This window comes from Medicago sativa, chromosome 5, assembly GCF_051527215.1.
Source record: "Medicago sativa cultivar Bolivia chromosome 5, Bolivia_mono, whole genome shotgun sequence".
Taxonomy (NCBI): Eukaryota; Viridiplantae; Streptophyta; class Magnoliopsida; order Fabales; family Fabaceae; genus Medicago; species Medicago sativa.
This window is the reverse complement of record NC_140753.1, coordinates 11824001-11895000: the sequence shown is the minus strand read 5'-3', so window position 1 is coordinate 11895000 and position 71000 is coordinate 11824001. Positions and strand designations below refer to the sequence as shown.

Sequence of the window (71000 nt, the reverse complement as noted above, 5' to 3'; positions counted from 1 at the left end):
ACTATTCAACTGTTTTTATGCACTATTCAGTTTTATTTTCGTATAAGAATTGCTTTTATGCATTATGCACTAATTACTCTACCAATTACTACCTATTAAAAGCAATTATGACGTGGTTATCTCACAAATCGAATTACTGATTTTATGGTTGCAGTAGCTTTAATTGCTTTAATTGCCCTATTAATAGCTTTACCAATTACGCCCTATTAAAAGCAATGATTCAATTTTATGCTAATCAATTACTATTGCTCTAATTGCTTTTATGGCTGCAATGAATAGTAATTATTAACAATAGAAGACTATGATCATTCACATTTGAAACTAACGAAGAGAATTGTCAAGTACCTATTTAAATACCACTTAGCTGTGAGAATACAACCATTCTCTACTTTAAGCAAATATAACTGTTTCTTGCACTTGCTAATATGGAAAACATTTTCACCCCTATTTCAGCTGTGACAGGTGGAAAGAATGATTTGAAGTTGATTGTCTGTGTGGCCCATATATAGCTGATCCGTGCGTGATAAGGAAAATCCAGACGATATCATCTTCATGAACATGATATTGGTTGATGAGAAGGTATATTATATAAATCGATTGTATAAATAAATGATCATTTTTTCAAGTTGCCACTACGATAACATATACTATGGTTTTTGTTAATGACATGTTATTTTTTGTTTAGCGAGGATGGATCCATGCCACTGTTCGTAAGTTTCAGTTATGCTTTTGAGAAATATTGATCTAAAGTTAGGATTATGCAATGGAACAAGGTTAACCATAACCAGAATGAGAGAATTTGTACTTGAAGCAAATGTTATATCTGGAAGTAACATCGGTGAAAAAGTTTTCATACGCAGGTTATCGCTTCAACCGTCTGATCTTAAAATTCCATTCAAATTTCAGAGAAGACAATTTCCAATATCTGTTTCATTTGCCATGACAATCAACAAGAGTCAAGGGCAATCACTTAAAAATGTTGGTATTTATTTGCCGAGTCCTGTATTCTAGCATGGTCAGTTGTATGTTGCAATTTCCAGAGTCACTTCAAAACAATGTTTGAAAATACTAATTGTTGATGGAGATGGAGAAAGCACTGATACGACCTCAAATGTTTTTTATCACGAAGTCTTTCGTAATGTATGTTCAAACCTTTTTGTTATGTATGCTACCATTTCATTTTGTTATGTATGATATAAAACTTCTATCGGCTATGTATGATTACATTATTTTCATTGATTCGATTAACTTCTACGTGGTAGGACCCGTGCGATAGCACGGGTCAATGGTCTAGTTAAGAGTAAATTTGTATTACCTTATTGAACTATTGAATGCCTTAAAAAGATGATTAAGAGTTTAGGGTTTTTGGAGGGGAGAGAGTGTATTTTAATGGAGATCGAGCAAAATCCCTCATAATCCCCTCACTCGTTTGTGAACCAAACATATTTATTATTTAAAAAAAAAAATCCCTTCCCTCCCACTAATCTTTTGAACCAAACATATATTTTTAATTAAAATATCTTTCATCCCCTCCCTTCCTCGTTCGTCCATTGAAATCTCTCATCCCCACCATTAGCGTTGAACCAAACAGAATAATTGAATCAAATAATTCCATCATACTCCTTTCTCTCGCTAATATTGTCGGAACTTCCGTCCAATGTGAATATTATCAAATCCAAGCTCTAAAATTATTGAGTGAAAAGAAATTAGAGGCTTCACTCTTGATCTTAATTACTAAAGCTTAACCCTTCAAGCTATTGTTGCCCTAATATTTTTCCCCCATTTTTCCCTCCACTTTTTAAGCCATTGGATCTTGCACATTTAGGCGCCATTCAATTTTAGCCATTGATCATCTTACTTAATGCCAGTCGAATTTTGTTATCAAGTTTGCTATAATTTTGGCCAGCCAAATCCTTATTTTTTAACCTAACAAATTTCATTCATATCCTCCTTTTTTTTTTAATCAAATATTTTCTACACTTTTAGATTTGCAATTATTTAACATAACAAATTTCATCTAAAAAAATGCATCGCACCAATTTTATTTCTATCCTCTTGCCTTTTTTTTTATGAAGCAAATATTTTCTACCCTAATTTACTAAAGCTTAACCCCTCAAGCTATTGTTGCACTAATATTTTCCCCACATTTTTCCCTCCACTTTTCTGAGCCATTGGATCTTGCACATTTAGGCGCCATTCAATTTTAGCCATTGATCATCTTACTTAATGCCAGCCGAATTTTGTTATCAAGTTTGCTATAATTTTGGCTAGCCGAATCCTTATTTTTTAACCTAACAAATTTCATTCATATCCTCCTTTTTTTTTTAATCAAATATTTTCTACACTTTTAGGTTTGCAATTATTTAACATAACAAATTCCATCTAAAAAAATGCATCGCACCAATTTTATTCCTATCCTCTTGCCTTTTTTTTTATGAAGCAAATATTTTCTACCCTAACTTACTAAAGCTTAACCCCTCAAGTTATTGTTGCCCTAATATTTTCCCCACATTTTTCCCTTCACTTTTCTGAGTCATTGGATCTTGCACATTTAGGCGTCATTCAATTTTAGCCATTGATCATCTTACTTAATGCCAGCCGAATTTTGTTATCAAGTTTGCTATAATTTTGGCCAGCCGAATCCTTATTTTTTAACCTAACAAATTTCATTCCTATCCTCCTTTTTTTTTTAATCAAATATTTTCTACACTTTTAGGTTTGCATTTTTTTAACATAACAAATTCCATCTAAAAAAATTCATCGCACCAATTTTATTCCTATCCTCTTGCTTTTTTTTTTTTATGAAGCAAATCTTAATTACTAAAGCTTAACCCTTCAAGCTATTGTTGCCCTAATATTTTCCCCCCATTTTTCCCTCCACTTTTCTAAGCCATTGGATCTTGCACATTTAGGCACCATTCAATTTTAGCCATTGATCATCTTACTTAATGCCAGTCGAATTTTGTTATCAAGTTTGCTATAATTTTGGCCAGCCGAATCCTTGTTTTTTAACCTAACAAATTTCATCCATATCCTCCTTTTTTTTTTAATCAAATATTTTCTACACTTTTAAGTTTGCAATTATTTAACATAACAAATTCCATCTAAAAAAAATGCATCGCACCAATTTTACTCCTATCCTCTTGCTTTTTTTTTATGAAGCAAATATTTTCTACCCTAACTTACTAAAGCTTAACCCCTCAAGCTATTGTTGCCCTAATATTTTCCCCACATTTTTCCCTTCACTTTTCTGAGTCATTGGATCTTGCACATTTAGGCGCCATTCAATTTTAGCCATTGATCATCTTACTTAATGCCAGCCGAATTTTGTTATCAAGTTTGCTATAATTTTGGCCAGCCGAATCCTTATTTTTTAACCTAACAAATTTCATTCCTATCCTCCTTTTTTTTTTAATCAAATATTTTCTACACTTTTAGGTTTGCAATTATTTAACATAACAAATTCCATCTAAAAAAATTCATCGCACCAATTTTATTCCTATTCTCTTGCCTTTTTTTTTTATGAAGCAAATATTTTCTACCCTAACTTACTAAAGCTTAACCCCTCAAGCTGTTGTTGCCCTAATATTTTCCCCCCATTTTTCCCTCCACTTTTCTGAGCCATTGGATCTTGCACATTTAGGCGCCATTCAATTTTAGCCATTGATCATCTTACTTAATGCCAGCCGAATTTTTTTATCAAGTTTGCTATAATTTTGGCCAGCCGAATCCTTATTTTTTAACCTAACAAATTTCATTCCTATCCTCCTTTTTTTTTTTAATCAAATATTTTCTACACTTTTAGGTTTGCAATTATTTAACATAACAAATTCCATCTAAAAAAAATGCATCGCATCAATTTCATGCCCACCAATTTCATGCCTTTTTTATCCTTTTTTATCCTTATTTTTTAATTTTATTAGGTCTGCAGCAACTTAACCTAATAATTTCCTTCTAAAATTCTGCATTAGATTAGCAGCAATTTAACCTAACAAATTCCATCTAAAATGCAGCGCACCAATTTAAACTAACAAATTCCTTCTAAAATGCAGCAATCCCTAATATTTCTCCTCGCTGATAAGCTTTTTATTCATATCATGCTGTGTCATCGTTTGTATATATCTATTGTTTCTGTAGACTTTTTTTTTTGACAAGTTGTTGTACACTTATTAATAATATTTTTTTTGTTACAATTATTAATGATATATTTGTACTATATTTATAAACAATAGAGGATTTTAGGCTGACTTTTGTTATTCAAACTATACCTTAAACAATTTTTTTTGTTACATTTGAAATTCATAAATATTTATGCTTATAATTTTAATCTATATAAATTTTTTTATATAAAATATCGTTCATAATCTATATGTGTTAGCGTAATAAAAAAACGAAAAGACGGCTATGTGAATGCTCGTCTTTCCACACGTTGACATAATGTAAATCAATATTTTTCTAAATTAAAAATAAATCAAATTATTACGTGGTATATCCCGTGAAAATAAAACTATCACATACCTCCCTAAAAACAAAAGAAACAAAAAACTATCACATTCCTTAAAAAAAACAAAAAAAAAAACTATCACATGCTTGAAAAATTCTATAAAAATCCTAACGAATCTTTTTCATTTTTATAAAGGAACGAATATCTTAATATATATATATATATATATATATATATATATATATATATATATATATAAATGTTAGATATTCTCCAATCAACCTTAATTAACCCTAATCCCGCCCTTTTTGGTGGGTCTAAATATATTTTTTTTTAAAATTGTTTTGCAAGGAATTGAACCAACTACCCATAACAACACCTTAGAGCTTTTACCACTAGACCACTAACATTTTTATTGAAATATAGTTGCTTCTAAAATGGATATGTAATCTTAAAGGCCTTTTTTTTAAGCCACTAACACTCATTTTTATTGTGTTTATTTTCATGTTTGATTAATTTCACATAATTTAATTTATGACTTTTATTCCATGTTCATTTTTGTTGATGCAAACTAATGTTATAATTTTCTTTTTTGAGATTTTGCATGTCGATCACTCTCAAACATCACTTAGTTTCATTGTTTCTATTACTTTGAATGTAACTATAAAATTAATAATATAGTCACTTTGATGCTTATATAAGAAACTCTACAAAACTCGTACATCGTACGGGTTAGAGTCTAGTTTGTGAATAAAGAGCAAGAATTATTCAAAACATTGATGCATGTGGTTAAAAATGTCCCAATACCATTGATTTTTCAATTGTGTGGATTACGGTGTTGTACGTCCATACATTTTTCAAAAAATGGGGTACGGGTTAGAGTCTAGTTTGTGAATAAAGAGCAAGAATTATTCAAAACATTGATGCATGTGGTTAAAAATGTCCCAATACCATTGATTTTTCAATTGTGTGGATTACGGTGTTGTACGTCCATACATTTTTCAAAAAATGGGGCTGAGGTGCTCTGTTGACTAACCGTTATGTGGTTGAGTTGAAAATGTTGAAAAAAACTGTTTTTTTTAATGAACTAAAACAATTGGAAGTTATTTATTATCAATGATTTAATGGTTTAGTTACGATAGATCTTTATATTATTTGAAGTTTTTTAAATAGATAATTAAACTAAACAAATTGTAATCGTTTATTAATTGAAATAAAAAACTTATTTATTTACTTTATAATGATAATGATTTAGTTCAATAATTTGTAATAAATAGACAACCAAACTCAAGTTTTTATTTAGTTTAGACTTTAGAATGGTTTGGTAATCAAATAATTTAATGATTTAGTTACCAGTACTATTAGCCAAACTTGAATTGATTATACTCTTTTATGGATTTTATGTGTTGATGTTGTGAGATTATATATATTTATAGTGTGAATTGTTGAAATTATATGAATTAGATGTATTTATTTAGTATTTGTTGATTTGGTAATTGAAAGCTCTTCTTCTCTATGTTATTTGATGATCTTTAGTGTGGATGAAATGAATTTAGCATGTGGAACAATGGATGGAATATGTCCTTGTAAATAGAATGAAGTTAACTGACTTGTCAAGGTGGCAAATATATACAATATCTCGACCCATTAACTTTTCACTTATCATTTAGTTCAGATCTTCAAATTTTTCTCACATTCATTTAGTTCAAATCTTTAAAAAAATTCTCATATTCAGAAACTTAGATGCTTAGATAAATTATTAGAAGTATAAGTAGACACTTTTCAATGAGAAATTTAGAATCAAAGGCAAATCAAGTAAGGAATTATCCTTTACCGAGACTCAATTAGATGTAAATATCATCCCCGCGGTTGTTTCATATTTTTACAAGAAAGGAACATGCAAGTGTAGTGTCTAGGAGTAGCTGTGGAGCATTATAGGATAACGAATTTTATGTCGTATTTTGAATTTAACATGAGATTGAATGCATGTAACTCCATCAATGTATTTTCTTTTCTATTACTTTTGTTGGAACTTGTGTTGGGGGTCTGCTGCAATAACTTGACCAAGAAGATGATGAAGATGACTATGATGAAGTGTGCACATAAATTTCAAAGATTTGTTGTATATCTTGATTGTTGGGAAGATGCTGATGTACTTGAAACCTGAAAAGATTAATGGTTATGCATGCAAACTCAAAGCGTATGGGGTTGTCATACTAACCTTTAGGTTCGATTTGCCCCCACCAATAACTGTATATTGGATGCAATAAGGAATGACCGACGAATCCCCTTCAGGATACTATGAGTTCCTTGACGTGTATTGCACAACCACACCAAGCGTATCTCCTAACAGTATTTTACAGATTTATGGTTCCAGCAATTCACTCATGCATTAAAGAATTGATGGATGATTTAGAGTAAGAGAATGAGGGAGAACTATGTTGTTAATGCAACAAAATTATGTCCAAAGTTGTGTGTTGTTGTTCTTTTCTTGTATCAAACTAATGTCCAAATGTCAAGCATTTATAATGCATTATATGACCTTTCATATGAGAGAAAACACCCCTTTGATTTGAAACAATGTTATGGTTCATTAAACATCCCTTTGTCAAAGGTTATAATCATATACACTTGAATCAATGCAAAGGTTCATTAAGCACCCTTTTGCCGAATGTTATAATCATATACATTTGAATGAATGCAAATGTTCATTAAGCATCCCTTTGCCAAAGGTTCCAATGTATATGAATGACTCCCATGAAGAGTTACAACTTTTGGTTCTAAAGTGATTCCATTATTTTGGAAATCACCAACAATCCACCACCATTTTCAAAATACTAAATCACATAAATCCGGAAATTCCATGCCTTCAGATAATGGTATCTCGCGATTTGAACCATTACTTAGTAAGTTAAGTTTTCGCTCATTCCCAAATAGTATGGTAGGCAAGCTTTGAACCAACTATTCATTAGAACAAGTATGCATAACTTACACATAGAATCTCGGTACCATTGATAAAGAGACTTGTAAGATGACACATTAAGAAGGCCTTGTGTCATATATCCCTTTTCATGAGAATTTAAGAGTCAAACCCTTGAACTCTGTGAAGCGGCCAAACTTCATTCTCACATAGGTAGACTATATCGGGAATGCCCCATAAGTATACATTCCAGCAAATATATGTTATATGTCCATTAAGAGGAAAACCTCATCCTACCCTTTTTCTTCTTATGGTCCAAGTACTTTTGCCCCTTGGGATGTATCTATTGTCAAGTACTTCAATCACTCTAATAGTGTACTTTCACCATTGAACCCAAGACTTGATGCTACTCAAGTGTGGGTTGAGTTTCCACCATTGGTGATCAATTAGATTTGGGTTTGTACCACATCCCTAATAATGTCTTCAATGTATTCAACATCATTTCCAAAGACATCATTCCTTGTCAATCATTTCGTCAAATAATTGCAAGATTTTCTTTTAACTTTTATAAACTTTGAATATTCAATTCTTCACATAGATTTTGTATTCTCATAGCTATGTCTATGGATCAACTTATATACTCTTGATAGTATTCACCAACTATCATCAAACCATGACACTTTTGTCAATTGAGTATATTGTAATAATACACAAACTTTTTTGTCATTACACCTTTGCTATAAAAATATTTAACATGCATTTCAATTCCAACTTCAACTTTTCTTTTATATCTAGCCAAGATATATCATACATTGAATGCATTAAACATACATAGCAAAATAAAACTTGATCATAAAAGAATGTCATAACCAAACTTCATAAAATGGGATTAAACATGCAAGTTATATACTCCACATAAAATTAAATATAACACAAACATTTTGATTTTAGTTATCATATAACTAATACATATATCATAAATTCATTGTGTTAAATTCAAGTTTATGTTTAAATATGTTCAATACTAAATTTCAATAAATAATGACATAGAAGAATAAACAATGAACCAAAATCATTAATATTTTCTATGACTTTCTTCCATGAACATATATCAACTTACAATAATTCAAAACATACCCAAATTATTTTAATATCATGATAAACAAGAAATTAACCATTACTTTTCATATTATCATGTACATATAATATCAACACAATATTAATGATAATAATTTCTTACACAAAGTAAATAATATCATTAAAGCAACCACTTGATATTTTGACAATTTATCTACACTACTTTCATAAATAAAATAGTGTTTAAACATTCTTAACATATTACTATACTCATCAAAATTCATATACTTGAACAATTTCTAAATCATGTATATATATGTCACCACATGTTAAATCTAACATATTCATATTTACTTGTATACTATACACATGCATTTAGAACACTAAATATTTCATAATAGATAATCACTTATATGCACATTATCTCATGTTCAAATTCACATCAAACAGATTTCAAACGATAAATTTCATACATATCAAAATTTATCATGCATATATTATCTACAACCACATGTAAATTTAACATAAACACATCACATATGAAATATTTATCCATAAATTTCCACAACATATGTTCATAAAAGGAATTTTTTTACCGTTCACCATAGTCATGGATGAAAATGTAAACTTTCTTCTCTCCCAAAAATTGCAGCCTTTAATCACAAGTAAATCATAAATCGAACCTAAAGATTGTTGGAACTTGTGTTGGGGGTCTGCTGCAATAACTTGACCAAGAAGATGATGAAGATGACTATGATGAAGTGTGCACATAAATTTCAAAGATTTGTTGTATATCTTGATTGTTGGGAAGATGCTGATGTACTTGAAACCTGAAAAGATTAATGGTTATGCATGCAAACTCAAAGCGTATGGGGTTGTCATACTAACCTTTAGGTTCGATTCGCCCCCACCAATAACTGTATATTGGATGCAATAAGGAATGACCGGCGAATCCCCTTCAGGATACTATGAGTTCCTTGACGTGTATTGCACAACCACACCAAGCGTATCTCCTAACAGTATTTTACAAATTTATGGTTCCAGCAATTCACTCATGCATTAAAGAATTGATGGATGATTTAGAGTAAGAGAATGAGGGAGAACTATGTTGTTAATGCAACAAAATTATGTCCAAAGTTGTGTGTTGTTGTTCTTTTCTTGTATCAAACTAATGTCCAAATGTCAAGCATTTATAATGCATTATATGACCTTTCATATGAGAGAAAACACCCCTTTGATTTGAAACAATGTTATGGTTCATTAAACATCCCTTTGTCAAAGGTTATAATCATATACACTTGAATCAATGCAAAGGTTCATTAAGCACCCCTTTGCCAAATGTTATAATCATATACATTTGAATGAATGCAAATGTTCATTAAGCATCCCTTTGCCAAAGGTTCCAATGTATATGAATGACTCCCATGAAGAGTTACAACTTTTGGTTCTAAAGTGATTCCATTATTTTGGAAATCACCAACAACTTTGAGGTGGCTTTAACCAATAGAGTTACAAAGTCCATCTTTGTTACTATTGTTGGGTTAACATTGTTATATTACAAATGATTTACAATCAAGATGTGTAATATTATGGTGTTACACTCATTTTGGTTGACGCTACTCTTTATTTTCATAACTTTCACCCCCAAAAAAAAAAACTTTGGTCTCCCCATTTTAAATCCTAATTTTTTTGTCTCCCAATTTCATTCTTTTAGGAATTTTCACCCATGTCATATTTTGGTGTCATTTTTGTTGATGTGTGGAAGTGCTTATTTGGTCACACAGATTAAAAATTCATATTTAATCCATCCGTTGTCGAAAAATTATAATTTTTTGCGGGAAATGTTTTTTTTATGTTTTTAATATGTGTACAAAAAATAATGAAAAAATTCAACCTCTATATAACTTTTCTGGACGCGCAATTGGAAAAATATTGCAATTTTACGTGCTTCAGTAAAAAATTCAAAATAAATTGAGGATTACTCGAAATACTAAGAAAATTTGCAGATCCTCTATATGTATTTTTATAGAGGTGTCTGCAAAAAAACAGCTCAAAATTCAATTTTTAGGTTGATGTTTTGATGTTTTCGTGTCTTAAATTTTAGGCGCGTTAAAAATTCATATTTAATCCGTCCCTTGTCGAAAAATTTAAATTTTTTGTGGGAGATGTTATTTTTTGTTCTAAACATGAGTGCAAAAAAGCTTGAAAAAGTTCAACCTCTAGGACACTTTTTCGGACTCGCACTTGAAAAAAATTGCGATTTTGCATATGGTTCGGTCGAAAAATCAAAATAAATCGAGACTTAGTCGAAATGCTGCGAAACTTTAGAGACACCTCTATAAAAATACATATAGATGATGTGAAAAGTTTCGTAACATCCTGAATAAGTGTCGATTTTTTTATTTTTTCAAATGTGATTTTGCATGTTTCGGTCGAAAAAATAAAAAAAATCGAGACTTATTCGGAATGTTACGAAACTTTTCACATCAACTATATGTATTTTTATAGAGGTGTCTGTAAAGTTTCATAGATTTCTGAATAAGTTTCAATTTATTTTGGTTTTTCGACCGAAACGCGTAAAATCATAATAAAAAGCAGCAAAGCCAGAGGTAGTTAACTGCCTCTGGAGGAGCCAGCGGCAGTTAACTGCCGACGCATATGCCATAGTCAGTTAACTACCGCTGGAGGTAATTTGATCATTTACTTGTGTCAATAGGAAGTAATCAATGTCAAAAAAGCAATTTTCTATGTAAAATGAGTAAAGCCCAACTAAAACAAACACAAACGGGTTGATAACCATAGTTGGCCCAAGCAAGAAATCATAGCAGATCTTACCAAAGTACAAAATATGAAATATGGGATTTACTTTTCTCACCCTATACCATTCTCGCGCGCCCTATAAAATTTCTAAAAATACTCTCTGTTCGGATTATCAAATCCGAACAAGATTGCTAGGTATTTTCAGATTCTAAAATCTGAAATTAAATGAATCTCCTTATTATGTGTTGTATTTAAAGCCAATGGTGTCTGCTGACCGTCGTAGAATCCCCGCATAAACTGCAAAGCAATTGTAGGGATTCTATGAATGGTCAACAATGACCAGGACATCGTAAACACTATTAAAAAAACTAACGTAAGTGATGGATCTTCTGGGAAGGTGATCGAAGAGGTGTTTTTGTATTTGATCCAGCTGGCCTGCCAACTGACATATTTCGATCGGCGGGCCAACTGGATCAAGTTCATACGAACCTTTTCCGAATCAAATTTGTAACATAATGATGAAAGGGAAACTGTTTCAACGGGATTATTTTGAGTTAGGTCTTGGTGCCTTACCAACTGACATAGGTATATTGTCAAGGTAGCAGGATCTAGCTCATAGCAACCTCTTGGTGTTCATATCTTTTGGGAGGTTTTTTGTTGTGTTTTACAGCAAATGAACCAAGCACGCTTATTTACAGTAGTTTTTGTGCGCCGTGGACCACAGAAATTGTCGGTACGATGTGGACCACAAAAAAAATATGTGTGTAACCGGTTCAGATTGTATAGTCCAAACCTGACTTGCACCCTATATATCTTGACATATTTGACAACATGATAAGGATCTATATTTTCTATATATTTATGTGTTTAAATGAACATCTTTAGCGTAAAGTTCAGCATAGAGATATTTGACAGCATGATAAAGATCTATATTTTCTATATATTTGTGTGTTTAAATGAACATCTTTAACGTAAAGTTCAGCGGACAGATATTTGACAGCATGATGAAGATCTTCGGAAAACTTTTCTTTTCATATTTTGTCAATGTGTTCCTTCGGTGTAGACAAAAATAATTTTGTGCGAAGAAGAGAAAAAAACAAAATAAAACAACATAATTCAATAACATAAAATGCGCAACAAAATAAAACATGACAAATCACGAATCAACTAAACTAATGTATTTGTCTGGTGCGCCTAGTTGAACCCTAATCTCTTCGTATTTCCTAGGTCGGATCAAACTTTTCTGAATTTGTTCAATAAACCATACCAACAAAATGTCCAACTCGATCGTCCCTTAGAACTGTACTGAACAAATATCGAGAACATGGTTCCCACGTCGTCGTCGTTCATGAGCTTCATCCGACAGAACGGCACACTCCCGATTGGGTTGGTAGATGGACGTCGATACTCAACATCATCCGCCCTCCTCGTTTCTCTGTGATTGCGTTGATGGTTGATTTGATTTAGATGATCCTTCAACCCGTGGAGGGTGACATTAGTGTGAATCATGAACAGATGGAGTGGTTTACCCTCGTTGTAGTAAACTACAGTTAGCTCAGTGTTCATATCAATGACACAAATTTTCATGGTTTTCTGCGTGGTTTATTGCTAATGAAAACATGCACACTTATTTATAGAGGTTTCTAGGCGTCATGGACCATATAAATTATCAGTGCAATGTGGACCACTCAAAAGAATCATTTACATAATTTTTTCTGAAATATCCTTCATTCTACAAAGTACGAAGTTTGACTCATTTTCACCCATTATTGAAGCATTTTTTATTATATAATCTGAAAATCTTTGATAATGTTAGTATTATATAATACGAAACATGTCAGAGTTTTGAACGCCAAGAGTAACTCAGTAAACACGTTTTGTAAAGGGTTTAACCAGCTTTAATGGCCGGTAAAACCCTTTGAACACGTCTTTTGACCCTTAATTAAGAGTCGTTACACGCTATGCAACACAATTCTCACCAATTTCACCTATAAATATTCTTCAAACCTTCACAATTTCTGACACCATCATCTCATCTCACACTCTCTTCTACTCTTCATTCTACAACAATGTGTTTTCATCGTTTGTCTTTCATAAAAAAAAAAAAAGCTACTTTGAAAATTCAGGGATTGTATGATCGGTCAATGGGAATGGTGACACGCTGCAAAGAAGCGCGGTTTGTTTGGGTGCAAGGTTGACCATCAAGGTCTCTTTCGCCTTAGAGAGGAAATAAACCTTACCAACCCCACCCCCACCATCTTTTTCTCCTTCTCCCTCCCATCATACTCTCCTCTCCATCAGCTTGCATCACCGGTTTAGCTTTAAGTTTTTAATATATTAGCGTTAGGTTTAATATTTTATGTAATAAGCTTTAAGCTCAAGCTTTATTTTGTTGTAAATGTATTGATTAATTAATAAAACGAGATTTTATTTGTATCATTTTGTCCTTTAAATTTTGTTTATTATTTTTTTTGAAGGATCCTTTAAATTTTGTTTATATTTGCATTTATTTTATATTTTTGTCATTTATATTTATGTTATCAAAATAATATAAACCACGATCTCTTTAAAAATCCGGGCAAAGCTAATTTCAGATATAAAATCCAAACAAAGAATAATTTTGAAGAAAAAAAATAGAACACATGAAAAATTGATAGAGTGAGAAAAATATTAATCAACAGGTTTGCTTGTCCCATCCAACAAAAAACATTACGAATAAATATTGGGGTTATAGTTCAATGAACTAGTGCATTTCTATCTGTGTTAAATGCCAACCTTCTCCAAATCATCTCCATGATATGCTTAGGGAGTGTTTACCACCGTATTCAAAAAGCTCGGAGATTTGGATAGGAAAAAAAACCAATTAACCTCATCATATTCTAATTTTACCTTTTATTTTTTAATTAAGGAATTTGTTGAACATGAAAAGGGAATAAAAGAAAATGGATTTGAACTTCGATGAGTGAAAATTCACTAGTTCTGAGGGATTTCAACTTCACTTGTTTCTATCTTAATGTAAAAATAACGGGGTAAGAGAGAAGGGAAGTATTTATCTATTGATGAAAATTTATGGGAGGTTATTGTCTATTTCAAAATTAGAAAAGATGTTAGCATCATTTGAAAAGAACCGAGGGGAGGTGAATGTAATTTCTCCTTAAAAATAATATTAGTTTATTCTATGAGTCTATCTCTTCAAATGGAAGTGTCCATTAAATGAACGAAATCTTGAACGGTGATTATAACCTCAATCTTGAGGATTAACCTTTTTTGGGGGTCAATAGTACTATTTTTGGGGCCAAAAATAAAGGTTTAGATCAAAATTTCAATAAATGTAATAATTGTGTACCAAAATGTTCGAGTTTAAAAATGGAGGACTATTTATGCAAGTTTTATAAATAAGATACCAAAGGGGCAATTAAGCCAATCTTTTCATTATTCAAAATGTTGAATTTGAAACATCTAATCTTGATCAAACGCAACGATGTCTAAGCTACATGAACGTGGAAAAATCATGAGTACGATGAATCTGAATTTTTCCATAGTTGTTGCTCCATTGTGACGCTACGAGGGCACACTATCTTTTTTGATAAAGTATACTAGCTATTTCATTCTTGCACTAGTGTTACACTCAAAGCCTTGTCAATTACGGTTAAATACACTAACATCACCATATATAGAGTTGGGTGGATGCGTAAGGTTATGTAGGGGAGCTAAGAAACTCAAACTCATGAAACTTTGCCTCTTATTACTCGATGTATACGTACTGATGACAATTTCATCACCTAACATTCACACCTTGTTAACATTCTTAAGGGTTTAGTAAAGCACTATCAAAAAAGGGTTAAGCAAGCAAACTAGGTAAAACTATTATATGATGGACAATTTTTTTGCATCAATCTCCTCTTTTTTATAACTTTAGTTCGCTGTTTTTATCATTCTAATTCTAATACTACAATTCCCTGGAAAAAAAATCTAATACTGACATCTCTTTTTTTTTCGTGAATTTAATTCAGTTGGTAAAGACAATGCATAATATATGCAAAGTTCAATATTCAAACCCTGGACACCACCAAAAAGACACCTTGTTTTTTAGCATACCTGAACATTGGTTTCATTTACCAGTAACCGAAATCTCAGTAGAGTATAGAATAAATGCAAGTATCAACGAAATTTGATAAATGCACCTCCTTTCTTGGGAAGCAGAACGACTACAGATTTGCATTAGGGAGATGCTAACGAAGTGGTAAGTTTAATATGTGTATTTAATGTATTGAAATTTAAAGTATTTGATTTTTATCTTGGAATATATATAGTGGAATACAAATACTACATAAAAAATTTGTCATAAAAATACTCCTCCGCTCCACCTCTGGTTTTTCTTAAGCAGAAAATAAATAGTTGAATTGTGCAAGTATCACATGTTAGACAACCCAAAGCAACTATATATCATCATCTCCAACACCACAAAATAAAAGATGCGCACAAAATAATATGAAATTTTCAACCTTACGTAAAATAATTATGATTTTCAATTTTAATTTTTTTTTTTGAACAAGCCAAAATGAAATATATTAAATTATCATAGGTGGTTCATCTCGCACAAGATGTGCAAAAGAGAACACTCATCACAAACAAAGTTTAGTACAATCGAAATTCACAAGCTAATACGAATAACAGAAGAAAATAGACTAAAAACTACATCAGCACACCCATGCATAATAAAGGATGTTGTCCGCAGTCGTTATAACTGAAGGCAAAGCTGAGCATATTTGCCTTAAACCAATTAAAAGACATAATCTTGACCCTTTCTGCTAAACGATCCGAAGTCATCATCTTATGCTGAAAAATCTTGCTGTTTCTCTCCTTCCATATAACCCAGACACAAGCATGCCATATTACTATTAGGAAAGAATGAAAAGATCTCGATAAACCTGCCAACTGACCAAAATGCTGAAAGTGATCACCAACTGTCGCTGGAGAAATAAAAGAAATGCCTACCCACCGATAAACATAGTGCCACACAGAACCGAAGACGTCACATTGGAGAATGAGATGCGCCGCTGTCTCAGGAGAACCGCACCCCCCCAATACAAGAAGTGCCTTCCTGATGAATAATTCCCCTACGTAGAAGGTTATCTTGAGTTGGAAGTCGATCACGAAGAAGCCTCCACGTAAACACAGAGACCTTGTGAGGAACTTGCCTTTGCCACACAGCGTCGAACCTACCTCGTTCTAGAGAATTATCAGCTGTTGTAATGTACTGATATGTCCCCTTTACGGAGTAACCGGCAACGGTATCAAGTAGCCACCGCCATCTGTCGGGAACACGGTCCTGCAAAACAATATCATGCAGTAAGAAAGAACAATCTGTAACAGACTCCTCCTCCCAAGCCAAAAGGCGCCTCCTCCACTCCCAGGCACCGCCCCCGTCCATCTAACCTCTACCCTCCATCTCCTTCACCGTCACCCACTTGTCAACGACTAAATCAAATAATCAAGGGAATTGCACCCTTAAGGGCACTCCTCCCACCCAATTATCAGTCCAAAAAAAATGTCCTATCACCACCGCCAACCACCCTACGCACATTATCCCCAAACCAGTCCCCTACACCTAAACCGACACCCTGACGAATGCCAGTCATCATCCGCCACCACACCGAACTCTCCCTACCCCCATCCTTCAACCTCCCACCCTCCTCCCCGTACCTAGCTTTTAAGACCCTGTACCATAAACCATTCTTATCAACCAACATACGCCAACACCACTTCCCTAGCAAAGCAATATTAAATTCTCTTAACCTTCTGACACTTAAACCTCCCTCCTCCTTCGGTAAACAAACAGAATCTCAATCAACCCATGCAATTTTTTTTATAATCCTCACATCCCCCAAAAAAACTTTTTAAATAAAGATTCGATAGAAGAAATTATACATGTGGGAGCCTTGAAGAAGGAAAGAAAGTAAACCGGAAAGTTAAACACAATGGAGTAAGTTCGAAAACAATGTACAACCCATCGTGTTTAACTCGATCTTAGATTCAAAAGTATTGTTTGTTTTATTTGCTCATGCATCAACTTTATCTATTTATATGTTATATATTACATATTTATTATTAAACCGAATTTATTTTTATTACTCCCTCCGGTCCTATTTACAAGAGAAAGTTGACTTTTTAGATATATTGAATAATGCATGTATCTAGTCAAGAACCTAAACCAAATACATAAATTATTTAATGTATCTAAAAAATTAATTGTTTCTTGTAAATAGGACCGGATAGAGTATTTTAATTTAGCTCAAATTCAAATTAGGTGTAACTAAACTTGTAAACGTTGTCTCAAATTCAAGCCGTATGAATTAAAAAATGTGAGATGAGACTCTATTAAATATGGTTAAAATTTCAGTCAGAAATTAGTTACTGAGAAAGTTAGTAACATGATTATTAAAAAATAAAGTTGAATTGTATTGTGTGAGCTTCACGTCTACCCTAATAAATTATACTCCCTCCGTCCCGGAATAACTGACCCATTTTCTAAAAAAAAGTGTCCCAAAATAACTGACTCATTTCAATTTTCAATACAACTTTCATCATTCCCAATACAATATAACACTAAATAATATTACTTTTATCATTCCCAATACAATATATTCCACTTTCTCCTTTATTTATACACTTTTCTTAATCTGTGTGAAAAACCAAAGTAGGTCAATTAAACCGGGACGGAGGGAGTACTGATCCTAGGAGGTGGCATCACTCTCATAAAGGTATGAATGAAAATGTCAGGTGAGAGCTTTATTCACCATAACCAAACGGTTCGTTGCATTGAATATTAATATTTGAAAGATCACCTAATAAAGCAAACCTAACAAATATAGATATCAATCCAAATAAACCGGTCCTCCTCAAGTTAAACACAACGGAGTAAGTTCGAAAACAATGTACAACCCTCCACACATTTTATATACCTCATCGGTTACATAAAGATTCTTATGTTACTTCATGAACCAGTCATCAATTATTTAACATTGCGTTAGGACTTTTAAATAAAAAATATCATATGTTTTTATTTTCAAAATCTTCCAATAGAACATGTGGAGCGTCATTGTTACTCATTTGAATAATTTCTCAAAAATCATTTGAATGGAAAACAAGTTCAACCATATCCCATATATATGCATGATGCAACTACATGAAATGAAATGCTAAAATATCTTGTTGTAGCAATGCACGTGTACTGTGTTCCAAACAATTGTACTACTAGCTGTTTGAGTGTTCAATTGTCAAAATAAATTTGAATGTTGTGTCCTTTTGCTAAGCTTGGTGAAAAAGAAAAGTCGATGTTGTGAATAATAGCTTCTTGTGTTTGGTAGCATCGATAGCATTGCCGTGTGAGTTCAGTTTTTGAATGTGTTCTTTTGCTATGTACTATAGTTTTCTCTCCATGCCCGCCAATAATTAAACTTACCACATATATAACATTTTTCTATTATAATCTCCACATATATAACCTAAAAAACTATTTGGACGAATATTAATTATTAAAAATTACGGAGATTCCAATTTGCAATCCTCTGATTTGTTTGGTAGAGAATGTCCTTTGTGTTGAAAGGAAAAAGCCAAGTGAAAACAACAGTCAATAGTATGAAGAAAAAACACGAGACATGCTTGACACCTATGAATATGGTGGTACCCATGAATGTATGTCAGTCCAAAATCAAGTGTTGCATAAAGTTCAAACCAAGTTTAAGATTATCAAGTTTGTGGACCGTTCGATTTCAATCACATCATCTATTTAGTGAAGCTTCCAAATGCTTCAATTTCCCAAAGTACTTTACTTTTTCTTCCATCTTAAGACACAACAAAGAAGCCGTTTAGTTTAACAACACTTCTCTTTGTGTTGTTTTGTTCATGATATTCATGCCTTTCAACGACCCACCCACAAAACAAAGCCATTAACAGTTTCATTTTTTTGAATTGAAATTGAAAACCACTAACACCCACCATCACCTCATTTATATTTCAAACGTAAACAATTTCCAAATTCAAAAAACTTTATAACAAAAAAAAAAAAAAAATACTAAAAAAGGACTTGCATAAGCATAAGCATAAGCATAAGCATAATGCATATATGAAATTAAAGTCTCCTAAACAGTTACAAAAGCCTAATTAACCTAACCTACCGCACTCAATACAAGGAAGAAAAAAATGTGTACACTAACTCGGGTCCCATTGAACCGGGTCTAAAATCTGCACTACCATTTCTATCTAATTTTTTTCTTAAACCTCTTTTTTTCTTCATAAATTTAATTAATTAAATAATAATTAATCAAAAACTAGGAACAACCGGAGAACGGGACAAACCAGTTTCAACTTCAATTTCAACACCACCAACAACCTCCTTCTTCCGCCGCATTTCAAGCACTTTCCGGTGGTGGTTTGAGTGCAATTCACTTGAAAATGTAGGGCTACAAGCGGGTCGATACTCGGGCAACAACCGACCCGATTTGAAACGGACCCCACATGCATTGCAAAGTGTTTTTGCTCCAAGGGGTCCACTTCTCCACTGAGGAGTCTTTGTTACACCACAATGACTGCACCGTCGCGGTGGCGCCGCCATAACCAGCGCACCACCTTGACCCGACCCGTTAGAAGAAGGTATTTTCTTCGGTTTCTTTACCTTAACCGAGTCAAAACTTTGAAGCATGTTGGTGTAAATCAGTAAGGGACTAGTTGGAGATGAAGAGGTTGAAGATGAAGTTGTGGTGGTGGTTGAGCTTGAAGAAGAATCGGTTGACCCGAATGGCCAAACCCTAACTCCGGTTCTGGCTCTTTTGCTTCTAGCTTTGGTTTGAACCGGTGTTTTGAAAGTAGTAAAAACCGGGTTTTCTTGTTTCGGCTTGGGTTCTTCAAACACAACAAGGCTTTTAGGGTTTTTCTCCGTTGTTGTTGTTAAAGCCATTCCAGAGAAGGAATCAGTATCTTCAACGAAATGTGAAAGCCATTCCAAATCCGCTACATCATCACTCTGTACAATAAAAATTGAAACTTTCTTCAAAACCCAACACAAAAAACATTTTTTTTAAACAAGAACAACATAAAAAACATAGTTTCGATTTTTTTAAGGTTTATAATAAATATTGTCGGAAATTAAAAAATAAAAATAAAAAATTTGTTACCGGAACGTTGAGTTCGTTGGTGGGTAGAGAAGAATAATCTTCTTTGAGAGAGAGAGTGGTGTTAGGGTTTGAAGTTTCATGGTTTTCTTTGAGGGAGAGACAAGGAGAGTGTTCTTGTTCTTCTTCTTGGTGTTGTTCTTCAACGTGAGAGAAGTCAAGAAGGTCGTCAACGAAAAAATCATCAGAAGTTGTTCCATTTTGTGCATTGAGGACTGAAATTTCATCAACAAATGTTTGAGGAGTTATGTCTTTCCTTAAACTGGTTTTCAACGCTGTTTCAACGCACTCCATTTCCGTTTTTGAAGCCTAACAAAACAAAACAAAACAAAAACAAGTATAAATGTTAACAAAAATAGAAACTTTGTTAAAAAATTAGATAATTCATGTGTGAATAGTAATAATACCTGTGAGTGAGGATGAGGAAGATGAGAAAAGAGAGAAAGTTTTTGTGGTGAAACTGATATGGTTGAGAGAGGAATGGTGGAAGAAGAATGCAAAGGATGAAATTGAAAGAGAAGAGGATAGGAAGTTTGGTAAAGCATTGAATGAAGGGTGAAAGCGTCCAAGGATTTATTATTACTATAAAGTGCCCGTTTCTTTCTCTCTCTTCCCACTCCTAATTTACCTTTTCTTTTCTTTCTCTATCCCTAAACTAAATTATATGTTTATGGGAAATACTTCAGTGACTTAGCTTAGGTGCCATTGGTGCTATTGGAGAAATCCTGGCCGTTGATGTGTGTGAATGTGTGTGGGAATGTGTGTGTGTGGTGGAGATGTAATGGTATGGTGACATTGGTGCCATTAATGGCACCAAAGTGGTTCCCATGTTTATGGGTAGTGTTAACTTGTGCCTTTAGGGCACATGTTAAAAACCTAAAAGAAGAAATTTTCTCTAAAATTTTGTGCATTTAAATGATTAAAAAGTTAAATATTAAATGCAATGCACACATTCCAATAAGATTTTTTCTATATTTAAATCATTAACTTGTGCATTGAGGGCACAAGTTAACATTTCTCTATGTTATTTATTTATGTGTAACATTTCAAATACGTTTATGGTTTTCATACAAAACGGTAGATGGTACAATAAATTAGTGAAATTTTTTGACATAAACCTGAAATTTCGAGTGAGGATTCCTTATTATGTTTTGTAGGAACAGGACGATTGTACTTAGCGTATGTACAATTTTAAAACTGTTTGATTTTTTTTATGAAACAAGTTAGTGTGGTCTCTGTTTATGTCTCACTCATTGTATGTGTTATCTTTTCTCACTGGTAAAACCAAAATTCGTAATACCTAGGAAACTACAGTACGATCTTTTTTTACTTAAAAAATTAATTATTCTGTTTTTAACTTTTTCTTTTCCTCTTTGGGAGAGAAAGGATTTAAAAACTGAAAGATTTAGGACAAATCTTTCACCAAATTACCTTGTATGTCTTGTTGTTGCCCACTGTGCTGTTCGCCGCTCATTTTGGATTTGCTTGTACACATAACTTCTATCCTTTTGCTTTTTCCCGCCCTCGCTTTTCTAATCGGTCAATCCACTATGCAAAAAGAAAATTTGTTACACGACTAAAGTGAGTGAAGAGGCATTTTCATCTTCAAATTTGTGTGTACATCGATTAATTTCATAATTTCATTTTTCGATTGATCAATTTCATAATTTCATTTTTTGAAATAGTCAATATATTTTTAAGTTTTATAAATGCCAATCAATTTAGTCCATCTGTCAAATCTTGATTGTTGACGTGTATAGAGTTTTAAGTCAGCTTCCATGTGCACATGGACGAATTTGATCAATTTACATGAACGAATTTGATCAATATTTTTTTAGACTTTTACAAAAAATGAAAGTCATTACAAATTGTTATACTGTCAAATCGATCATTGAATTATTTATTAGAAATCAATTTGGGCCATGAATTATATTAGAGATACTAGCTTGTAGTAATATATATATACTTGTAATAACCCCATTAGTGGGATAACTTTCTCATTTTGTAATATTCATTTTCCATCAATACAAAGAACTTTGATCTATTTCTCTCATTCCTTCCATGGATGTCATGTTTCCTAACATGGTATCAGAGCTTATATGGTATCCTCCTTGAAGGATTTTCCGCTACATTTTCTTGAGAAAATTTAGTTTTCTCATCTTCAATTTCAATTTCCTTTTCTCGTTTTCTTTCTCAATCAGTTTCCACTGTGTCCTTTTCTTGATATTTTGATTTTTTTGTTCTGATAATCGTTGTTCATCCTTCAATGTCCAAATTTGTTTATGATTTCTTGATCAGAATCCACGTTCTGCTTCAATTTCATAATCGATCTGTATTCGTTTTCATAGCAATTCGTTCTCGTCATTTTCTCCCCAAATCCTAGGGTTTCGAAATTTCTTGTTCAATTTCATCTTCGATTCGATTTTCTTGCTCAAAATCGCTCGTTATTGCGGTTTTCCCCAAATCTTTGGTTCCTTATTCATGTTTGTGTTCGTCTCGCGCGTGATTTCATTTTGCGCTCTATGTTTTGCAATTCTCGTTCGATTCTACTTCGATTTATTGATTAGAAACAAATTTCAGTGACAGTCACAAATTTGAGATATGTCTATGAAGTTTATAAGCTTTGCTGAAGGTGCAATATACTTCTGTTTGAGGAAACCTCCACTCTTGGTGGTTCAGTGTTTGGTAATCACTTCTCGGACTGCAATTGCCTTCTTTTCTCAAGATATTATGATTGTTGAGGTTGGTGAATATGCTTTTTGAAGATTGTTTAGATGTACAAGAATTTGTTCTTTGGTTTGAGTTGCAATTGTCTACATATATCTTCATTCTGTGTGAAGCAATATAGTGCCCATAAGATGTTTGATACAAGTTATCTTTGAATATGGATTTAAATGGTTACACTTATGCTTCTGGTCTATGGATATATTCATCAAGCTCATTGCAATTGTGAGTTTGTATGATGCCAAAAAGATGAGAATTGGGTTATGTTAATGAGTAATCAAGTTATGAATGATACTAATTGGTCACTCAAGCTTTCAAATGAGATTCCATTTCAGATATTATGGTCATTGGATTGCCTAAATCCTACTCCAAATATGCCATTTGTTGCAGAATTTGGAAGGTGGTGTGTGGACAATTGTGTACTTTTTTGGTAGGTTTTGGTCTATTCTCATCATGCTTTGTGAAGGTTTTGCTTGACTGCTTCAGCCACTCATCAATTGTACCAGTTGACTGCATAATTGCACCCAGTTTTTGTGTTTCTAAATCAAATTCAATCTTCCTATATATTGTTCTTGTGCATTTCAGTTCCTTAGTTTTTTGGAAGTGTTGGATTATTTTTTTTTGGATATTAGAGCCTTGCCACATGTATTGTGGACTGATGAAGGTTTTCTCACTATATTTTTCTGTTTTGGAACTGTGATATGGTTGTTACAAGATAGGAAATCCTTTGGTAATGGCTTCAGCTCCTTTTCTATCACAAGCAAAGACTTGTGATATCCCTATTTGGTAGATTGGTTTCTCCATTTGGTTGCTAATATGATGATCTATGAGAGCTACACCTGCATCTATATTTTTGATTTGGCAATTCTCAAGTTGAGCAGATTGCACATAGACTGTTAAATTGGATTTGAGAGCTAGTATTTCATAGTTAGTTCTGTTCTGACACTATTGATGTTGCCGTATTTGGTGAGACTTATGGTTCAAGCTCTGATTTATGCAAGTTTCTTTTGCCTCTAGTTCATGATTGTATTTCTGTCCTGGATCGTTGGTGAGGTTTCCATACCTGGTTGTACACAGAGTTGGTGTTTGATGGAACATCTCTTGTATGTTGCTACCATGCCTTAGTTAGCACTTGTTACCAGCCTTCTTAATTTAGAGTGGTTTGATTTTTGAAGCTTCTGTTTGGCCCATTGTTTTGCTTCTGGTTTGTCTACTATTGTGACAATTTGAGGACTATTTTTTGGATTTGTTTTAGCTTCATTATTGGAAGCATTGGTTTTGGCCTATGGTTTTGAATGCATCAACATGGATTTGTTTTCTATGGTTTGAAGACACATCACATGGCTATGCATCTCTATTGGCTTACTTTTGGTTTTTCTTGTCTTGGCTCGGCATTGGAGGGCATCACTTTTTTATCTTTGGAACCTTGGTCTTGTTGCTTTATGGTACCTTTGGTGTGAAGTTTGTTCAACATGTGACCTCCTTCCATTGTAGACTTTGGCCCTTCCTTGCACTTCTTTGGATGTCATCATTGATTTTGAATATCCTTGCATTTCTTGTCTTGTGCTTCTGTTCATGATGGTTAAGACATGTTGATATGCTTCCGTCATGAATGGTTAAGCGTCGTTTTCATCTTCTTCTTGTGCTTCTGTCTTGAGTTATTGAGAACTCTTTATGGTTAAGCGTTGTGCCTTAATTGGCTTTGTTGATGATTGCTTCTACCGGATGGTGGTTAAGCGTTGCTTTGATGCTTCTTCCTTCAATTGGTTCAACCTTGAGTTGTGGTTGCTTCTTGTTGGATAAACACTTGTTTGATGACTATGTTTTCTTTAGCCGATGTGTTCCCGACATCTTTCCTTGTATTTTCTCATTTCAAGTTGGAAGTGTTTTGAACACCTTCCAACTTGAGGGGGACTATTAGAGATACTAGTTTGTAGTAGTATATATACTTGTAATAACCCCATTAGTGGGATAACTTTCTCATTTTGTAATATTCATTTTCCATCAATACAAAGAATTTTGATCTATTTCTCTCATTCCTTCCATGGATGTCATGTTTCCTAACAAATTAAGTCACAGACTATCAAATCGATCACTCTATTATTTATCTTATCTATCAATTTGATCATTGGTATTGTCAAATAAATGCTAAAAACTAAAATAATGTGAATAATGTGTTTGTCAAATAGATACTAAAAGAATGTGAATAATGTGTTTAAGTGTTATTTTAATAATATAATGAACAAATTCTTATGTACTATCTATTCCTGTGGTGTCCCGTTATTCTTCCGGTGTGGTATCAGGTGTCTAGATGGTTAGGCTGGGAGTTTGTGCCCCCGCTAGGTCTTGCCCAGCAGTTTCTGTCCTTTATAGATTTAGGAGGGGCGACGAGTGTGAGGCTAGGTTTGCTTCTGGTTTGGCATGGTGTTATTTGGACCATCTGGACGTCCCGGAATGACCTTTTGTTTTCTGGGGGCGTGCTTCGTGAGGAGCCTGTGGTGGATAGGGTTAAACTCCTAGCTTGGAAGTGGTTCCTGGCTAAGTGCCCTGCTAGTTCCTGCACTTATCATGAGTGGGAGGTGCAGTCCATCCTTTGTTAGCAGCGGTAGAGTTTTTGTGGTGGTGGTCCTGGGGGGGGGGGGGGGGGGGGGGGTTGGGGGGGTTCATTGCCTCATCCTTTCCCGTCCTGGTCCCTTAGCTTTTATTGGTGCTGCAGGTTTTGGCGGTCTCCTTTGGGCGGCCTCTTCTTGCTGTTGTTTTTAGATCTTTTGTTCTTAGGGGCTTCTGGTGGTGTCTTCCCGTGTGTGTTTTTTTTCTCGGGCTGTTTGTTTTTGATTTTTGGGCATCTTCAGATGGCCTTCAGGTGTATATTGGACATTGTTTCCTCTATTATATATATATATATATATTGCCATTAAAAAAAATGCTTACGTACATAAAGGAGTCATCAAAAGCCCCAAAATACTATAAACGACAAGTTATATTGCTCTTACAAGAGAGCATTCTCTTCATGTCCCGTTTGGAAACCAGTCTTTAATATTTTTAAAGGTGTTAGATGTTGATTCTCCTACTTAGTTTATGACAAACCAACAAAACCATTGTACTTTTAAGTCTATATGAATGAATAAAATCTAAGCACGCATCAACATATCGGTGGCAACTGTAAAAAGAATATACCTATCTGTGCTGGCATGTCCACCGGTAAAATCTAAGATTTATTGCTACAGTGTGTACTTTCTATGTTGAGGATTAGTCTCCCTAAAGAAAAGAGGTTGTCTTGCAACCTGCAATGCACAGAATATCATCGATAAATCATTGAACACCGGACAATTACCCGTTAATAATTGCACGTGTGTTGCACATGTTGAAAACCATGGAAGTATTTTTGGAGGCAAAATAACATTTTCCCATTAAGTCACCTTCATATTTTGATTCGTACTGCAATAAAGATAACATCAACATAAGTTAAATTCATTGAAAAGTAATTTCCTAAAAACACATAATCTCATGTAGAATTTTGAATGAACCTCACATGAATCGATTTTTAAAAGTGTAGCTGGGAAATTTAAAGCTTGTAGTTTTTTGACAGAAGCATGACTCTTCTTTTTCATTTCAAAGTATAAATTACAGGTATTTGCACTAACTGAATTCCTTCGAAAAAACTTTGTTTGTATCTAATCTAAAAATGAAGGGCTCTTCGTGAGACTTAAACTGATAGGGCTAGGCTCATTAAGTATATCGCTTAGCAAAGATATATCAGCACTCCGCTGCTAATTAAACAATACACCAAAAAATATGAATTATAAGAAAAGAAAGTCATAAACAAAAGTGAAGATTAAGCAAAATAAATTCTATTTACACATATCAAAACCAAATTTTACAACTTTAGAATCAATTTTGACTTCTCAAATAATTAATTAATAAGTTTAGCTGTTACTTATTAGGAGGTGTTGAAACTATAAAAATATGAGATTTTATGATAGTTTTTTCATTATTCATACTTTACCATTATCAGCTAAACTCTTTTTTAATCTAAATTTAAATTAAAGTCTACATCATAATTACAAGGAATTTGAAAACTAACTATCTATTTTAGTTGATTTTTTTTCTTCCAAATTTTAAAATATTTAAACTTAATTTGAAAGTCAAATTTAAATAATTTTAAATAATAGAGGTAGTAAACAAATTAATTAAATGAATATATATATATATATATATATATAGAGAGAGAGAGAGAGAGAGAGAGAGAGACATACACACGCAATGAAATACACTAGAAAAAGAGTGAACAGACGAACACGAAAGTCTACATTAAAAAAGGATATCTTAACTTGAATATGTTATGAGTTTTCGCAATAACAACACTTTTTATTTGATCTCTACAATCTTTTTCTTGGGTTTTTGTATCTATCGTTTAAAAAAGAAACAAATTCACGTCCCTAACATCAGTTTAAAAACAGAAAGGAAAAGTAACAATGTGCACGTGGCTCAGTTATTCTATGCCACGTGGCATAGTAAAAAGATTTTCTAAAAAATTAGTTCAATTATATAATTTATTTTGGAAAACCCAAAATGTAGAATGTCGTCCAACAAAACAAGTAAAATATAGTCAATGACGCATGTGACGACGATGGTAATAGTTAAACCTCTTCTATATACCAGTCAATAAAATTCTCATACGTGTAATACTCGAGTTTCATTTTGGCGAATCCTCTAACTTATGCATCGTAATCTACCTCGTTTATATCTTCTGAGACAACATAGTCAAGAAAAGGAGATTCTCCTAGCAACATTGTGAAACTCGCAGTCAATTTAAACATACCAACCCTTTTTTTTTTTCTTTTGGTCATCTTACCCTTTTCCCATCTTTTGGGACTATTAAGATACTATCTAATCGGTCCCTACTCTCCTTTGTTGTATAGACAATGAAATTCACTTCATCATTATGCCCCCTAAAATTCTCATGCATTCAAGTTTTGGCTCCAAAAGCCCTTTTCTTCCAAAACCCCAAATTATGAGATCCCTGAAATTGTTTCCCCAAAGTCTGAATCCTCCAAAATTCTCAAATGTCCAGTTTCTCTCAGGCACTCATAACTCAGAATTCCTCAAATTCCTCAAGGACAAGTACAAACTCATAACATATTTTTATTCGAGTGGCATACTTCTTTTTGCTCAAATCCTCTAGTTGATGTGGTTAGTGTTCCGTGCCAAGTTCGGATTTTTTTTTTTTTTGAAGTTATGTGTGGCAATATTAAAAATTTTGTGTAGGGTGAACGATCATGAAAGAGTTGGGGTAAGGTCGACAATAGAGGTGGTATGGTGAGGGTGAAGAGAAGCAAATGTGTAAAATTAGGTGGGAAAGGTGATGCAGAGTGATTACCTAACCCCTCTTAATTATGTTGGTTTCTAATTATTATTATTACTATTAATTATAAATCAATTTTACCAAAAAAAAGGTGTATTACACCTTGAAACACAATGGGTCGTTGAAAATATTACACTTTAAAAATTTAACAAAATTACAGTGTCATTATAATATTGTGAAACTCGCATTGAATTTAAACATGCATAAAACTAACTTTTTTTGGCGATTTAAATAAAAATTAATGTATTAAAAGAATGTCAAAATTATGGAGATTTAAATTTTCTAACGGAAAATATTTGAGAAGCCATTGTTTGAAGAGATTAAAAACGAAAAACAATACATTTAAATAAAGAAATAAAAAACTCATTTAACCATTTTTTTCAAAATAACCAAATAGTTTAATTCTTTTGTAAATTACGTTTGGGAAACAAAACTAATTTTAACTTTCAATGTTAAACGTGTACTGTTTGGAAACTTTGCAAATCATTGTGAAACCACACCCATTTTGCTTTAGAACGAGAGAATGGCTTCCCAAACTCATATTCAAACATGCTATAAATTAAAAAAAACACATTAATTTGGATTTGGTTTCTCTTAGGTGGATAAAAAAACTTAAAGAAATAATGTGGTGATCTAGATCTTTGAAATATGAATGGAGAATAGCATTGAAATTTGAAAAAAGGGAAAAAAAAATTATTTAAGAGTTGAGATGTAAAAATTACGAGAAAAACCCGAGAAAAAAAATTGAGAGATGCATTCCTCATTTTTTTTTTAGATTTACTTTTCCCACCCTATTTCTTTCCTAGCGCGCCCTATTTTTTTTTTTTCCATTTTTACACCTGGTCCAGATTTCGTTTTCCGGAATCGATTGTTAGAATTTTGCAGATATATCCGGATTTTACAATCCGGAATTGTTTTCTTCCAGAACTCTTACAATTTCAAGCTTTAAAATTCGTCAAATAAAACGCAAATAAATTAAAAAACATAAATAAAAAGACACAAACATAAAAACAACTCATTTTATTAATATATGAACAATACATTACAATAATTTTCAAGCTTTTTAAGCTTATTACATAAAATTCTAAATCTATTTCTAATCTCCTAAGAGCCTAATTCTAATCTCCTAAGAGCCTAACCACTGCTATGTGATAGGACATAGCAGTAGTTTCCCTATTGGAGGGCAACCAGAGGAGGAGGGAAGAGGAGGGCTGGAAGAAGAGAACAATGCCCCTGAGGGAGGTAAGGGGTTCTCAAACTTACGCCCAGACAGGCCAAGCTAAGAACCACACTGACCCACATGACCCCCAGATGAACCGAGCTTCTTTGCAGCGCGGTTGCATCCTCATTGACCGTTCATACAAACCCTGAAAGTTTTCAACGAGGCCCCTATCTATGAAAGGCCAACGATGGAAAACCATGGTTGTAGAAGGAAGAAGAGGAGGAGAGGGTGAGAGAGGATGGTGTGAGAAATGGTGGGGTTTGGAAGGCTATATATAGGGATGGGGTCAAAAACGGTTGGGAGGTCATAAATGTAGTCAAAAAACGTGGTAAAACACGTTTTTTGAATTGACCACCGACAAAAACATGTGGTACAGACCACCGGCCATGACACTGATGCAGTCCGGAAAATACAATCAGGAATGCACCTTTGGTTTCCGGAATATATCTTCCGGATTAATACGATAATGGTGAACGAGGGAAAAGTTGACACTTCTTGTAGGGTTAAGGAAGTTCCGCATTGTATAATCCGGAAAGCTTCAGCATTGGATTCTTTTGAAAGAGAGTCATTAATGTAGTATTGGACGGTTACAACCACTAACACGTTTTCATTGACTGTACTAATGACCTAAGACTTGTTTTAGGCTATAAATAGGCTTCCATCTTCAACAAATATCTTCATTCTTCACTTCACCTCTTTTCTTCCATTTTCTTCAAATGTTTTTAGTTTTTTAGGGGTGTCGGTGGTGTCATGGTCATTGTTGACCGTTCATATGAACCCTGCAATTGCATTCCGAAGTTCGTTTTCCGGAAATCTCTAACAATCTGGTCCGGATTATATAATCTGGACTAGGGGCATTTTTGGAAATTTTGCAGGACGCGCAAGAAGGCAGCAGGATGGGAAAAGTAAATTTTTTTTTTTGGTACATATGAACAATGCATATTCCCCATTTATATGATAGGTTAAAAGTGTTTGATTTTAAATTAGACGTGCTTACCAAATACAGACACTTATCCTTCTATCTAGAAGTAATAATTTTTGTTCTTCACGAAATGTGGCGCCTTTGCTTGAATTAATAAAGTTTTAAGGTTCCGAAATTTCAACTAATAATTGAACTTGATATGATATGATCGATTATGATAAACCCACTAGAAAGTTATATAGGCAATGGCTCTATTTTTTATATTAAATTCCCAAAAAAATAATTTTTGTTTTTAAAAGAACTCAACGTGGAAATATAGAATTTACTTAATATTTATTTTATAAATTTTAAATTACAAACAAAGTAGTTTATGTGTAATCTCATAAGTTTTTATTGGATGTTCCTATAAAATTATTTTATACCAGCAGTTCATTTTTATTAAACTCTTCGAAGTGCAAATGATAAAGACATCTAATAAAAATTCAATATTTTATAATTTTTTTTTGAGGAAATATTTTATAATTTTTTTAAAAAGCGAATCAAAGATATTAATGTGAATTCTAAGTAGATGTCGATATAAAATTATTTTTTTATACTGATTTTACATTCCCAACTTTTTCGAAATTGCATAAAAAAAACTCTTTTTTGAAACGAGTATAATTTTTAGGTTTAAATGTGTGTTTAGCCCCTGCACTTTCGCCCAATTTTGGCATTGGTCCCTACGCTTTTTTTTTTTTTGGCATTGGTCCTTGCACTTTGTAAAACTTTTGGCTTTAGTCCTTCAGTTAACTTTCCGTTAAAAAAACACAAAACTAACGGTGTGCCATGTGGGTCAATCATGACACGCCACGTGGCACACTAGAAGACAAAAATCATTGTTTTTTTACTTAAAAATATCATTAGTCCCTGCACTTTCAGCATTTTTTTATATTAGTCCTTGCACTTTGCTATTAGTCCCTAAACTTTTTTTTTTTTCTTAAAAATGAAATTATTATGTTTTAATTATTGTTTTGTTCATTATTTTTATTGAGAATAATCATAAAAAAAAAATTAAGCTTTAATTGTATCACATTGCAAATGAAAATTGTATGGTATTAACACCGTGACAATAGATAAAAATTAACAAATTAGATGGAAATTAAATTGCACTTTGGCAATACATGTAATTGTACTTTCCAAGTCGAGCAAAAGTTACTTGGCAACGTAGGCCTTTCTATCTCAAAATAAATCAAAATGCACAAAATAGATAGTAAGTTGGCTACATAAGCCTCGAAGGTGGTGGCCAAAATCGTGAGCAAAATCGAAGAGAAAGAAAAGGATGGTGGTCGGAATCAGAACAGGATGGTAGTCGAAATTAAAATCAGAAGGTTAGGGTTGAAGTTGAAACTGTAAACCCATTTCTTCCCTCTTTCTCTTCTTTTTTTTGGTTACAAGGGAAAATGAACAGAAAAAGAAACGGAAAGAAAAACAACAAGAAAAGGGGCGAAACTAGCTAACCCCTGGGGAAATAGGTTCCCCAAGCATCATTCCTAATGAGCGGTAACAACCCTTCCGGAGGTGAAACATAAGTAGTCAACACAGAATCTGAAGCAACTCCTAACTTAGCAAGAAAATCAGCACAATAATTCCCTTCACGAAGAGTGTGTAAAACAGAAGTATTGCTGAGGTTGAGCAGGTCTTTGATATCTTGAATAAGGGTGGCATAGATATGAAACTTCAAGGGAGACCCATTTATGAGACTAACAGAATGGAGGGAGTCTGAATAGCACACAAAATCAGTAATACCCAAAGCTCTAACCATGTGTAAACCATTGAAAATGGCGGAAAGCTCAGCAAGAAGAATATCATCAGAGTTAGCAATGTATCCTGAGAAGCCAGAGATAAAGCCACCAATGTGGTTTCTAAGGAGGCCACCAAAACCGGATCTTTGAGGATTTCCAAGACAGCTCCCGTCGACATTGAGAATGTTTCCCTCTTTCTCTTCTCCCGTGTTTTCTTCTTTTTTCTTTTCTCATCTTCTTATTTTAATAAATCAATTTATTAAAATACTAATTAAAATTAATTATTTTCATTTATTAATTAAAATTTTGTCTTTTAGTGTGCCACGTGGCGTGTCATGATTGGCCCACGTGGCACACCGTTAGTTTTGTGTTTTTTTTTTTAACGGAAAGTTAGCGGAAGGACTAAAGCCAAAAGTTTTACAAAGTACAGAGACCAATGCCAAACAAAAAAAAGCGCAGGGATCAATGCCAAAACTGGACGAAAGTGCAGGGACTAAACACACATTTAAGTCTAATTTTTATATCATGTAACTATCAATTTCCTTTTGTGTCTACAAGGAAAAACCATCACTATGAGCATTTAGAATGCATCCATCAGTCTGACTCCATATACTACTGTGTACGTATCCTTTCACGTCAGGATTATATGATAGTAATTTATTATTTTAACTTTACCTTTGTTTTTTTAAGAGAAATGTTAACAATTGGGTATTCTTTAAACATTTTTAATAGTAAATTTTTATAAAAATATGTACAATAAATACATTGAAATTTGTAATATTTAACTTTTTTAAAAATATTTTTTAAATTTAGAATTTTTAAAGAGTAACCGAGACACTCGTTAATAAGACATTTTTTAATATCTGCAGGACATGGTAAAATAAATAATACCATGATTTCAATACCGTGAATACCCCTGATCATGATGACACGGATTCTAGCTGTGTTTAGATTTGGGACAATGGACATGGCATGCCTTAGAAGCAAAGAGAGAAAGTGATTCTAGGCAATGACCCCAGATCAGCTTTTGTCCCTCAGTAACCAAACTGACATTATTCCCCAACCACACCCCCTTCCTAAATTATTCTTTACTAGTTTTTAACCACTGTAATTACTAAATATTCATATCCAAAATTAGGTTTACATATTGTATACGCACAAACGAGATATATCCATTTTAAGTGCGAATCATATCTCTTTCGCATGCTTATACCAAAAAGCAGAATATTTGACATGATATATATATATATATATATATATATATATATATATATATATATATATATATATATATATATATAGGGTTATGTTACAAGACACCTTCATAAAAAGTAGTGTGGTGTCTTTTATCAAGTCACACCTCAAGGTGTGATTTTCACTTTTTTAGTTATAACTTTGATAAAAGACACCTTCATAAAAAGTAGTTGGTGTCTTTTAACAAATGCTCATAGAGTAACTTGATAAAAGACACCTTCACAAAAGGTGTCTTCTATCATAACCCATATATATATATATATATATATATATATATATATATATATATATATATATATATATATATATATATATAGGGATTTGCTAGAACACACCCACTAGTTTTTATATGGGAGTGTTTTAGCAAGCTACACCTTAAGGTGTATTTAACTACTTTTTAGTTATAACTTGCTAAAACACACCTTCTAAAAAATAAGTGGGTGTATCATAGCAAATGCCTATAGGAGTTGCTAACATACACCCACTTATTTTTTAGAAGGTGTGTTTTAGCAACATTCACCTTAAGGTGTATTTAACAACTTTATAGTTATATCTTTGCTAAAACACACCTTAATAAAAACTAGTGGGTGTATCCTAGCAAACCCCATATATATATATATGGGTTATGATAGAAGACACCTTTTGTGAAGGTGTCTTTTATCAAGTTACTCTATGAACATTTGTTAAAAGACACCAACTACTTTTTATGAAGGTGTCTTTTATCAAAGTTATAACTAAAAAAGTGAAAATCACACCTTGAGGTGTGACTTGATAAAAGACACCACACTACTTTTTATGAAGGTGTCTTGTAACATAACCCTATATATATATATATATATATATATATATATATATATATATATATATATATATATATAATTATGAAGGTGTCTTTTAGCAAAGTTATAACTAAAAAGTGAAAATCACACATTGAGGTGTGAATTGCTAAAAAACACCTTCATAGGTGGCTTCTAGCAAAACCATATATATATAATGTTAACCAGTGATCTGGAGCATCAATTTCAATGGTTTGACCGCTCAGGGTAAGGAATCAAATATAAGTTGAGTTGAAAATAGGTTTGGTAAGGTCTACAACCTAGTTTAAATTAGGTTCAGATTGACGAGGAATTTATCAAAGATTTTTTTGTTGTTGAAGGAATAATTGAATTTTGTTAACTTATGTTTTAAGAGCATCCACAACGAAGACATCTATTTTTTGGTACTTAAAAGGGTATCACGTGTACAAATCAATCATTTATAATTTTTTAATAGTAGTATAATATCTAATAAACACTCAATCTCACCAACGCAACATCTCACACAAATTTTTTAAGTAAGATCCACTAATCAACTATCAATAACTGTATATAATTACATTTCATTTTTTTAATATTAGAAAAGTGTGGGTCCCACTTAAGAATGATGATGTCTTAAGCGAGACCTTAACTCTTATAAGACCAAAAAAAAAAAATGCTCCCCAATGAGTATCTAATAGGTACCAACTCTTCAAAATCTGAGACTTTCCCCTTAGAGTTGGTCTAAGAGAACTATTAAGAATTTTTTATAAAAAAATCTTTAACATGTACATTTTATATGTTTTAAGACACATGTTAACATTTATTATTTTTTATTATAAAAACACTATGAAATGTTTCAACCATCCAAATTGAATTCAATGATTCACATCTTCCTCTATCTCTCTGTTGTTTTATACCGTGGAACCAAGAAATCTAAATTATGTGACTTGTGTTATGATATGATCTTCAACTTTCACATATGAGGTAGAACTACTACACCTCCATATAATATGTCTTACTTCCACTTCGGTGGAAGTCATACAATTGTAAGGCTCGTCTTCAAGTCGCCAACCTCGCATTCAATTTCTCCATCGACTCTACAAGCATGACTACATCATTTGCAAAAAACTTACACCTTGGTGCTAACTCTTTGATGAGCTTAAGGTTGATTCTTGGTGAAATCTAGTTGCTATGTGAAAATCGTCAGTAGCCCCATCATGCATCTTCACACTAGTTGAAGTCCCCTCATAAATATCATTGATAGCTTGAATATAAGCAATCCTAATTCCTTTCTTATATAGGACTTTCGACAAAATCTTTCAAGGCACTCTATCGTACATTTTCTCTAGATCAATCAAAATTAAATGCAAATATTCTACGCAGTATAATATAATATCGCTACATTATACATATAAGTAAGTAGATGATAGAATATCGATACTATAATATATTAATTTCCTTTAGGGGATATATGCTATTCTTCTATGCAGTATGTTTTAAAAGATTCAAATAATGGTATCAGATATTTCCATACTCCAGTGACGACAAAAATATCTTTGAGAGAAAACTTTTAATATCTAGTTGATTATTTGTCTAGCACAATATCCCTAATAATGAATTTAGTTGTGAATAAGTTTGAGCAAAACAAAAAAACTTTTAAGGTTTTATAAAAAAATAAAAACACGGAATTTTTATTGTTAAAAAAAAAAACGCAAAAATTGACGTTAATTAAGATGATATCATCAGTGGACTAGCAACCAACAAAGTGTGACACAAGTGGCATATACTTAAGTCTATTAACCTTTAGTTCACCAACATAATGTGACCCAAATGAATATGGAGAAATATTTGTTGGAAGAGGTCAAACATTTAAATAGATCTCAGTTATTTCGAATGGATTAGTTTCTGCAATTAATGACTAGAACACAAGTCTCATAACCAACATGATTTTTCTTTACAATTAAAAATAAAAAACCCTAAAATAAAATCTACATTTTAGAGCTAATGAAATCTATAATTAGAGTTTCATTTTTTTGGATTTTCAGTTTTTAATTTCAAAGAAAATTCACATCAACAAATAATGTCACTTTGGCTAAATTGATAGGAAATTTAGAGAGAAACTACTACATTACAAATGTGAAATATATAAAGAATCAAAATCGTAGTGGAGACCAAAATAAAAAATAAGGAACTTTATAACATTTAATTAACGAGAATATGTTCGATACAATATGTACATCTACCAATATTTGAAATTTAGTTGACGATGTAGTCACTTTAACAAAACTATGAGCAACCTCATTCATTGTCTCCTAATAAACTTAACACTTGAGTTACAATAAAAGTTGGAAAAAGTAGATCGACAATTTCTCACAATATTCACGAACTTGGTAACATCAGGTTTAGAGGAGAAAAAACTATCTTCCACAATTTTAGAGTCCGACTCAAAATCAACAGGGCCTAAGTTATGTTCATAAAGTCGATTGAGAGGCGAAAATTATCAATTGGTATAATACCCCTATTAACAAAAACATGTATAATACTCTTATATACTCCATCCGTTTCAAAATACATGTCCATTTTGGAGAAATTGCAGTAACCAAGAAACCGAATAAATTTTATTATTTTTGATGAAATTATGTGTGTGTTTTCTATAATACCCTTAACCATTTATTATTTCATTATATTTTTTCTCTCTCTACAATAAATATGTAAGGGTATTATTGACAAAACAATAATTAATTTTGCATTGAAACTTGAAAGTGACAAGTATTGTGAAACAAAATTATTCTTCAAAATGGACAAGTATTATGAAACGAAGGAAGTAAGTAATAACAGTGTTAAGAGGAGCATTAACAACCCTCTCACTTTAACACACACTCTTTTTTTGAATTAAATTCATATGAATTTCATCACTTTATATAATTCTCATTTCAAAACTATGACATCCACAGTGAATTCACCTGATAAGAGCATGCACCCTCCGGTCACTGTTATAAGCAAAAATCAATAATTTAGATTCATTCATTTAATGATGTATGTGGTCTATAATAAAGACTGTATACATCATTAATTGAATGAATCTAAAATGTAGAATTTTGCTTATAATAGTGACCGGAGGATGTTAGTATAATATCAACAACCATCAATCACTTGTGTCAATCAATTATCCATATACAAATAAAAATATAAAAAAATATATAAAATAAATGTTATATATATTCATGAAGATATATAAAGGTGTTAATGTATTTTATTAAATATATTTATTATGACACTTGTTAACAAGACTCTTTTACCTTTTACTGAACAACTAAAAAAGTTATCTCATTTTCTTAGCTTTGTCTAACATGCACAAATGTTTTTTTTTTTACCATTAGATCAAAAAGTTATATCGTATTTTATTTAATTTGATGATAAGATTTATTAATCTAATGATAGAAACTATCTTATGCATAGTATAAAAGTTGTTTAATTTTTTTTGAGAGGGAAAAGTTGTTTAATTTGTTGACCATAAATTGACCTATTTTCTATTCACTTGTTTTTTACTTTCTTTCATTCTAAATATTTCCTCTTACTCTCTTTCATTTCACATTCTTTTATGATCCAAATAATGCATACATATTAAGGTTGATTTTGATATGCCAAAAAGTTAATAGTTAATACTATATAGAACAACAAAAGACAAATTTTTATATTACTAAACAATTTTTGGTTTTATACGATTTTTTGTGGATAAAAAGAACAATTTTAATAATTTAGATAAGTTGTATTCAAAACAAAAAATTTGCATCGTACATTAATGAGAGACAAGAATTTCAATTTTTATCCTACTCATACTTCTAATCTGTCCTATTCTTAAAACAATTTTACAAATCAAAGAGTATTAACCTAAATTGTCATGTCCTTCATGTTACACTATCAACTTAAATTATCATGCCCTTTGTGTTTTAGCCGATGAAACGCAGCTCAAGAAAAACAAATTCAAGGTTAAATTTGCTTGGAAGAATGGAGCCGGCTCCCAAGTTGTTTTCAGTCTCCCCATATGTCCTTTTAGTTCGAGTCAAAAAAGAAGTCCTTTTAAGTTTCTGATGTGTGGAGTTATTATTGGGTATGGAGCTGACAAGTGACGTTGTGCATGAAACCGCAATTTCGATGATTTTTTTTCCATTCATATTTTACGCAATCATTTTTCTTTGATTGTACGCCCTCCGTCTCATTTTAGATGACTTATTTATCAATGTGTATTGGTTGATTTGATAAACTTTGACCATATTTTTCCTACTAATATACAAAGATAAATAATATCATATAAAATGTTGTTGGATTCGTCTCAATGAATATTTTTAAAATATTAAATTTTCATAATTTTTTCCAATACATAATTAAAGATATTAAAGATAAAAAATATACATTGGTATGTGTGACAGAGTCAACCGTGTCACTTAATATGAAACAGAGGGAGTATATTTTTTTAGTCAATCATCTTGCTTGGTTATTTTTAAGAAAATACTCCCTCGGGTCCTATTTATAAGAAACATTTGATTTTTTTGATTCATTGCATAAATGACTTATTTGGTCTATATTCTAGACAAGATACATCAATTAATCAATAAATCTAAAAAGTCAAATTTTTCTTATCAATAATAGGACCGGAGGAAGTATTATTTAAACACCGACACAAATACAAGGTAGCACTTGTGTGATATTGCATTACCAATGTCTTTGATATTCGTCAACCACAACATGATAAGTAACGTCTCTCTCTCTCTCTCTCTCTCTCTCTCTCTCTCTCTCTCTCTCTCTCTCTCTCTCTCTCTCTCTCTCTCTCTCTCTCTCTCTCTCTCTCTCTCTCTCTCTCAGAAGGATATTTTAACATAAACAGTGACATGTGACACATTGTAATTAGTCAATCTCACATGACATTGAAACCTCAACGTCGCACAAATGTTACACATATTATCTCTATTCGATAATGCTTGAGCTTATATTAGAGAAAAAAATAGAAATAATGGTTGAACTCAAGTGAATAATAAATCTCGTTATAACGAATTGTTCGGGAGAATCGGAGTTTAGTTTTTGGACTGAACAACTTTGCTTCCTATTTTATTTATTTCCTAATTGAATTTTAGATTATTAAGGTCCATTTCTCCTAAAAACTAAAGAGTTAACACAAAAAAAACTATATATTCTATTCATTTTAAAATGAATGATATTTAGAGCATCCATAATCATAGATGTTTTATCTATTTAATATCAAGTTAAATAGACACATCCACTCTCATGTGTAAATTTTTGGTGTTTATTAATATAACGAGCATATGATTCAGCCCATGAGAAATGCTAAGATTTTTTTTTTTTTTAACATTCACTTTTTTATTGGGTGAAACTCTTGTGAGAGATCTACTTCTAATGTATGATACTCACATGAATTTCAATTAATAAAAGAGTATGTGCTAGAGAGAATGCTAGAAAGTGCTAATAACACTCCCCTTCACCCCATACAGTGATCTAAGTAACTAATGTTATTAACTTCTAACTAATCACAACTAATTCTAATTAAAATCTAACTATATCTAACCTTTGACATATCATCCTTCCTCAACAAGGAATTTCTAATTAACATGATTCATCCAATCATGCCTTAATTAATATTAATATACAAGAGCCTGGCGATTACTTATTCTGCTTTTCTTTCTCAAAAAATACCCAATTTTAACCTGCCATATCTTTTTTTATTGGTATATATACAAATGTGAATCGATAAGATCGATATCATATCAGCAAATTTTGTTCTATGTAACCTACTTTGGATTAGAGTGGTTTTCATTCCTGTTACACAATTTCTTTCCATGTGGAATCCCAAACACTATTAGCTAATCATCATTAATGTTGAAAATAAGTGATATCACTCATCCAAATAACCAATATTATTAGTTAATTCTCATGAGTAGGTTTCAATTTCAATAGTGGAATGTGAATCCTTTGACATATAGTATAAGTGTGAGTCAAATTATGTACAACTAGTATTCATCATATCAATATATTGGTCCCCACCATGAGACTAAATAGTTAAATTTTTACAGACTATACTAATTGGCTATTGTTTCCTGTGCTTTCAGTACCAGAAAAACATAGGATTTATAACATTAACATGCATATCTGAACAAAAGATAAGATTGAGCATGCAAATGGCCCGTTCATTAGTGGCTATATGTCTTTGTGGGCTTGTTCCCCCACTATATTTTCCATAGCATCATATATACACACACTAAATATTACATTACATATATATCTTCATGCATATTACTATTACATTCCATAGCATCATATATATACACTAAATTTTCCACGTATATGTTTTCATGCATATTACATTACATACATATACACTAATAGAAATATTATTTACTTCTTTATTCATTTATTATATTTACTCAAAAGAAAGTTTTATCAACATTTTATACAAAAGTTATGGAAACAAAAACGTTTGGTTCTGCATCTCTCAACATCTTTTATGTTGGTTTTATTTTTCTTAATAATTAATATATGATAATAATGTAATTATATATTATGAAAAAACTTAAGAGGTTTCGAATCAAAATAAGTTATCAATCTTTCTATTAAAATTACAAAACAAACTTTATTTTTTATTAGTCATTTTCATTTTTAAATGTGTCTTTAGTTAGTTAATTTAATTTTTAAATATATTTTTCACTAATCAATTTGGTATATACAATGAATAACAAAACAAGTTGAAGAGGTGTTCACAGTTTTGATAAATTTCAAATATTTTAGTGAAAACACATCACACATTTAGAGACTAAAATGATTACTCCAAATTGGCATCGACGTCTAAATTAATGTTGTACATCAACGTCTAAACTATATAAGATGACCCTACTAAAAATTAGAATAGGGTTTCTAAATTATTTAGGGTGACTTTACTACAAATTTATATATACATTGCCCCCACAATTCAAAATTTCTGGCTCCGCCACTGCGTTCATATAAAGCAAAAATTAGAAGCAAGCAAAACAAAAAGGTCAAAAAACGTTAGTGTATTTGTGTATGTGACACGCACTCAACTAATTTCAAAGTGTTGGCCACCTAACCTTATCCCTGCTACATCATTTATATACAAATCCTTTAATAGGTGCTATTTCTAGTTTTCATCAAAACCTCATCAAAATTTTCTGAAAAATTAAGGTGATATGTTAAGCTTATACGATCAATATGTACAGAGAGTTATAAGCTTATGTAATTACTGCAATTGGCAACATGGATGGTGTCATGATGTTATGATGTATCATGTATGCAGGGGCGGATCCAGACTTTAGATACATGTTGAGCTAAAATTTCAAATTAATAATAATGCAAACTAAATATTTTTTTTAATCAACAAATATTATTCTCGTCGAGATTGTGTAAGAAACACAAAAACTCGCGGATCAAATAGTCTAAAATACAGTAGTGTGCTCTTACAAAGGTGCTAAAAACAAAAAAGCAAGCACATGCCAAGCCAATACTTAGCAATTCCATAAAAATAAACACTATGCAAGCCAAAAATGCTTACTGCTAAAGTGACAGACCACACAAAAGCAGCTGCACACCAAAACTATGGGGATGGGATTGAAAGTTGAGAGAGAGGATGAGAAGAGGGCTACTTCTTTTGTGTTTTATCAATTATATAAAAAAAAATAAAAAAAAAAGGAAAAAACATGTGGAGCTTTAGCTCCACATGGCACCAATGTGCATCCGCCCCCTGCATGTATGCCTTTTGTATAAATGCAGTTTGAGTTTGTAGTTAAATTAGTGGATGCAATGAACTAAAATAAAAATTACTGGATACAAATAATTTGGTAGTAATTGGTAATTGAACAAGGAAGTTCAAAGTGTACCGTAGATATTGAATGAATGAAAAAAAGGTTAAAAAAAAAAATAGTGCACCAGCCGGGAATCGAACCCGGGTCTGTACCGTGGCAGGGTACTATTCTACCACTAGACCACTGGTGCTCTTGTGATGAGGTATTCGTTACATAACATTTTATCCTTCTATGAGCTTACAAGCATACCTAATTCAAGGGTGGATTTGATTGATTAAACTAAGTTTATGTTTTTTCGGATCAAAATTACCCATCTCAATTAATCAATCTATGTTCTTTCAAAAAAATAAAATTAACCGATCTATGTAAAAATAGAAAAAACTCAATCAATCCGCCATCAATAATGTTTTAGACATTGTCGGTCCATATCACCATTCCAATACACGACAACTCAATAATCCATAATCTTCATCGACCGTTTTAGTTGGGACAAAGAAGCGAGCCGCGTCTAATCTATATATATATTGTCCATATAATCTCTAATGACCATATGCAAATATAAGTATGGCTCCACGCCACACCCAAGGTATGATCACAACTATACTTTTTTTGCACACTCTCCTTCCTCATTTCTATCACGATTTAAGCTTGGAGTGCTATCCTGCTTTGTAGATTCATTCTCCCTCATTGAAAAACTACCTCCACTGCATTGGAAATCATGTTTCACAATTTGACATCAGAACAATACGCTACTAATTGGATTGAGTTGATTTACTTTAATGACTAATTTCTACTGGAAAAACACAACTTTGTAGAATTTAGAGAAAAAGGAATTGAAAAAGTATTTGTTATTCGGAGGGGCCTGTGGAAGTACTAGCATTACGTACTCTCTATAATAGTTGAATGTACTGTATATATTCTCAAAATCTATATAAAAGTTTTACGTTCTAATATGCTTCTTCTTTTTTGTCGAAAAATGTTCTAATATGCTAAGAAGAGGAATTGATGATCCATGTAGTCCAATACTCCAAAGACTCATTCTTTTCACACCCTATTGATCTCTCGCACGCTTTATTTTGTTCCGTTTATATAATCCGGACAACATATACATCCCATAAAAACCTCCAAAACACGTTAAAATATTGCATATCTTTGAATCTAAATAGGACACGCGGGAAACTCATAGGGTAAGAAAAGTAATGACTTACTCCAAATTACTCTAAACAAAAGGTTATGGACCTACATGCGATATGAGTGTCAAGTTCAAGGCCCATACATGCGAAATGAATTTCTTTCCCCAATTCAAATAGAGCAAAATTAATTCCATTAGTCTGATCACCAGAATAGGAAAAAAGTGAGGATTTAATCATCAAAGCTTGCATTCTGTGTGTCTCTCAAATTAATACTGAAAATCAACACAAACCATATTGCTCACCACCCTAGAATAGTGTGACATTAATATCTTTCAATTTGATGTTGGTTTTAGAGTTATTTTGAATAAATGATTCTTGAAAGAGTAGAGATGGTTTTTATGATTTTATCTTCTTGATTAACCTTGTATTTTTCGTAGCTTTATTATTTCTATTTGATTTAGTGCTGTGCTGATTTTTGGTAAAAAAGCAACCCATGTACGATATTTTAATCATATATGTAGTCGAACCTACAACATTTCTCCCAGCTTGTTGTATGATTTTATTTCACTGTTAAACTCTTTGAGAAAGAAACATTATGCTTCTCTCTTTTATTTATTTTTTTTATCGAAAGTGAAATCACTTTTTATTTGCCTACTTATTTGGTATGGAACACGAAGTCGAATTCCTTATTGGTTAAATCATTATTAAGTGCTCTAATAATGAGTGTAGCTGGAAAAAAATACTGTGATATCAAAAGTAAAGGAGGACTTTGAGTGAAAGAGGAGATGTAATCATACCTAACAGTTCACCAGTAGTTTGGTGTTTAAGAAAGACTCACCATTACTGATGATAACAATGCAACCCAATTGGTTATCCGATATCCAAGTCATGACACGAACATGTGACACGACACGATTATGATAATGATGCAACACCCAATTACGATTATGATAATGATGCAACACCCAATTGGTTATCCGATATGATGAAACCTATGAAGCCGAGTCATGACACAAACATATGACACGATAAAATTTTGGACGTTGTTTATAAAAGATATAAATTAAGGATTTAAATACATATGTGCATCTAAATTTAATAAAGTGTTTCATTAAAAAATAAAACTAAAATCAAAATAACATATGATAGTTTTCACTTTATCATCCATCTACTAAGCTAAAAATGAATTTTAATCAAGTTTGATAATATTTTTAACCACGTCCGAGAAATGTCAATTGAGTTTTAAGATGTATGCAAAGCAATTTTGTTTTCAAACACTTATGAATTTTCAGATACAATTGTGCCAGTCCACCGGTGTGTGTCTGTGGTGGTTAGTCTCACACCGATTAAAAATAGAGGAAATATTGTATATAAAAAAGAGACTGCTTATATACATATTGCCACTTTTGGCGCTCCATGAACTCATCAACAAGTTATATATATATATATATATATATATATATATATATATATATATATATATATATATATATATCCAACATTTTACTCATTCATAGACGATGTGAGACTTAATCACTCATAACTTGAAATTCAACAATCTCCCCACTCGCTCACCCCCCACTAAGCCGAAACATGACTCTAATACCACTTGTTGGAGGAGTTCGGGGGAGCGTTAGGATAGATAATAAGCTAAACGATCAGGACAACTAAGAGACCTTGACACTTTGGTGGCATTTAGCCTGGGAATGGATACTTCTTTCCCACCATGGGAAAGGGCCATATCACAGGACAGGTGGCTGTTTGCAGACTGGTTGGTAATTAAAAAATGAAAAATCAAATTAGTTTTATAATCTTTATTGAAATTTCCAGTGCACCTCCCTCTTTTACTGATGCAAGACCACACTTTAATTCCAAAACATATTCAGTTTTATGTCATTTATTTTCTTTCCTTATTTTCTTTCGACTTTCATTCATTCATTCCAACAGCTTCATAGATACTGTTCAATATAGAGCTTCCTACACAACCAAAATTCTCAGCACGTGAGGAAAATTGTTTGATTTCATGAATAAGATGGTCAACAATTACTACAGTTGGCTTGAAAACAAAGAAGCTTATTTCCAAATCTTTGTTGCTAAAATCTATGCAGCATGTAACCATGATCTTCATTTGTATGCTGTTCTTCAGTTAGCTATTTTCTTCTCCTCATAGATTCGTCTCTTAAATCAAAAAAATTCTTCAAATCATCCATCAAACCTCATAAAAAACATCCAGTGTTTCGATCTGATCTTCCACTGTTAAAGATCTGACGAACGAACCTACAAAGAGTGAAATAAATTAGCAAGAAAATATTATTATTAAGGGAACAACTTTTTTTTTTTTTTTTGGTACAGAAGGGAACAAATATTTATGTGACATCCGTTGGAAATAAAAATGTTTATGTGAGAATTTTTATTAGTGAGAATAAATTACAATAACAAAGATGTAATTTTTATTCTACCAAAAAAAACATGTAATTTTTATTAGTGAGAATTTTATTTTAAAAAATACAAAGATCAACGAAATTAAAAAAATAAAAACACTAATTATTTTATGACATACAAAATAGTCCACATTAATTTATTTTATGCATTAGTCTATTTTATTTTTTTGAACGAATTAATATGGCAGCTTACAATTAATTGTAACATATGGTTCTGGAAATAAACAATTGGACCAGAATAATGACCAACACTCGGAAGGCCCATGATTTATTAAAATAAAACAATAAATAAAACAAATGCAAAATTGTTTTTTAATAGTTTGGTGGGGTCAGCTTTTTTGTTACACAATAGCCAACAAAAAGTTTCAAACCATTAATAGGTAACAAATATGGGTCATCCACATAAAAAAACTATTAAATCAATGGCTCTTATTAAACTTTCCCATTAAGGGAAAGAACTTTCCTTTCCCATACTAAACCCCACACTTTATGTTTACCCAAAATGACACTTTATGTTTACCCAAAACCTTAAAAGTTAAAACATTAGATATATGGATTGTCTCTCTTATATACATAAGAGATTTTCTCAGTTCCTAATCAATGTAAAACCTTACCCCGCTTACACTTACACTAAAATTCCAACTGTCCGAGATGGCAACTTGGCTATCATTAAAGGTGCATGTGGTTTATAGGATGAAACTGATGCAAGCTCTTGCTTATGAAATAGCATTAAAACTCCTACCGTGATAAGGGGATTGCAACAATTTTCTTATAAAAATATTGGGTCTGGGTTGAGAGCCCAACCAAATTGAGAGGAGAAATGGCTTATCATATTTTTTATACGTTTCGGATTATATAATGCAAGCGACCAAAAAAACTCATAAAAACCTCTAAAACATGTTAAATATTTTTGATTTAAGAATCCAAACAACATGAAAAACTCATATGAAAGAAAAAGTAAAAACCATACGAAGATGGATAAAAAATCAGAGAAAATAATTTTAATGGTTGAGATCAAAATTATTTTTCTCCACATGTAACTTCTCTGTCCCGAACTTCTCTAATTTGTCTGACACTGACTCGGACCTACTCCCTCCGGTCATTATTATAAGCAAATTTTGACTTTTTATGTTCATTCAATAAATGATGTATGTGGTCTATATTGTAGACCATATACATTATTTATTAAATGAATCTAAAAAGTAGAAATTTACTTATAATAGTGACCGGAGGGAGTACTATTCCTTTGTAACGGGCAAACCTCACTGACACTGAGGGCCCCAAACATGCGTGGGTTTCCCATCCCAATCCCACATGGTTATTACTGCTCGTACTAACTTACAACCAGGGGCGGAGCTACATAGAAGTGAGGGGGTTCAACTGAACCCCCTGGACTTAATAAAATTACACCAGTACCCCAATATTATTTGTACTTTGAACCCCCTGGAATTAATTTTTTGCACCTTGACCCAAGACAGTCTTTCTAACACTCAAAACTCAGACTCATTTTCTTATTATTTCCTCTCTCTAACCTTCTCTTCTCTCTACTGACTACACACTCTCATCTCCTTTCTTCATTCCCTGAGATCTGCCGCCGGAAAACCACCGCACACCACCACTAAGCTAACAGACCCGCATCTCCTTTCCTCTTTGTTGTAAACCACCGCTCATCTCCGCACTTCTCAACTACGAACACACGAACTCGGCCACCGCCCACACCGCACGCGCACCACCAACAGACCGTGCCTTCTTCCACACTTACCTTTCTGGCTTTCACCGAAATTTGTGATTCAGAACAGGTAATGATTCAGAAATTTGTGATTTTGGAATTTTGAAATTATAGGGTTTCTAATTTGGGGGTTTTTGTTATATTCTTTAAAATTGGGACTTGTTGTTAGTAACTTGTTACTGCTTGCTGATTGATTGTTTAGTTTAGGGAATACTGACATGTTGTTACTGCTTGCTAATTGATTGTTTATGATTCAGAAAATTGTGAATACTGACATACTGTATAAATTTGTATATACTGCTAGTCTGCTTGTGTATAGGCATTTTTCATGGAACAAATGTATCAGAATAAAAACAATGATATTGCTATCAGTTGTGTAAATTGTTGTTTTGAATGTTGTAGGAGTTTATGGAGAATGTTGATTCATAGTAGAGAGGTAATGTTGATTCTATCACAATAGAGAGTCATTACCGCATTGAATTATTTTATACTGTTGTGGATATGCAGCTTCAAGAACTTAATAATCGTTTTAATGAGACAAATAGTCGATTGCTTATTTGCATGGAGTGTTTGAGCCCAACCAACTTGTTCTCTAGTTTTGACAAGGCAAAGTTGATTGAATTTGCCAAGTTTTATCCAAGTGAATTTTCTCCAACCGCATTGGTATTCCTTGATAGTCAACTTGAGACTTACATCTCTGATATGCGTAAGAGTGTAGAATTTGCATCTTTGAAAGGAATAAGTGATCCATCAAAAAAACTGGTTGCAACTAAAAGGCATATTACTTATTCGTTCGTCTACCGACTTTTGAAGTTAGCAATGATTTTACCTGTTGCAACAGCAACCGTTGAACGAGCCTTTTCTGCTATGAAGATTGTGAAGAACAGATTGCGTAATCAAATGGCGGATGATTTTCTAAACGATTGTCTTGTGACTTACATTGAGAGAGATGTGTTCAAAAAGGTTGATAAGGAGTTGATTATTCAACGATTTCAGAAGATGGCACCTCGTAGGGAGCAATTGTAGAGTATGCATATGAAGTATTTTGACTACAAGGTACACTGAATGCACTGTAATTTTTTGAATATATATTATTATAATTATTAGTAATTAAATATATTATTATAATTATTAGTAATTAAAGTTCGCAAGTATGAACCCCCTGGTCCAGGTTCCTGGCAACGCCACTGCTTACAACGTCATGGAGAAGACACAAAATCTAGCACTTGATTTTCCTCTAGTTGACCAAATAAAAAACACACTAATCCTCATTGCCTAAACTCACTAGCCAAATTCAGATTTTTTTTTTCTGTCCCTATCACAAAAAAAAAATGATATGTCTGCCCCTAGTTGAAAATTATTGTTGCAAATACCCTTGATCTCCTTTTAACTTGGCGAAGATGTCATTTTTTCAACCATCCTCTGCAAGCTTGCAGGCTTTGCAGCGTTGTCTGACGGATCTGAGTGAGCTCTACATTTAATTTGACGAGTAACATTATTTTAAGTTTTCTCCATGTTTGCAAATTCAATTGGCGAGCACGCCAATTTTTTATTTCACAATTCCCTTGTTCAATATATAAATAAAGAGCAGCAAAGGAATAGCAAGAAATAAAGAAAAATTAGAAAGGCATGTTCACATTAAAAAAAAATGGCCTTGCTCGCCAATTCAAGTGAATAGCAAGAAAAAATAGTTAAAAAATTATGTATGAAACAATAATGGCATGGTCGCCATTTTTAATATGGAACATTGAAAAAAAAAATTAATATGCTCGCCATTTGAAATAAAGAACAAGAAAAAAACTTAAACACTTCATGCTCGCCAACTTAAATTAAGAACGCACAGAGTTGTACAGAGAAAGTCTGCAAGCTTGCAGAGGATGGTTGAAAAAATGACATGTTCGCCAAATTAAAAGAAGAACAAGGACATTTACAACAATAATTTTCAATTAGGGGCAGACATATCATTTTTTTTTGATAGGGGCAGAAAAAAAAATTCGTTTTTTTAGCTATGGGGAATTTGGCGGAGAGTTTTTTTTTTCTGCCCCTATCACCAAAAAAATTGATATGTCTGCCCCTAGTTGAAAATTATTGATACAAATGCCCCTATTCTCCATTTCACTTGGCGAGCATACCCATTTTTTCCACACTCTCTGCAAGCTTGCAGGCTTTAGCTGAACATGCCATTTTTTATATATTTTTTTCCTGTTCTTTGTTTGACATGGCGAACATGCCATTTTTTATTTTTTATTTTTTTGTTTTGTTCTACTTTTGACATGGCGAGCATGCTCTTTCAATTAGATAAAGACAGTAATATTGTGGGAATCACGAAGGCAACTTCTTTCAATTAGTTTTTTAATTAGTTACGTGCAACTGGTATTGGAAGTTATATATAAGAACACATGTACACTACAAATCAATGAGCATCCATTAATCCCATTCATTACTTTACACAAAATCTTAACAATGGCTGCAATATGGCATGCTCGCCATTTTAAATAAAGAGCACAAAAAAAACTAAAATGGCTAGTTCGCCATTCAAAATAAAGAACGTGAAGAAAAAACCAAAAAAAAAATGTTCGCCAACTAAAATGTAAAGCAACACAGAAGTTCAGAAAAAAGCCTGCAAGATGTTGAAAAAATGGTTATGCTCGCCAACTTAAATGAAGAACAAGGGTATTTGTATCAATAGTTTTCAACTAGGGGCATACATATCAATTTTTTTGGTCATAGGGGCAGTAAAAAAAAATCTCTTAGTAATTAATTAATGTAAATGATACTTTAATGTGTCCCAAAAGCGCATATTAAGATACCAATGTGTAATTTTATCTTAAAAATTGTTTTCTTTTTTTCGACAGAATTAAAAATTGTATAAACAAAATAGTAATAACCCCCCAAAAATCAAAATTATACTTCTAGTATCTGATTAGCATTTAGCACAATTGCACAAAGAAAGCAGAGAAGATAAGAAATAAGAGACCAAAAGAAAAAGTGTACATGTATTAATGAAATTAAAAACCATCATCATCACAGAAATTCATAAAATAAACTAAGGAATAATTACACTACTACATTGAGAAGATGATTTTTGTGTTCCACCTTGACAAAAAAAGAAAACATGAGGACACCTAAACAAACAATTATCAACTAAACTCACATTAGCAGAATCTTGTTTAAGAACAAGCAAAGGACGAGGTATCCCACCAAGCAAATAATTCCCTCCCAACAATAGCCTCCCAAACGGAGCCATCCCTGTCTCCGGAAAAACCGTTTTCAATGCAAATTGAACCGGTATTAAACCGGTGAACCGGTTATTCTCCAAAGACAAAGAAGAAAGCCTAGGCATGGTTGCTAAAAACGCAGGTAAATAACCTTGAAGCTGATTATTACTCAAATCAACCGCTATAAGCTCGCTTTGAGACGATTCTGTTCCATAAGAAGGAGCTTCAATGGAGGAAAATTCGTTGTATGAAAGTGTTAACTGTTGCAAAGATGGAAGCTGAAATAATATAGAAGGAACATAACCATTGATTTTGTTTGAACTGAAATCAACAACCTGCAAATAGTTCAAATTCTTGAAGGTTTCAGAAGCTAAACCACCGCTTAAATTATTGTTCCTCATTGAAATCTGAACCAAAGAAACCGGCAAAGAAGCCGGAAATCCAAATGGGTCACCGGAAAATCCATTGTTACTAAGATCCATGTAGTAAAGATTTTCAAGAGAACCCAAATTAGGTATTTTTCCATTAAGCTTGTTTTGTTGAAGTTCAAGCCTAGTTAAGCTTTTAAGATAGTTGAAACTTGAAGGAACCGTTCCTTGAAGATTGTTGTTATCAAGATACAGCTCTTCTAGATTTATGAGAGATCCAATGGAAGATGGTATTTCTCCAGTGAAAGAGTTTGATGAAAGAATGAGTCGACTCAAACGAGTTAAGCTAGACAAAGATTCTGGTATGTTACCAGTGAAATAGTTGTTTGAAACATCTAGTGTGTTGAGATAATGAAAACTGTTTCTGTCTATGCTGAGTGAGCCTGAGTAACCAGCTTGGTCGAGACTGAGTTCAGTGATTCGACTCAGATTGGAGATGATGGTGTCACATCTGAATCCACAGGTGAATTTTTCACTGAAGAGATTGTCACATGGGTCGAAGGTGAAGTCCCAAGAGCTGATGCATGAACCTGGGGTTATTGAATTAGGGTTTATGTTTTGTTTGAGTTGTTTTAGTGATTTTGTGTCTAACCAATGTGTTTTTGATTCTGTGTTTTGGAATAATGTTGTTGATGATGCTAAGATGAGTGAAAATAGAAAGAAATTTAGAGGGTTCATTGTGACTAGTCAGAAAAATGTGTCTGAAATAGGGGTTATAACTTATATAAAGAAAGTGAAAAAGGGTAATTTATAAATGTAGAATCAGGACCGTTGAATGATTATAAAGAGAGTGAAAAATGTTGTGGAAAGAGTGAATCTGGATCATTGAATGTGTAAAGTGAATTTGTGAAGTGTAGCTCTCTCTTCTCCACTCAATGGAGTCAGAGGTTCATGTGATGAGTGGGTTCACGGGTGGAGATTTTAGGCAGTTATGTGAAGAAACTTTATGAAATTAAGATTTATTATTTGAGAAAGAAGAAAGGGATAATTTTTTTTGATTCAAGAAGAAAGGGATAATGATAAGGGATAACCTTTGTTTGATGTGTTGGGTCTTGGCCTATTGGTTTAGTGACACATTTCGGTATTTATAAATTGATGTTTGTTATACGTGTTGATTGAAAAATGAAATGAAATTAATATTATGAGTTTGTTTTTGTTTTTTTGCATATATAGCTGTATTCTTGGCTTTTAAATAATGTTGGTGGCTAACGGTTATGTAGGCTTCTTATCCAACATTCTTAAATTTCCATTGCAGAGTAACATTTTTAAATTGGAAAAAGGAAAAAAAAATTGAACACCCCAAAATGTTATTCTACACCCTTGAGAGGAGGGATAGAGAAAGAAGTGAGAGAAGTTGTAATTTGATGTACAGAGATGGAGATAATTAGAAGTGTTAGCTGAGTGTTGATTTTTGTAAGGGGATCAACGATTAATATCCAATTTTATATTCCTAGAGTTGTTTGAGACTTTGAGAGGGTTTCTGAATGGTTTTTTAGAATTGTCGATAGTCTTAAATTTAAAAAAAAAATGTTTTGCAATAGATGAGGTGTCATACTCTAGGTCGGGTGTTTTCTATTTAGAATTCAAAGAATGAGTGAGGTTCTCTCTTGAGCCCTTTCATCTTTTATGTTAAGTGTACTCTAGTTCTCCCACGATTTACTCTCGATCGGTTCTGGATAAACGACTATAAGGTTCATTGTTGAGAGATATGTCGGCCCAAAAATTACATTGGATAATATTCATCGTGTGCTATACGATATAGTTTCGAGTTACATATGAATGGGATGATTAAATGGATTATGGCCTCGGTACATATAATTTGACTAATACTAAGCCTTTTAAGATAAACTCGATCAATATGACGAGTACTTTACAATGATCCACACTCCTATAGGGGAGGCAAAATGGGCCGAGTCCGTAGGATCATTCCGTTTAACCCACTATTTTCAACGGATTGAGTTGAAGTTTTAAACTTGGTCCCTTAAGTTGGTAAGCTCCTAGCTTGCTGAAACAGCGGGGCAGAAACGATGCGGGTGGACTGACCCGCAAGTTAGTATAAAAAATACTAGCGCACTATTGTTAATTTTGTAGTTGGAGCGTTTATTTTTTGTGTGTCTAATAACAAAAAATTATGTAAATAAGTCAACATTTTAATGTTTTGGTAATAGCAACAACAAATTATATATTTTTTTTATGATTAATATGAACGATAAAATAAAAAATATTTGTTGACAAGTTGGTTGGCCAACGCCGCTACTTACAAAGAAGTGGGATGGGATGACAATTTAAACTCGACCACTTAAGTTAACTTACCCTGCACCGTCCTATTTTTGATGGATTAAAGTGGGATGAGTCTAAACAGAGCGGATAATTCACTTTGCCATCCCTAAATAAAATGCATAAGAAGTGTGACTTTATTCATGACGATCCAGAAAGAGTTCAATCAAAATCCGTAGTTATTCATGGTTAACTTATTTCCATGTTTTAATATGGATGTTTTTAATATTTTTTGGTAGAATTATGTAATCTTTTAACACTGCTTACAAATAGTTTAATCAAAATCAATTTATTTAACACTGTTTCAAAAGTCAGTCGTAAGGTAGAAGAAATTATGAAATGTTGGTGGAGATTACGGATCAAATGCCAGACAATATTGTGGCATATTATGGGATGGCAGTGGTTGCAAAGTGTGGTTTAGGCATCTGGTCCCTAAGTTAAATCATTTGTGTTTATTAAACATTTGTTTGAAACACATATGAAAATGACATTTCTATTATGGCTAACTAACTTCAAAAATTGGCAAAGTCATACATGGTGGAATCAGATTATATTTTACGCAAATAATTTTATATTGGTGCTTCCAACGAACTTACCCAACCATAGATAGAAAAAGCTCTATGGATGTACTATATATGTGTATTAATTTGATGGATATGGTGTCCTAAACATTCAATTGGCAAGTCATTGCCTCGTCAGCAGAATGATTGCTAGATAAATAACAATCACTTCCTCAATCGTTAGTTACAAGTCTTCTTTGAAAAATTTGTCCTTAACCAGAAATACAATTTTAAATCATATGATTCTTTTTAAGGAACAATTTTAAAATATTTTTTTTATCAGAAACAATTTTAAAAAGAGATCTCACGTCAAGTGGTGAGACTCACATGAGTTTCATCCAATAGAAGAGTGAATGCTAGAAAGAGAGTGTTCCTAACATTTTTCTTTGTTGAATATGTAATGTAATGAGGCGAAATCGATATGTCGTTCCAAACAAAAAAACACCACAACAAGATTGAAAAACCAAAATATGTCTCACCAAGACAGGAAAACCAAATCACCCCAAACTAAAACGACGAAATCACTAAAACAAAGATTATGTGAATAACAATTATTTAGATAAAATTAGAGAAAATTGAATCAAATGAGTGATTCCGGATCAAAAAATTACACAAAACTAGCCCTCTTTGATAAATGAAGAAGAAAATAAGTTGAGCGAAGTTAGAGTTTTTCTCACCAAAAAAATTAGAATCAAATAGTTGTTTTTATTGTCTTTTTTCGGAGTGGGCTTGGTTTTAATATGTAATGCTAACTTGTTTTAAGTGTTTAAGTTCTTCTATCTACTTAAGACTCAAACTTATCACGAGTCACAACACAACCTCAAAATATTGTTTAAGATCATACACTTTAATTATTATTAAACTTGGTTTGACTTATCATGTTTCCTTTTTACTTTGAGTCTAAGACTTTGTTCAAAAATTTGAATGAAAAAAAAAAAGAGAGAGCTTTGAGATAAAAGAATGAGTAAAAACCAAATGGAAGGGTATACATGCCACCTTGCATGAGATTCTATTTTATTTTAAATAAATTTTTAAATTCATTGCTTCTCTTTATAATATTTAAAGAAATACTAAAAAATATTTATTAAAATATTCTTCTAAAGAAAGTGAAGGATTCGCCTATATTTTTCATTTCTTCAGTTCCCTCCAAACTCTGAAACAAATATTGATTTGGCTTAATTCGATATTTGTTCCCCTAACTAATTTGTTGTTTTCATTTTGGTCCCATAAGTTTTAAAATCAACATTTTGGTCCCTTTGGTTTTGCTCCGTCAGTCAAAAAGGTCTCTGGCTGTTAACTTTAACCCCAAATGTCTATGGTGGATCAACCTAAAAAGTGGTCCACCATAGACTTCATTAATTTTTTAAATCTTAACCATTTGATCTTTTTCTTTTAAAGGACGACCATTGGATTACGCATGTTTATTTTATCTTACCGTGAGTAATTAACATTTAATTAATTTTCCCTTTCTTCATCTTCTTCATCACTCTTTGTTCATCATCTTCAACATAATCTTCATCAACACCATCATTTATTCCAGATCTCTACAAACCCACCCACCAAACCATTGTCCATTGGTTTCCATAATTTCCCCATCGTGAACTCCCAACACCACTGCAGTTTCCAATTCAATAAAAATAAGATTAGTAAAAAAAAAAAAGATTAATCACAAACCCAGTGAACTGAACCCTTGTTTTTTCATTCAACCCAAGTTATAACAAACCCATTTTGATCGAGTTCACAACAAATTTTCAATCTGTGATGTGAAATCAAACCCTTACTTCCAAACCCATCTTAAATCAACTCCTCCCAAATTTTTGACCCACACTCCCAATCTGTGCCTCGTTTTTGCATTTTCCATGTACAATTCTGTTTGTACATAGTGAAACAACAACAACAACAACATGCTCTCGTTTTCCACGCTCTCGTTTTTGCATTCTGTGATTTCCTCACCTTTATTCAACAATTTCTGAAGTGGGTTTCTGATTTCCTCAATTCCCTTCCCAGGAGGCGATAGGAGTTGTTTGGTGACTGGTGGCGCGGCTGTTTTGGCTCCTGTGATGTGTGTTTCGCTGCTATTTTGCAGCTGTCATGCTGTTTACAGTATGAGATTTTATTTTTCAGGCTTGCTGTTAGTTTTTCTATCGCATACCAGTAAAGGTTTTTTTGATTCTGGCTGTGTTTTGTTGGCTCCCACGTATGTGTGGTGTTCCTTTTAAAAAGAATGTTCCTTCTACTTGCTTTTTTCTCGATTCGATTTCAGTTGTGGTTGATTTGGGTTGTTGTTTTCGTGTAGGAAGAATTGATGATTGTTCCTTTGGATCTGAGGAAGAAGAATCGTTGATGATGATGTTGTTGTTGTTTAATTGATTTGATGATGATGTTGTCGTTGAATTGATGATGATGTTGTTGTTGTTTAATCTGGAATTCTAAGAATTGTTGAAGGAAGAAGATGAAGATTTCTGGAAAAAAAATTATGACTTTTGTATGAATGTTTATGAATGTGTGATGTTGAAGATGATGAAAAGTGAAAAAAATTAGGTGCTGAAGATTCACCATTAATACAATGGACATGCAATCAAGTGGTTAAAATCATATCAACAATTTTAGACATTAAAAAACTAACGGCAAGGACCTTTTTGACTGACGGAGCAAAACCAAAGGGACTAAAATGTTGATTTTAGAACTTATGGGACCAAAATAAAAACAACAAATTAGTTAGGGGACCAAATATCGAATTAAGCCTATTGATTTACTATGCACGACATTAGACAGTCTATCTTAATAGAATAATGATGGATCTCGCGAGAACCACTTTTTCGAAATTGTCCTGAGCGTGCATTTTCATTTTCTCTATCATGTTGACATTTCTCTCCTCTATGTATTGTGCAAAAGCAAGCATTTTAATTGGTCAATACTTTATTCTTGATGAATTCCGCACACTTTCTTTCGCTTTAAATAGCACTGGTCATTTGGTTAAGCACTTAAACTACTATTCACACCACAAACATTAACCGCTTTCGAGGCAATTTTATGCAGAGTCATGCGTAGAATTTATGCTGTGCTTGAAATTTTATTTTTGGTCAATGAGTCATTGAGCCTTTAGTACAAGCCTTTGAATCATTTAATGGGCAACTTTTGTAGGAGGAAGTTACTGTTCTCACGGCTCATAAGTCATAAGAAAAAGAGTTGACAACTTCTTTTCCCATCACATTCTCTCCTCGTGCATTCTATTCAGGTTATAAAATCCGAAATATTTTAACTTGTTTTGGAGGATTTTGTAGGATATGTACACTTTTGGATTATAAAATTTAAAATTCATAAGACATGTGAAAAATTAACAAGGTGAAAAAAGAAAATGTCAAAAGAGTTAGTGAGTTACTATTAACGTTAAAGCCCATTAAATAGTTGGACCAAAGGCTAAGTGTGGACAATTGCGCCTGGTTGGCCAGACATACTTAATCCATATTTTCTCTTCGGTGTCAATTTGGGTGGACTAATTTAACTTCCTTACAAAAAAATTACTTAATCCACATTATTAACTCTTATTTGTGAAATGTTAAAATCATTATCTTTCTAGCATTCTTTTAACATTCATTTTCCTATTAATGGAAGAAATTCTTGTAGGTCTCACAATTTTATGTGAGACCTATTTCTAAAGTGTAAAACTCACATGCGTTTCATTTAATCAAAATAGAGAATGTTGAAGATAATGTTAGAATACAGTGTTCAAAATAATCCTCACTCTTATATTCTTTCGATAGAACAATATTTACCTTTGACCGGAAAAAAAGGAACAATAGTAATAACTATATTTTACGAAGGGACGGTTGAAAGGTTGTCTACGATAATTTAGAGGATCATGCTAACTATTGCCTCCATTTTTTTTTTCTTTTGATGTTTTAAAACTTTAACTATATTCCAAAACATTTGATGTTTTAGTATATTTGATATTTTTTTTTCCAAGTTTACTCGTTTTGGAAAACATATCATAAAACTATTAAAGGTGTTGTGACCTTTGACTTATCACACGTGAATTTAATTATAAATAAGGATATTTTAGTCCAAAACATACAAATATTTCTATGTTATAATTATTCCTTAAGACTTGTGCCAAGAGCTAAAACATCAACAGATAAAAAACGAAGGGAGTAGTGTCTAAATTAGTGCCCCTTAAATACTAGTTATGCATACATATATAATAAAAATATCTTAGAAATTGTATAGTGAAACTCTTAAAAGTGTAAAAATATATATTTTTTTCAATGCAAAATTTCCTCTTTTTATCCCCTTGAACTCTAGTTAACATTTTTCATAATTTAATAATAGGATAATAATCATAATTGTTATTTTGGTCCTTGGATTGTGTAACAAGTAGTCATAATAGTCCCTTAATGTATCGAAATTTTAAAATAGTTCTGATTGTACACTTCATTAGTCAAAATAGTCATTGACATTAAAATAATTCGTTAATATTGGAATATTAGTCTTTCAATTTACTTACTTATTATCATATCATTCCTTATAAATACTTACTTATTGTCATTTCAGTCCATATACGAAATGAGTTATTGTGAGTATTGAAAGATTATTTCAGCGTCATGAACTATTTTGACTAACAATGGGCACAATCAAAGACTATTTTGAAATTTTTTATACATTGAAAAACTATGACTATTTATTACACATTTAGGGACCAAAATTACCATTACCCTTTAAATTCTAGTTAATTCGAATAGAGTTACAGACTATATATAACTTTTTTTTTATATTTTTTTTTTTAGGGAAACTTTTTTTATCTTGTACTCTCCTCCATATTAGCTTCCCTCATGCCCCATATCCCTACATGCAATGCAATGTTGGCATCAAGTTAACGCATACGTACAAACTCTAGAAGAATCTCACAAACAACACTGGTTATTTTTGGTTAGCAAATTAGTGCTCTCACATTGTGACGTACATATTCCTTTCTCGAAGACAAAAATATTCAATTTCTTATTTATTGATGCGTCCCACTTGGACAACACATGATCAATTCTTGTCCTTGATGCTAAAACATCTCTTTAATACTGTGTCTCAGAACTTACCCATAAAAAAAATATCTTGTACTACTGCCTCCGTTCCTTTTTAATTGTCACATTTTGACATTTTACACATACCAAGACAATAAATAAATGTTACTACTTTTGATACAATAATTTATACTTTTACCATAATGACCTTATTCATTTAATATCTTCTTTCATATACTTCTCTCTCCACAATAAATAATTAAGGGTAATAATGGTAAAACATCATTTAATGTTGCATTGAACTTTGAAAGTGACGGTTAAATTGAAACAAAATTTTTCTCCAAAAGTGACACTTTTTAACGGAGGGAGTATAAACTTTTTATGTCTATCTCGGTTAAAATTGTTTGAATATATACCCAACTATATTTTTTTTACAGTTAGATATTAACCAAGTAATATGGTTATTTTAATCAAAATTTTGTTGAAAAGAGTACAATGGGCCAAATGGGGAACCATTGATCCAACCCGAACATGTTTAAAGTACATAACAAAGTACACAACTCATGGTACAAGACAAAAGGACTGACTATTACACTATTAACAAATGAAGAGGATAACACAATTGAGAAACCAACCAGCCATAAAAATGAATTCAAATACTATAAATTATGCAAGTAATATGAATTCTTGCACAAGCAACTAAATTAAAGCACGCAATATATATAACATACTCACCCAACAATATAAACTTATAGATAGTAAAATACAGTCATATTTTGTTTTTCAGACCACACTTCTTGCAAATAAAACATCATAAGCTAGCTTGCTAATTCTCTACCTAGATGGAGAGTTTGGAACCAACTTTTAGTTTAATGTGATATTACAAACTAATTAAAGCTCAAATAACAACTTAACAAGTGCTAGCTAGCTGCTTAATTAATTTACAATGTCTAATTCAAGCAAATTTAACATGACATTGGTTCCATTAATTCAGTTGCTCAACCAAGGCGCAAATCGTCGTTTTTGTAACCTTCTTCTCCATGGTGATGAGGAAGATTCAGATGAGAATGGTGCTGACAGAATGCATACAGAGTGGAAGCACCATTGGCCAATGCAACTGCTGATTCCTCGTCTCCTTCGTCGTGGAAAAGAAATTGTGGATGGATCACACACTTTTCCTTCTTATTGTTATTCCATTCACACAATAAAAGGAAACAAAATCATTTCCTCTTCTCTATATATAAATCATTTACAATCACAACAAAATGCAGTTTTCTATATATTTAACTTACAAGAAAAAGTTGAAATAACGACCGCAATTAGAGACTGAAATAATAAAAGTGGTCACCAAATTTGGCGTCTCTAACACGACGGAATTTGTTTCTTTTCTGTCTCTAAATTTAAGTCGCTATTTCAACTTTTTCTAATTGTATCGATCATTAACTTAAAAAGAAAAATGTTCTTACAAGTTCAAGCAAGAGATTTCCATTCATCTGCTCCAAGCTTCTAACCTGCATATTATTTATATAAAGTTTAAATAGACCATAGGTTTATCAAATTCACATGAGCAAGAAAAAAATGGATCATAGTCTAAAACTAAAAAATATTGCTGACCTTTTTCCTACAGGTATCAGTCCGAGTTTTGATCACATGAAACTGCGAAACAGAATGCAACCAAAACACAACATGACAATATATCAGCTTAAAGACTTCAAGGAATAACTGAATTTACAAGTGTAACAAATTCAATTGATATCAAATTCCATTGCTAAGTGATGAAGGTTCATTTGATAAGAAGAATAAGCCTTAGAGCTTGATAGATAGAAAAACTCTTTATTTTTCATATTGATTGATAAACAATAGTAGATTAGTTCACGAGATGCTCAATGTATAGAGCTTTTGGAAAATGAATAAACTAACCATAAATCAACAAACTAACTATCTACTAACTTTTCTAACTAAATTTTATATTTATAAAACTAAGTAATAAATTGTTTGAGAAAAAAATTAGAAATCAATTTCACTTATTTTGTTTTTAAGTTTTGTTGAGGATTTATTAGTAGTATATAAAAGAGGTTAAGCAGCTAGTCATTTGAAAATTTGCTACAATAAAAGAGATCAAGTGCCTAATTAAGTCACATCTTCAAAAGAAAGTAGAAAACAATAATTTTGTGCTAGAGAAAAAAAACAATAGTTTGTAAATTAAACTTCTGCTTTTGAGTAACTTGTAGAAAGGGTGAAAATAAAGGGAAATATAGAATTGAACAAATCAAAGAATTGAAGATCCATAAAATTGGAAGTAGTATTGTACGTACCTTCCTTTCACGTATTTTTGCAATGGAAGAATTCATATCCTCTTCAAGACTACGCAGTTGCTGGAAGCTAAGGTCATCCAATTCCATACCACCCTCACCTATTCTATGCCTTTCAATTCATCACAACTCCACCAATCAGATTTCACCAAAAAATTATTAATATATATAGCTATGCATCATTAATTTACCTGATCTGTTTTCTAAGCTTATGGTTAATATCTTTCAGTTTCTTCAAGTTTTCAAGCATTTTCTGAAACCACACAAATTCACATTAAAATCATTAAATAAATAACAAGATATCAAGCACAATTTCTTTACCTCATAGTGAGAACGCCACAGATCTATATCCCCCAAAGTCTTCTGATATTGATCAATAATCTTCTTTGTACTGGTTCACAAGTAACATAATATATTAAAAAAAAAAAAAAACTCATATTTATAATTAAGAATAAAGATGTATATATATATAAATAATATAAGTTATAAGATAGTACTTACGTTAGTCCAGGGGTGATGTACTCATGCATCTTGTTATTTTTGGAGAACATGATGAGTGAAACCTTAGCATCACAAAGAACACTAAGTTCATGTGCTTTCTTGAATATACCATTTCTTCTCTTTGAGTATGTCACTTGCCTGTTAGTAGGATTCTCAATCAACTTTATCTCAATCTTCCCACGACCCATTTTCAATGATCTTCACTACTACAATACTATAGTGTACTTGTTCTATAACTTCTCTTCACTTTTTTTCTCTCTTTCACTTTCCAAAATGCAATATTAATAGATGGAAGAGAAAGAGAGAGAGAGAACTAGAACTAGAACTAGATTGCAATGAAACTAAACTATAGTGTCATCACACTTGTACTATACTGGTGTGTGACTCGTAAAGGAGGAGTGAAGTGATGTGAAGAGGGTTTCCTAAATAGGAAATGTGTTATTTGCTACGAAAGGAAAAGCAGGGTTGGAATGTAACTGCAAATAGATTCTAAATTGATGTGAATGTGAAAGTGAAAGTGAAAGTAGTGTGTGATCAGAAGCAAACTTCAACACTATTACATTATTGTTGTTCAATGGACAGTTGGCACATTTTAATTAATTCTCAGATACCTCTTCTTACTTCAATTTATTATTAGGCCCCTAGGTCAGACACTATGTACAATAATCTTCATCATATCATCATTAAGTTTTGTTTTAATCAATCTTCATGTGGTAGGATATTTAAGTTGTTTTTCATACACATGTGGTAGGAGTATTAAGTTGTTTTTTTCTTTCTCTTTTCTTAAATATTTGTTCTCTCATCTCGAAACCAATATCTATAATCGATATTATACGGTGTTGATATATGATATTGAAGATCGTGTGACCAATCACAAATGCAGTGTCATATTGTGTAACTTAAATTAAATTTTGGTCTTATTAACTTGTGTCTTAAGACATGTGTTAAACATTTTAAAGAGAGAAATTTTGTATTGATCAAAACAATTGTTTAATGTTTAAAACATTTAATAGACAACTTTTTAGACAATATTACTATATTAATTTCCTTAACATTTGTTCGTAAGACATTTGATAGCATTTTCCATTTGATTAAAGATGGAGAGTTTGAATTGATTAATTAATTTAATCAATGATTACTTTGGCAAAAATATTGGTGATCTTAAATTGCTTGAATTGATTGTGTACTTGGGGGATACTGTTTGTCTTGTGTGTTTGTCGTCACTCATTTATTTAAAGAACCTACTACTCCCTCCGTCTCACAATATTAGTCGTTTAAGGTTTGTGCACGGTTATTAAGGAAATGATTAATTGTGTTGATTTCAATGGTAAAATTAGTAACATTTACTAAAACACCCTTATTAATTGTAGTTAGTGGAGTAGTTAAGTCGGATGAAATTCAATAAATAAGAGTATAATAATGGAAAAAAGTAATAAATGCTGCATTGGTATTGTAAAATGACAATTATTTTGAGAAAAAGAAAAAATACTAAAGGGACAATAATTGTGATTGTGAGACGGAGGGATAATATGGTTTGCTTGTTAGCTTTATATAGGACATGTGATGATGAGTTTCCACTGTGAGGCATTCTTGCATGGACACAAATATAAATGCATAGTATTTGGTCACACACACATCAAAAACCTTTTTCTCAAAAGACTAAATCATTTTATTATCAAGTTCTTTTTTATTATTAGAAAAAATATTTTTATGTGTGTGTGCCTAAACACTGTACATTTATATTTGTGAGCATGATAGACTTTCTCTTCCACTGTATGTTTTATTTATGACTCCAAACATGGTATCACAAGTTAATCATCAACTATGTGTTTATAACCAGATTGAGAAATCATTCATGGAAAAGGAAAGAATTTAATTGCAAAGGAACACAACTCTGATTAAGTAACTTAACTGTAGATTAATTGACCAAATCTATAAAAGGGAGCTGTATACATTGCCCCTGCATGTTGTTCATGGATGACGTAATTTTAATTTATTTTGTATATTATTAGGATTATGATTTATGTTTTGGTAAAGTGATTCATCTCTGTCTAGAAAGATCAACTCAACTCTTAAAAAGCATTTGATAAGCAAGATTTGAAGTGAAAATTGAAATTAAAGTTTTTTTTTACCCCAGTAATTTACAATTGTTTTAGCTTTTGATTCATGTATATGTGTCTAGTTTTCGGTCTTACCATGAGACCAAGGAAGTCAAAGGGTTGTCTAGAAGCTGCCATGAACCGCTCATTGTCATGACTTATGCACTGACGACTACTCCACGTCCTCATCGGCCTCAGGCATCATAGTGATCGAGGTTCGAATCATATTTATAGTGTGTGAAACTAGTCTATTAATCGAGGTTCATAAGCAAACAATTTACTAGATGTACGTCTTGTAGCAGACGATCCGTATGAGCGCATCAGCACATGTCATGTCATTATAGATGTATCTATCTAATCTATCTAGCTTGTGGCTGTGCTGTTGCTTACATATACTAGTAAAATCGAATCATCAGTTCCGAGGCACGGTGATGTAGTTAAGAAAGTTCGAAGATTTTAACGTTGTTTGTTAGCACAGGACTCGTCACATCCTTTACTACTTCTATCATCTTTGTCACATGCTTCTCATGATCATGAGTTAAGTTCTCAACTTACCTAAACCTGCTTCTCACTCAAATGTCCTTAATTTATCAATCAATCTCGTCACCAAATTTTATATGTAAGTAAGCAAATATTCAGCAAAACTTTTCAACACGTTCGTTTGTTTGTAACCAGATAGTTTTGTTTTGGGTTGATCCTAATTAGTATGTGAATTGTTTTTTCAGCTATTCTTATACAAATATGGGACATTAACCGGCAATTACCACTCACTTGGGTATTGTATTGTTCACTGTTTTTTTTTCCCCAATTATTTTGATTTTTTTTAACATAAAAGTTGAGTTGCATCCTTAAGCAATCTCACAATTGCACGAATCATAAAAATGTATTCTACATATTAACCATTTTTAGAACATAAATTTATTTAATCATTTTGACTACTTCATTCATCACAAAAATACAAGGCGTTAACTACTCATTTTACATAGTTTTAGAAAATGACATAAGTGCATTGATTTCAAAACGACGCACATTTTTTGTGGTTAATGAAGTAATGAAATTGGTTAATGACAACTCAATTTTTGTGCTACAAAAATCCTCTTTTATACCTGACCAAAAAAAAAAAAATCCTCTTTTATAATGTTATAAAAAAATGCACCCCTAACATAACCACCATGACTCTTATTAGTTATATTCTTAATTATATATGATGTATGACGAAACCAAATCATGAAAGGTTCGTTGATGTGTATTTTCATTGATATATTGATAAGTCACATGAGTCAAGTAGGAGAATGTATGAATAATGAAATAAAAGTAATTAATTTATGACGACTCATTTGAAAGAATGAAAGTGTTGATGAATGAGAGTAAGTGAATTTCTATAAATATAAGTAATTGCCTCTTCTATAAAGTTTCTCTACCATATTTTCGTCAAGAACGGCTCATGAGAAAGAGCAAACATGAAAGAGATAGATTAGAATTCGAATGATTGTTTTTTTTTTTTTTCCATTTGTCATTATATCACTATTGATGAAGGTATGTCTTATGTGAGAATCATAGATTCCAAGATCTTTATGATGTGTTAGTTTTCTAGAATGTAAATATGAATGCGAAGACTATAACTTACATAAGATACCAACCACACTAAATGTAATTAAGGATAAATTGTAGGTACTAAACACTTAGTTTTGGGGATGTTACGTGTTTGATATACAAGAAATTGCACGACATTGTCGCACTAGACTATGGAGGTTGGGATTCAAAATAAAGTGAATGTTATCATTGCTAGATTAGATAAAGGAAAAAGATAGAGAGCAAGAAATTCAAAATTAATCTTGGATTGTGACAAAGATGGAAAATAAAAGCAAAGTAATAGTTCAAACATAAAGTGCTATTAAAAAGTGTGATTGTGTGTTCAAATTTTGATGAAGAGCTTTGAAAGGAGTATTGCTGTTCACACATGTGTTTTGGCTGAGAAACACGAGTAAAATACTTAAATGTCCCCTCGGCAGTTAACTGTCGAGTAATTCAAAATCCGGCTGCAGTTAACTGCCGAGGAATTCCTCGGTAGTTAACTGCCGAGGAGTACTGAACATAAACAGAAGCAAAAACGAAACAGAAGCAGTTTCCCAGTTTCCTTCTTTTTCTTCAAACACATCCCAAATTCTCTCCAAATTACATTTTCACGCATTGCAAGCCAATCATCCCCACATCATCACAAGTAAGTACCATTAATCATTGCAATGTTAATGTTAGTTTGTTTAGGTTTATTTTTAAAAAAAATTAGAGTAGTTTGCATGTGGTTAAGGTTGATTTTAAAATTGACAATTTGATGATTGCATGTGTAGTTTATGAATTGATAAATGAATGTAGTTGTTGCCTATGTTGTTTAAATGATAATGTGGCTTTGAATGGTGGCAAATGAACACAATTTGAATATGTTTTATACTTTGCACACAAAGTGTTTGATCAAATGCCTCAATGAAAATTATATTGATTATTTAGTTAGTTTAGGTTATGGAAATGATAGAAGTGATGTTAATTATAGTTTGATTAAGTGTATATTGATTTTTTAGTGTATTTAGGTTATGATGTAACTGATTAAGTGTATAGAAATGATTAAGTTATGATGGAAATGATGGACATAATGATGATTGTATGAATGATTTTATTGTAAGTGTATAGAAATGATTAGTTTAGGTTATTGATTTTATTGTAATGATGATTGTATGAATGATTTTAGGTTATGGAAATGATGTTCATTGTTGTTAATGTTAATGTTAATGATTAAGTTATGATTAGTGTGTTTAATGTGTTTGATTATGTTATGGAAAATGATGTTAATTTATTTAAAATTTGTGTAGATATGGCCGATCAGGACCCCATTGATCCATCTAAGATGATTGGTGGTAGGCGTGCGATGACTCAAAGCCACCGGAAGGAGAGGCAAAGGGGGCACATCCCAAAGAGGGGAAGAGGTCGGAGGGCGGATGGTTCAGGGACTTCTCAGGCATCTGAGGCTTCTCAGGCACAGCCAGAAAAGTCGCAGGTGGTTGACCTGACCCAGGAGGTGGAGTACCTGAATTATCAGGATCACCATGATGTCACTGATGGTGGGTATGACGAGCAGTATATGCCAGAGCAGCCGCATATGCCAGGGGAGCCAGACGATGATGACATTGCAGCAGCGGCTGCCCCAGAGGTGTTACTTAAGGACCCTCCCTTTCCTGGAGGACCGCACAACCTATCTCTGCTTCACTCTTATGCCAATCATGTGGCATTGCGACTTTGGTATAATTCACAAAACGTAAGTATAATTTTTTAAATGTTCATTCTTTATGTTTAATTATGTGTGTGTTTGTTTAATTATTATATCAACTTTTATATGTGTTTTTTTTTAATTCTTTTCTTTATGTTTAATTATTTTCTTTATTTTTTCTTTCTTGATTTAAATTGTTTTTGTTATATGTTTTCTTTATATGTTTTCTTTATATGTGATTTTCTTTATATGTTTTCTTTATTTTTATTTTAGCATTTGTTAAGTTTTATATTTATTAGTTAAATGTTTACATTGTTTAAACTATGTTTATTTTTCTATTTTTTCAGTGCCGCAAGAAGCGTAATGTAAAACCAATTAATCATGGCCCTAAGATTTTGAGTCTTGGACGTCCAAACGACAATCAGAGATGATTTTGGGATCCGCTTAGGGAGAGTGGCTTACATGACTTGGTTTTCTTGGGCTACGCCACTATGCCTCATGCTTTGTTGATGACTGTATGCGAGAGGTGGCATCCCGAGACCAGCACTTTTCACATGCCCATGGGGGAGATGACTGTGACTTTAGATGATGTCGCATGTCTTATGCATGTCCCGATTGAAGGGCGGATGTTGGGCCACCAAGAAGATGTTGAGAGAAGAGGGATAGACACTACTGATGAGGCACTTGGGTGCGTCGAAGAGGGAGGCAGAGAAAATCTGCAATAGAGAGTATGGTGGGTACATTAGTTATCCAAAGCTGAGGGAATTATATACGACGCACCTTGGTAGAGCTAACATTTTGGCGGATTCAGAGGATCCAGAGGAGCTGGAGGAGTTGGCGAGGGTTAGGACTTATTGTGTGAAGTGCTACCTTCTCTACTTGGTTGGATGCTTGTTGTTTGGGGATAGAAGCAACAAACACATCGAGTTGATCTATTTGACGACTATGGAGGACGACTACGCGGGGATGCGTACTTATTCGTGGGGAGGGATGGCACTTGCATACCTGTACAATGAGTTAGCTGAGGCCTGTTTGCCCGGAGACAGGCAACTTGGGGGAAGCGTGACACTGCTCACTGTATGAAAAATTAAATTTAAATTTTATTTTTTTGTTAACTTTAATTTTTTTTTGTTAACTATTATTTTTTTTGTTATATATTTTCCGTGCGCAATTATTTATAAATGTGATTTGTATGGTTTGTGCAGGCATGGTTTTTGGCGCACTTTCCTAAGTTTTATATTGTTGATCCATACCCGGACTACATTGAAAATTTACCGGTTGCGGCGAGGTGGACTTTTCATAAGGGTCATGGAGAGAGGGCCATGTATCGGTCATTGCTTGATCGTATTACGTTTGATGACGTATGCTGGAGGCCGTACGAAGAGCACAGGGAGTTCCAGGCTTTCGAGGAGGTATTCTGGTATTCAGGCTGGATTATGTGCGGTGATCGTAGGGTGTACCGTCACTTGCCCGAGAGGGTTTTGAGGCAGTACGAATACGTCCAGACCGTCCCTATACATCCGTCTGAGATTGTACAGCTGTCACCGACTGAGATTGTGCAGGCCTTCGTCGACTTCCGCCCTCACACGCTTAAGGCGGCCGATTGGGGTGAGCATGCAGGAGAGCAACCATGGCGTATGGCAGATGGCTATGTACGATGGTACACCGTTGTGTCTCACCCTCAGATTTTGCCACTTCTTCCGGGAGATATTCTGAGGCCTCCAAATGAGGAGCAAATCATTTCAGAGCAGTGGGAGCAGTACGAGGCGAGAAGCTCGCCTGATGCATATGACATGGTTAGCGGCGTTGTTGCCCATGCTGATGCGTTTTTGGGTCAGGAGGTGATGAGCATGACCCCTCAGCAGTTGTATGCGGCCTTGCATGATGTTAGGCAGCAGATCGCGCCGATCATTACCAGGAGGCGAGGCCAGAGGCCGAGGAGGAGGCACCAGCAGGACCCAGACCAGCAGTAGGATTACTTGTAGTTGTTGTTTAGGGATTGTTGGTTTTAGGCTTTGTTAGTTTCATTTTCAAACTTTGGTGACTTTTGTTCGTATTTGGTTGACATTATGTATTTTAAATGATGTTGGTACATTTTGATTTCATCTTGGTAATTTGCTATCGTGGTGCATTTTTGTTAATGTGAAAATATTTATTATTGTTGTTGATGTGAAAATATTGTTGTTGTGAAAATATTTATTTTTGTGATAATTTATTATTGTTGTTGATGTGAAAATATTGGAATAGGTTTGTGTGTTATGTGTTTTTAAAACACATTACAGGTCCAGAAGCAAGTGCTTCTGCCATTTTTGGACTTCAGGACGCCTCGGTAGTTAACTGCCGAGGATTTCTTCGGTAGTTAACTGCCGAGTATTTCCTCGGCAGTTAACTGCAGAGGGGTATTTTGGTATTTTACTGGTGTTTTTCAGCCCTATAACATGTGTGAACAACAATACTCCTTTGAAAGATGGTTCAACATGGATAGTTAGAGTAATCTTTGGACTTTCTCGTCGGGGTTTACCTGATATCTTGGAGGGCTACACACTTTTGGGGCATCTAAGTGTAAATGAGCCGAAACATATTGACGATTTGACAAAATGTCATGTTCCACCGCGATATAGACTTTTATCGTGGCAAGACCAAGACAAGGGTAATGTCACTTTGATCACCCCAAATATATAAAGCAGGGGAGGATGCATCAATTAGATGTGAGAAATCGTAGAATAGAGATACAATATTTGTTGAACTTGATAATCATATCATATTAGTTGGAATAGAAGAAACATGCCTTAGATGTATTGAGAGATACATTTTAGACTCATCTAGATTCAGTCAAGTTTCATCTTGTTTGATGTTTTTTATTATGAGAATCACTTACAAAACTAACAAACATAGACTGCCATCGCTCGATATGAACATAATATTTGGTGTTTTTTAAGAAACCATAAGCATATTATTTATTCATAGAAAAAAAAGACATTATTTAGTAAAGTTTTAAAAAATAAAATAAATGGATATACATTATATTGCACACAAAAACTACATGATTATTCAATCATATTTTATTGAATAAATATTTGTTAAAACATTTAAAAAAGTAGCCTGACAAAATCACAACATAGTGACGAGTAACATGTGTTAAGGTAATGAAGGTGGCAGAGCTAATTGATAATAACACCGGACAGTGGAAGAGTGACTTGTTAAACATTTATTTCAATCAACATGTGGTAAATCTAATCTTGTCTATGCCAATCTTTAAGGATATAGGTGAAGACAAGTGTGCTTGGAGATTCACATCACATGGGGAGTATACTGTAAAGTCGGGTTATCACTATATTATGGAGAGGTTAGTGGATAATAGTGACCTTAGAGTTTCAGGTAATTGGATGAAAATATGGAACATGAAAATTCCCCAAAAAGTTAAGGTTTTCTTGTGGCGCGCGGCAAGGGGATGTCTTCCTACAAGGGAACGACCCCTTTCTAGGGGAGTACATTGCACAGATCGTTGTGTTCATTGTGAGGGATCCTTTGAGAATGATTGGCACGTTTTCTTCGGATGTCATAAGGTGGAGGAAATATGGGTTGAAGCGGGGTTGTGGAATTTTATAAATGATAAATTGGAAACTGCAGATGGTTTTGTTGATCTTTTTTTCCAATTACTAGAACGGTTAGCAAAAGAAAATTTGCACATGTTTGCTATGAATATGTGGTGTATTTGGAAGCGTAGGAATGAGAAGCTATGGAATGATGTTGATACACGACCTGA

The 71000-nt window shown here is 32.7% G+C and overlaps 4 protein-coding genes, 1 long non-coding RNA gene and 1 other non-coding gene across 7 annotated transcripts; 1 reads left to right on the top strand and 5 right to left on the bottom strand.

Annotated features, from left to right (window-relative positions):
- Nucleotides 1-19307: 19307 nt before the first annotated feature.
- LOC146920067 (GATA transcription factor 5-like) lies at nucleotides 19308-20931 on the bottom strand. The gene is made up of 3 exons (XM_085713456.1): nucleotides 20782-20931; nucleotides 20378-20683; nucleotides 19308-20226 (listed from the first exon to the last, which is right to left on the bottom strand). The coding sequence occupies exons 1-3, from the start codon at nucleotides 20917-20919 to the stop codon at nucleotides 19528-19530; spliced, it is 1143 nt and encodes a 380-aa protein (XP_085569582.1). The 5' UTR covers nucleotides 20920-20931; the 3' UTR covers nucleotides 19308-19527.
- An 11168-nt stretch (nucleotides 20932-32099) lies between these two features.
- LOC146920066 (uncharacterized) lies at nucleotides 32100-33357 on the bottom strand. The gene is made up of 2 exons (XM_085711100.1): nucleotides 33294-33357; nucleotides 32100-32473 (listed from the first exon to the last, which is right to left on the bottom strand). The coding sequence occupies exons 1-2, from the start codon at nucleotides 33355-33357 to the stop codon at nucleotides 32100-32102; spliced, it is 438 nt and encodes a 145-aa protein (XP_085567226.1).
- Nucleotides 33358-42384: 9027 nt separating this feature from the next.
- Nucleotides 42385-42455, bottom strand: TRNAG-GCC (transfer RNA glycine (anticodon GCC)). The gene has a single exon. It is a non-coding gene; the product is annotated as a tRNA-Gly (tRNA).
- A 4746-nt stretch (nucleotides 42456-47201) lies between these two features.
- On the top strand, nucleotides 47202-48703 carry LOC146920064 (uncharacterized). The gene is made up of 2 exons (XR_015010713.1): nucleotides 47202-47638; nucleotides 47971-48703. It is a non-coding gene; the product is annotated as an uncharacterized LOC146920064 (long non-coding RNA).
- A 1763-nt stretch (nucleotides 48704-50466) lies between these two features.
- Nucleotides 50467-51911, bottom strand: LOC146920063 (Leucine-rich repeat (LRR) family protein). The gene has a single exon (XM_085713453.1). It carries the CDS (start codon nucleotides 51890-51892, stop codon nucleotides 50615-50617), a length of 1278 nt encoding a protein of 425 aa, XP_085569579.1. The 5' UTR covers nucleotides 51893-51911; the 3' UTR covers nucleotides 50467-50614.
- Nucleotides 51912-59763: 7852 nt separating this feature from the next.
- LOC146920062 (agamous-like MADS-box protein TM6) lies at nucleotides 59764-62408 on the bottom strand. Of its 2 annotated transcripts, none has more exons than XM_085713451.1 (7): nucleotides 61877-62408; nucleotides 61697-61766; nucleotides 61567-61628; nucleotides 61379-61487; nucleotides 60678-60719; nucleotides 60530-60574; nucleotides 59764-60244 (listed from the first exon to the last, which is right to left on the bottom strand). In XM_085713451.1, exons 1-7 carry the CDS (start codon nucleotides 62062-62064, stop codon nucleotides 60062-60064), a joined length of 699 nt encoding a protein of 232 aa, XP_085569577.1. In that variant the 5' UTR covers nucleotides 62065-62408; the 3' UTR covers nucleotides 59764-60061. The 2 variants fall into 2 exon arrangements, with proteins under 2 accessions (XP_085569577.1, XP_085569578.1); XM_085713452.1 differs by having other exon boundaries at nucleotides 59764-60241; nucleotides 61877-62272.
- Nucleotides 62409-71000: the final 8592 nt, after the last annotated feature.

What these genes read in the sequence shown, in the direction of transcription:
- LOC146920062 (XM_085713451.1), bottom strand. Translation starts at nt 62,064, where the DNA reads ATGGGTCGTGGGAAGATTGAGATAAAGTTGATTGAGAATCCTACTAAC. An exon ending in TACATCACCCCTGGACTAAC is followed by an intron (nt 61,767 to 61,876) that starts GTAAGTACTATC and finishes CTTGTGAACCAG; the next exon opens with TACAAAGAAGATTATTGATC. An exon ending in AAGCTTAGAAAACAGATCAG is followed by an intron (nt 61,488 to 61,566) that starts GTAAATTAATGA and finishes ATGAATTGAAAG; the next exon opens with GCATAGAATAGGTGAGGGTG.
- LOC146920063 (XM_085713453.1), bottom strand. Translation starts at nt 51,892, where the DNA reads ATGAACCCTCTAAATTTCTTTCTATTTTCACTCATCTTAGCATCATCA.
- LOC146920066 (XM_085711100.1), bottom strand. Translation starts at nt 33,357, where the DNA reads ATGTCCATTGTCCCAAATCTAAACACAGCTAGAATCCGTGTCATCATG. An exon ending in CATGATCAGGGGTATTCACG is followed by an intron (nt 32,474 to 33,293) that starts GTATTGAAATCA and finishes CTGGCTTCTCAG; the next exon opens with GATACATTGCTAACTCTGAT.
- LOC146920067 (XM_085713456.1), bottom strand. Translation starts at nt 20,919, where the DNA reads ATGCTTTACCAAACTTCCTATCCTCTTCTCTTTCAATTTCATCCTTTG. An exon ending in TTCCTCATCCTCACTCACAG is followed by an intron (nt 20,684 to 20,781) that starts GTATTATTACTA and finishes TTGTTTTGTTAG; the next exon opens with GCTTCAAAAACGGAAATGGA. An exon ending in CCAACGAACTCAACGTTCCG is followed by an intron (nt 20,227 to 20,377) that starts GTAACAAATTTT and finishes TTTATTGTACAG; the next exon opens with AGTGATGATGTAGCGGATTT.